This window comes from Peromyscus maniculatus, chromosome 8 (genome assembly GCF_049852395.1).
Source record: "Peromyscus maniculatus bairdii isolate BWxNUB_F1_BW_parent chromosome 8, HU_Pman_BW_mat_3.1, whole genome shotgun sequence".
Classification (NCBI taxonomy): domain Eukaryota; kingdom Metazoa; phylum Chordata; class Mammalia; order Rodentia; family Cricetidae; genus Peromyscus; species Peromyscus maniculatus.
In genome coordinates this window covers 55112542-55181681 of record NC_134859.1, presented here as the reverse complement: position 1 = coordinate 55181681, position 69140 = coordinate 55112542, and the positions used below count along the sequence as shown (strand labels likewise).

Below are 69140 nucleotides of genomic sequence, written 5' to 3'. Positions count from 1 at the left end.
TCAGTTGTTTGGAGGCCTGTAGGGAAGCAGCTCATTCTAGCAGGAGCACATGTAAAAATGTTCACCTCGTGGCCAAGGAGCAAAAGAAAACAAGGAGAGGCCCAGGTACCACATTTCCCTTCAAGGCCGTAACCCGGTGACCTGAAAGACCTCCCATCATGCTCTACATGTTAGAAGTTCCTCCATCCTCCAATGGCAGCACTGTGAGGACCACATGGATCTTCAGGGGGGAATTCCAGAGCCTAAATATAGCTGTGATGAAACTAGCCAGCTGGGGGGGGGGGGCTGGATTTAGGTTCTCCTGTGTCGTCTTTTACCTATGCCTTTGCCCTTCTCACTGTGCTGGTGGGGTGGGCAGGGCTGAGCGGTGATCTTAGAGCACTGTGGCTCTCCTTAAGAAGACCTGGCATGCTGGGGGGCAGTGGCGCACGAGGTGCACCCCTTTAATCCCAGCACTTGGGAGGCTGAGCCAGGCGGATCTCTGTGAGTTCAAGGCCAGCCTGGTCTACAGAGTGAGATCCAGGACAGGCACCAAAACTACACAGAGAAACCCTGTCTCGAAAAACAAACAAACAAACAAACAAAAAAGAGGACCGAGCACAAGTGTTTCTGATTTTCTGCATGGTTAATCACAGATGCCTGGTTTAAAGTGTGCTGACTTTGGAGCTGGGGAGAAAGTTTAGTGGGAAATGCTTGCCTTGTAGGCATGGAAGTCTGAGTCCAATTCCCAGACTTTGATCTCTGAAACTCATGTTAAAAAAAAAAAAGGGAGAAGTGCTGGCTGGTGTGATGACGCTGACTTGTGATCCTAACACCGGGGAGACAGACAGGCGGAGCAGATCCCGGGGCTCGCTGGCCACTCAGCTTAGCCTACTAGACAAGCTCCAGACCAAGGAAAGACTGTCTCAGCCCCAAACAAAACAAAGGCTGTGACTCTGAACACACACACCCCTCAAAATAAACACACACACACACACACACACACACACACACACACACACACACACACATGCACACACAAAGAGAGAGGATTAGGGGCAGAGGGAAAAATACCGGCATCCAGGAAGGAAGTGTTCCCAGGCAAAGCCTTTTTTACTGTCCTGGAAAACCTCATCCTTTAGCATGGAGGAGGCTAGTGAGGGGCATCAAGGCCCATGTCCTGAAGCTCAACTGCCTGGTGTGTTTGATTGATTAAGTCACATGGTCCCCTGTGAGTCAGTTTCCTTATCAGGAAGGGAGGGTAATGTCCCCTGACTTGTTGTGAAATTGGAGCATGTCAAGAATTCAGTGTATAGTCCGGCACAGCATGAGCACATGAGTATTTGATACTTGGGTTTCCCATCCCAGGCTGGCGGAGCTTGGCTCTAAGAAGCATTTCTCTAGAGTCTGGTTACCATGTTATCAGTTTGTCTACCTTCCTAGAAGCCAGCCTCTCCTCTCTGCTGAAGGCTAGGAGAGCTCAGCTTCAAACCAGTTTTCTCTGAAGTCATAAGCCACAGCTCACCTGCCAGCCCCTGATTGAACAATTAAACAGAAATCAATAAGGAAACAAAAACACAGTACCTTCAACCAACCGGGTGTAATCAATATTTATTGACTACCTCACCCAACAATAGAATACTTGCTCTTTTCAAGTATGGAGCATATGCTAAGGTAGACCATACACTCGGGTCATAAAATCAATCCTCGGCGAGTTTCGAAAATTGAGGTGAGGGACTAGAGAGGGCATTTGTTGCTCCTACAGAGGACCCCGGTTTGGTTCCCAGCACCTATATGATGGCTCACAAATGTCTGTAACTCTAGTTCTAGGAGATCCAACACCCTCTTCTGACTTCTGTGGGCATCAGCCACACATGTAATGCACATACATACATGGAGACAGAACACACACACGTAAAGAAAACATAAATTACCTTTAGAATGTTTTAAACATTGAGATCATACAGAGTGTTCTCTGATTACAGTGGGCTCAGACTAAAAACTGACAACAGAAAGGTAGCAAACATACTCTTCAAACACTAGGAAACTAAGCCCATGCCCCTGCCTCAGCACGTGGCCATCAACTAGGCTGTTTGCTAACAACCCATAGCTTGCCAACTCTTATCTCATCTATGATGCCCCAGTGAGAAAGCAAAAGCTTTGAAAGCTGCCAGTCATCCCTGAGTGGAGGTAGTCTTGTGGGTTCCTTGGAATCACTAGTAACTCCCAAAACCACCCTGTGTGTCCCCAAAAGTGAAGCCCTGTTGACTCTACAGTGGTTCTTGTCAATGGCTCCTTAGATTTCTGACTATGGTTCCTCTCTCCTGGGCCTAAGGCCTGAGGCGGAAAGGCTGAGCTGGGACTGACTGATAGTGTCTCCAGCCCCCAACCTACATATTTACCAGATGCCTATAAAAAGTTCTCTTCCTTGATCAGAAACTCCATGCAAAGTAGGGACATCGGTTCCTCGCTCAACAAGCAGACCCAGACTGTCTTGGATCCTGCTTGGTAGCAAACTGGGCCCCTTTTCACTTCATCCTTCACTTATCATGGAGAAAATTTAGGAATTGCTCACATGTCCAAAACTAGAGCTGATTACAATGTGAATTTTTTTTTTTTTTTTTTTTTTTTTTATTTTCCATCACAGGCAATTTATTTTGTTCTATTCATTCACAGTTAATACAGAAAATACTTGGAAACATTTCCATATAATGTTTGACACAGAAATCATCAAATAGAAGTATACAATGTTGACAGGAGGCAGTATATTTATAATTTATAACCCCAAATGTATTTATAAATTAGAAATGGAAAGATCTACAAATGAAATTATGAAGGTTCACCAAAGTCATTTAATCTGTCAGTTTCTCATTCATTTTTATGTCTTAATAATATTCTATTGTATGAATAAGCCACATTTTATTTCTCTCCAGTATTTGATAGCTATTTGAGTTGCTTTAACTTTTTTACTATTAGCAACACACTGCTGTAAACCTTCATGTACATGTTTCATAGGTGCACATTTTCAGTAGTTTGAGGATATATTCCTAAGGGTAGAATTGTTGAGTAACAGAGTAACAATGTTTTGCATTTTGACCAACCACCAAACTGTTTTGCCAAAGTGGCACACCATTTTACAATCTCACCAAATCCTTGTTTTTAAGGCTCTGATCTTTGTACAAAAGCATTCAATCATTCTGTCAGACCAAACCAGGAAAAGTTAGCTATAGTTCAGAGCTGTTCTATTCCATTTACTATGCAAAGCCATTCTTGGCGTTTGCAACTCTCAGCCCTTTTGAGTATTCTTGCAGTGTTCACCTTTTCCTCCACCACTTTTTTTTTCTTCTTTTTTTCTGGTTTATTTCTATCTATTACAAATGTATAAAAAATCCTCCATCAACGCTGTTGTTAGCAGCAGAACCTTGAGAAATATACCTTTGGTTTGCCTCAGAAAAGGAACACATATTGCACTGTAAAGTTTATAAAATTGGCACAAAACATTGTGATAATGTTACAATACCAGTTTTAAGAGTTCAGTGACTAATGGGGAGCCAATGGGATACATGCAGAACTGTGAAAGCAATCTCACTTAGCCAGCTATACACGTAGACTGTAAATCTACATTCAGATCATTTCTGAACTAAGACTATCATCTCAGTTTATCTGTTGAGGTCAACCAGGAAACCCTAGAATATACCTTGATTTTTGCAAAAAACAAAATAGGGGGAGGGGTTTCTTCAGCATTTCAGTCCACGAGTAACAGTATCTTAACAGGCAAAGTGTTCTCTCACTGTCAACATAGAATGAACTGCTGCTGGAGGTCAACTTGGGCTTTAATTTGCATTAGCACTTACATGCATAGTAGTCCAAGTTGTTGACCTCATGACTTTAAAAAGTAACTCTAAAAAAGTACAATGGCCCTTCTTGGAAGACTAAAGAAAGACATCTAGCCACAGTTGTAAAAAGTCTCATCAAAACAATATACCCTTTTATGAATTACGCCTAATTTAAAAAAAAAAAAGTAGCCCCAATTAAGAAGCAGCTCTGAAAAAGAAAATATAACTTAAGATATTTGAAAAAAACAAGGTGAATACAGGTTCAAAAATAATTAAGATACATTTTCTTAAGGCTACCTAGAATTAGGCTTTAAAGAATTCTACCATTTCAAGTTTACCACTAGTTACTAGATACCTATTTACAAACAAGATGTTCACCTTTTTTGTTTCTTTATCAAGAGAAAAATCTACCTTCAGACTATGAGGGTGGTGATGGGGAGGAACTAGAAAACAAGATTCAAACAATCCCATGCAAATATCACATTTTTTAAATGGAAGAACTCCAAACTGCACTAGAAGTTCCAATCACTAAGACACTTTCCATTGAAATGATTTAAGTACAACTACATGGCACCAAGGTTTAGGCCTAATATAGGCCTGACAACCAAGTCCTTGTTTTCTGGAAGAAAGGCCTCAAAAGTCCCACTCAATTCCACATAACAATACTTCAAAGATCAGTTAGGTTTTCCTTTCCTTAATATTTTTGTTTTTGACTTCTAATCTTAAAGACTAGATTAAAACTTAGCTCATTTCCCAGAAGGCATTGCTTCCCTTTGCTCTATGAAAGAGTCCACCAAGACCTCTTCCTCAAAACCATCTAGCCCCCAGCCTCCAGCCTGTGCTTGTGATGCATCTTTCTCAACATCCTGATAAGGTAATGTAGGTAAAATATGCTCATAAACATTAAAACTAGTTGTTAGAAAGACGTAACTAGCTTTAAGTTTTAGAACATAAATACTTGCAGCTTAATCTGCACTGACAATGATTGTCGAAGCCTAGAATTCAACATTTACAAATTCTCATTCACACACACAAAACACACTATTATCACACAACTTGTATCTTGAGAGAATCTTCTGCTTTTTAAATCTTTGGCCTCCCAGTCAATCCCAAGTTCAACCAACTTTTCCAAGTTCTGGTAGTTACCTGGACCACTGAGCATTGCCACAAGACTTCTTCTCTTTTGAAACATCCTTTTTCTCTAGATATTAGGATAGCTACACCAGCTTGTTTCTTCTGTGGTGTATGTTGGTGTGGGATTATCTATTGCTTGATTTTTCATGGATGTGTTTAGCTTCTTTGGGTTGAATTTTCCCTTCTAGTGCTTTCTGTAGGGCTGGGTTTGTAGACAGGTATTGATTAAATCTGGTTTTATCCTGGAATATTTTGTTTACTCCGCCTATGGTGATTAAGAGTTTTGCTGGGTATAATAGTCTGGGTTGGCATCCGTGGTCTCTTAGTGTCTGCATGAGATTTGTCCATGATCTTCTAGCTTTCATAGTCTCTATTGAGTAGTCTGGTGTTATTCTGATGGGTTTACCTTTATATGTTACTTGGTCTTTTTCCTTTGCAGCTCTTAATATTTTTTCTTTGTTCTGTGTGTTTAGTGTTTTGATTATTATGTGGCGAGGGGACTGTTTTTTTGGATCCAGCCTATTCGGTGTTCTGTAAGCTTCTTGTATCTTCATAGGTATTTCTTTCTTTAGGTTAGGAAAGTTTTCTTCTATGATTTTGTTGAATATATTTTCTGTGCCTTTGAGTTGGTATTCTTCTCCTTCTTCTATCCCTATTATTCTTAGGTTTGGTCTTTTCATGGTGTCCCAAATTTCCTGGATGTTTTGTGTTAGGACTTTTTTGTCTTTAGTGTTTTCTTTGACTGATGAATCTATTTTCTCTATCGTGTCTTCAGTGTCAGAAATTCTCTGTTCCATCTCTTGCAATCGGTTGGTTATGCTTGTTTCTGTAGTTCCTGTTCGTTTTGTCAGGATTTCTATTTCCAGCATTCCCTCAGCATGTGTTTTCTTTATTGTCTCAAATTCATTTTTCAGATCTTGGAATGTTTCTTTCATCTCTTTAATTGCTTTTTCTTGGCTTGATTTGATTTCTTCCCATTTTTTGTTCATTTTTTCTTCCATTTCTTTAAGGGAGTTTTTTATTTCCTCTTTAAGGGAAGTTTTTATTTCCTCTTTAAGAGAGTTTTTCATTTCCTCTTTAAGGAAAGTTTTTATTTCCTCTTTAAGGTAGTTTTTCATTTCCTCTTTAAGGAAAGTTTTTATTTCCTCATTGAGGGAATGTTTTATTTCTTCTTTAAGGGCCTCTATCATCTTCTTAAAGTCATTTTTAGGGTTGATCTCTTCTGTTTCTTCTGTCATGGTATGTTTAGGTCTTGCAGGTGTAGAATCACTAGGTTCTGATGTTGCCATATAGGTCTTTATGTTGTTGCCTGTATTTTTGCACTGGCGTCTACTCATCTTTTCCTCTGTGGGGTGCAGGTGGTGTCTGTGTCTGAGAGTGCCTCTCTTGTTCTAATTTTTAGTCTTGGTTTAGTAGGGGTTCTTGGTTAAATTGGTGCTATTGGGCTGTTTCTTCAGGGACAGCTGATTTCAGTCAGTGAATTATATACTTATGATTCTGGTGATCTGGTTTAGTGGCTGGGTAGCGCCTTCTTCTGTGTTCCCAGGTCATGTTTTGTTCATTTGTCAACTCCTCAGCTGATCTTGTTTCTTCAGACTTCAAACTGTAGGCATCTGAATCCTCTCCCAGATGGGTTTCAGCTGAGCAGGGTAGTCTCACAAACACCTTCAAGTTGTTGGGTTTCACAGGATCAGCAGTTGGGCCCTGGGTTGTCCCCAGATGGAGTGCCCAGACTCGCCCTGGTTCTGACCCACGGAGATAGCCTCTTCCCCAGGTGTTGGGGCTAGGGGCTTCCCCGTTCCAAGCTGTGTCCGCCCCTCTCCATCCCTGGGCCTGTCCACCCCTGTGGCCCGCTGCCACAGGCCCACTTGTGTCCGCTTGTCTCCTCTGCCAGGCCTGTATGGCCCTGTCAGCTGCCGCTGACTCTGTCTGCCTCTGTGGGCGGCCAACGGGCCTGTATGTCTCTGCCGGTTGCCACTGCGGGCCTAGCTACCTCCGTCTGTCACTGCTGCCGGGCCCATCCACCTCTGCGAACTGCCACCGGGCCTGTATGTCTCTGCCGGTTGCCACCGCGGGCCTGTATGTCCCTGTCGGCCGCTGCCACGGGGCCCTTCCACCTCTGCGAGTCACCGACCTGCGTCCGCCTGTCTCTGCCGCGTGGCCCGTCTACTTCTGTGGACCGCCGCCGGGCCTGAACGTCTCTGTCGGCCGCCTCCGCTGGGCCCGTCCACCTCAGTCTGCTTATCTCTGCCGCAGGGCCTGTCCACCTCTGTGGACCGCCGCTGGGCCTGAATGTCTCCGCCAGCTGCCACCGGGACTGAATGTCCCTGTCGGCCGCTGCGCCGGACTCGTCTACCTCTGCGGGCCGCTGCCACAGGCCTACCTGCGTCTGCTTGTCTCCGCCACAATGTGAATTTTAATGAGCGTGCAGTCAACCCCGAAGAGAGGCTGCTGGAAGACTTTACAAACTGGCCGTAATAAACTGAACATGAAAAAGGAAGTTGTTGGCTCCGCAGACAAACGGCTTGCTGCCAAGCCTGATGCCCTGATTCTGATACCAACAAGATACTCTCTAAACTACGCACATGCACCTTGGTGCAAGCATGTGCCAATTAAGTAATTAATGTAATAAAAATTACAAAGGAATCAGAATTACGCGCAGCATGATTAAAATTTTGTCTAAAACAAAGCCAACCCTACATTCTGGTGAAAAGTGTCTACAAATACAGCCACATGGTTACAGTGATTCTTCCTGTAGACCGGGACTGAGGGTCATTTATATTCATTGAGAGCGGTCAGTGGACCTGGGTGCATTTGGATAATGTTCTGTATATACAGGGTGTGGTGGACAGTTTACTGTATGCCTCAGAGCGGCAGCACAAAGGATTTTGAATGTTACTGACACAAAATGATAAAAGTGATACCAGTCACCCTGATCTGTCATGGCACATTATACTTGAATAGTTGAAATTATATAACAATTAAAAAAATCAAGCTGGGCATGGTGGTGCATGCCTTTAATCCCAGCACTCAAGAGGCAGAGGCAGGAGGATCTCTGTGAGTTTGAGGCCAGCCTGGTCTACAAAGCAAGTTCCAGGACAGTCAGGACTCTGTTACACAGAGAAACCGTGTCTCGAAAAAACAAAAATGAATGAATGAATGAATAAATAAATAAGCCAGATATGGTGGCTCATGCATGTAATCACAGCACTCAAGAGGCTGAAGCCAGGCAATTACTGAGAGTTAAATGCTAGCCTCAGCTACATAGTAAATTCCAAGCCAGCTAGAGCTAAATAGTAGTAATAAGATTCTGTTTCAAAATTGGATGTGGTGGCACATGCTTACAATTCTAGCACTCAGGAGGCTGAGAATTTGAAGTCAACCTGGCCTATTTAGTAAATTCTAGACTATGGGCTGGAGAGACCTATCTCATAAACAAACAAATAAAGAAGGCTGGGCATGTGGCACACACCTTTAATCCCAGCACTCGAGAGGCAGACAGATCTGAGTTCAAGGGCAATTTGGTCTACTAAGTGAGTTCCAGGACAGCCAGAGCTACACAGAGAAGCCCTGTCTTGAAAAACCAAAACCAACCCCCCCCCCAAAAAAAACCAAAAAACAACAAAAACAAAACAAAACAAAACAAAAAACAAACAAAACAAAGCAAAACCCACAAATAAATAAATATAACTGGAAATATATTCACTATAAAATGCATAGAAAGTGCTAGACTACAAGATGGTGGCATTTCAAAAGTAAAATAAGCACGTTTTGCTGGTAGTTGTTTCTGTGTCTCCATAGGAAGAAGCAGACGTAGGTATTGGAAGGAAGTGAAAGGCAGAGAAAGTTAGGGTCCCAGAGGAAGGCTCCCACACACTCCTCTTCCAACTATGTTCGATCTCCAGCCTGCCACCACCACTCTGTGGAATGCCAGTTTGCTGCCAAGAACAGCCGTCTTTCCATTTCCTACCTGGCACACGTTAACTGATGCCCTTCCTGTTTCTGGCCTCTCCTGATTTTCTGGTTTTCCCGCCCTCTCTCCTGGCTTCTCCGTAGCCTTCCTGGATCCTCTTTTCTTCCACACTATTACATTTTGCCTCCCATGTGAATTCTGCTTTTGGCTTTTTTTCACTTTGGGGATCCTATCCGAGGCGTTGGCATGTTAGGCAAGGTCTCCACTGCTACGCCACCTTCCCAGCACTTGTGGCTTGACGGCCATCCCTCAGTCCCTTTGGGTGCTCGCATCTATTCTCACGGTCATGTGAGCTGATCTTGGGCTTCATCGATCATAATCTTCCCCAGAATGTCCCACAAGGACTTCAAGCCCCAGCACAAACTGTCTTTCTCCTTCACCCTCTTTAGCTGTCAGTGCTCTGCATTCTCATGGTGTCCTGGCTGTGGCAGATAGTGCTCTCTTGCATCCACCTTCCATTATCTGTCCTCTCTCTGTCCTTCACTTCCCTCCAGCGTGGATCACATCCATTGTTTCTTCCTCTCCGTTAGCCCAGAGGGTTCTCTGCTGGTCAGTCTCTGTCTTCTCCAGTTTTTCTTGCTTATCATCTCTTATAGTCTTTTTTGTTGTTGTTATTATTATTATTTTGAGACACGATCTCGCATATCTTGGGCCGGCCTTGCTGTGTGGCAGAGGATGACTTCAAACTTCTGATCCCGTTTCCACCTCCCAAGTGCTGAGTTTACAGGTGTGCACCACCAGGCATGCATGGTTTTACGTGGTGCTGGGGAACGACCCCAGATCTTTGCCCATGCAGGGCAAACACTGTACCAATTGAGCTACATCTTCCAACTCCAATAGAATAGGAACATCTTTCTAAAATTTCTGTAGTGATTGCTGAGTGGCTGTGATATCCGAGGCACTTTTCTAGGGCACGATTGTAAACAAGATGGTCTCCTTTGGGCCAGTGAGAAGGTTCAGCGGTTAAAGGTACTTGTCACCAAGCCTGGCAACCTGAGTTTGATCCCTGAGACCCAGCTAGGAGGAGAGAACCAGCTCTGCAGCTTCTCTCATGACCTTCGTATATGTGCTGTGATGCATACACACAGGTAAATGAATATAATCAAAATGTGCTTTTCAAATATGGTCTCCTTTTTCATAGATGTTATTTTTTTTAATAGTTTTAGTGTGCCTATGATAATTAGTAAATGAACAAATGAATGAAATACGCCTAAAGAAAAGAAAAGGACTGTGATAAGAGTGGTGGTGGGGTAGCCTGGCATGGTGGTCCCTACTTACAATCTCTGCACTCTACAGTCTAAGGCAGGAGGACCCCCAGTTCAAGGCCAAGCTGGGGTTATATAGTTGAGACACTGAGAGAAAGGGAGAGGGGGAGAAAGAGGGAGAGGAAGTGAGAGAGAGGCTGGGTCTGATTTTAAACTCCAACCAGACTGAACTTCTTGTCTTTTGTCCCAAGCGCTTTGCCTACTTTTATTTTGGCCCCAGGACCTTTGCACGAGCTATGATAGCTGCCATGTCTCTCCCCTCTCCTTGGTGAACTCCCATGTTTCCTCAGGTCATGGCTTAAGAATCAGTTCTTCCTGGAAGTCTTGCCTGACCATCCAGAGGTTGTCTTGGTGCCTCTTCTAGGCCCCAAAGAATGTAGTTCTTTTATTCTCACACCAATCATTCTATATTGTAGTTTTCTTGTCTGTTTCCTTCAGGCCATGGCCTATAGTAAGAGATGGCATTTTATATCACAATGCAGTGCATTTACATATGTATAAGCAGATGTGACACATGCAGGTGAACCAGAATAGTATTTACTAGTACTGCATATAATACACATATATAATACACGTTAATACTTCACTTTATTCTATTTCGTTAGACTCTATTTCATTTTAAAAGATGGTTTTTTTTTGGGGTTTTTGTTTGTTTGTTTGTTTGTCTTGTTTTTTAAAAAAGTCTTAGTCACCTGTATTGGTATACACCTTTAATTCCAGCACTTGGGAGACAGAGGAAGGCAGATATGTGAGTTTGAGGCCAGCCTGATTTTACAGGGTGAGTTCCAGGACAGCCAGAGCTACACATAGAAATTCTGTTTCAAAAATAATAAATAAATAAATAAATATAAAAAATAAAGTCTCACATGGCCCAAGCTAGCCTCAAGTTCTCTGTACCTGAGCGTGACCTTGGGTTTCTGATCTGTCTACCATCACCTCTCAAATGTGAGGACTACTGGTGTGTGCTACCATGTCCGCCCAGCTGAGAAAGTGTTTTGAGACCTACTAATTGGATTTGTGATTCACACAAAATGTCTTAAACCCACATTTTCAAAATCCTACCCTATAATAGGCTAGCACACTTTTTTTTTTTTTTTTTTTTTTTTTTTTTTTTTTTTTTTTGCCAAAGGCCTGTTAGTTATTTTAGCATTTGTAGTCATGGGGTTCTTATTGTCAATCATATTAGACCTCATTGATGTCATAAAATACCTGAGAAAGGATTTACTGCTGTTCTTCGGGTCTTGCCATCTCACAGGTTTCTGTCTACGATCTGTGTCTCTATGACTTGGGCCTGAAATGAGGCAGATCATCCTGGTCAAGAGGACCTATGGAGCTCAGCTTCTTACCTCAAAAGCAGCCAGAAAGCAAAAAGAGACAGACAGGGGCCTGGGACAACATGACACCCCACTGACATGCCTCCAAAGACTTGCCTTCTCCTACTTCCCACCACCTGGTAATAATTCAGTAACAAGAATCCTTTAAGGAATTAATTGATTAAGCCAGAGCTCTCACCACTGATCTCTTCCAAAAAGCCCATTGTCTGGTAGCTGAGACTTTTAGGGAGACATTCCACATCAAATCACAGCACACATAGGGTACATCCAGCTCACCCCTGCATGATCTGGAAAGCCCCGCTCCTGTGTCTCTCCAAACCCTGCCCTCTCAGAGAATCTCCGACAAGGGGAGGCTCCAGAAAGCCGGGTTCTGCCTTCTTGACAGCCACGGCAGCTCCTCTCCTGAAACTGCCTGCAGCCCAAGTCCCCACCTAAGCAGTCAGCTTCTGACCGTGCTTGGGCACAAACCCAGCTTGTGGTGGACACATCATCACCCCTCACCTACGAGCTATATAATCTCCTTGCTTTAGCTTGGGTGTATGGCTTCTCTGGCCTTGATTTCTGGGGCTGGAGAACCCACCCGGAAATTGCTTTGCTCAAATAAACTTGTTGTTATATTTTTTTCAGTTCAGCTTAATCTGGCTCACTGTGTCAGTAGAGAAACCTTTTATCAGGGGACAGAAAACCTATTATAGTCAATGTCTGCATTTGTGTCCTAAAGCATCAGATGATATACAAAGTGATGTTTATGGCTCTGTTTCAACAGCTCTACAGACACTCTAACTTGAAGTTATAAATTCACATAATTTATAACTATGAAATATTCTCTTCCTGGTTTTGTTTATTCTTTTCCTTCCTTCTCTCCTTCCTTCTTTCCTTCCTTCCTTCCTTTCATTCTTTCTTCTTGAACAGAGTCTCAGGACCTGGCTTTGAACTAGAGGTTCTCTGGCTTTAGCCTTCTCAATTTATGCCATAACAGGCATGAAACCATGCTCAGAGGGAAGTGAATTCAGAAAGGAGCAGTTTGCATAGGAAACTTTTTGTTTTGATTTTTGAGACAGGGTTTCTTTGTGTAGTCCTGGTTATCCTGGAACTCTCTCTGTAGACCAGGCTGGCCTCAAACTCACTGAGATCCACATGCCTCTCTCTCCTGAGTGCTGGAATTAAAGGCGTGTGCCACCACCACCCGGCTATGAAACATTTTTATTAGAAAAGTACTGTCTGTTCATGGGAGAAAAGTGAACGGGTCGGTGGAACAAAGTGAGTAAAGGAATCTTTGGCAATCCCACAGCTTGCAGATAGCATATCCTTTCCTTTATTTATTTATTTATTTTTTGCCAGGAATTTGGAGTTTATTTTTGGCTGGAGAAGGAGCAGTGAAACATTTTGTTTTTCTTCAGCTCACCCGGAAACCCAGCTTCTCCTCTCTGACTACAGAGACTGAAGCTAAGGAGAAATGATAAGGAGGGGGAAGTAGAAAGCATGAGTGTGTGGGAGTAATTAGATACACGGCATAACAAGTTCCTAGGCCTGGGCCCCACCACACCTTTAGAGACAGATGGAGTGCCTACCCTTTGTTGCTGTGTAACCAAAAGGGTAGACTAGGAATTATGATTGCGAGAAAGGGGAAATCAAAGGTGTTTTCAGGGCTTGTGGGATGTGTCTGTCTAGCTTTCAAGTATGAAGCAGGAAATGCCTCCCTCCCTAAGGAAGTGAAATAATAATTGAGCAAGAAAATGGGTAATTCCACAATGACAGAATGCATATTGTCATTTAGAGGTGTCTGGCTTGAAGGGACAGAGGAACTAGAAGTCATGAGCTTAGCTGGTTGAGGTTGGCGAGGACGGCATGAAAACACACTGCCAATCATCTAGACCTAGTGGCGTGTTTGTGGAAATTAAAGACACGGATAAAGGACAAATGCAACCCCAAGGAAGCAGTCAGCAGTCAGTTTCAGAAGGAGAAACATTCTAGGGGACAAGCTGCTTCCTTTAGGTTCTCAATAAATAAGCTCTGTGAAAATTCGAGAGAAGAGGCAGAGGTCTGTTACAGAATAATAGCGACTTTAAGACATAACCAAAGGCGGTGTGCAAATCTCAGTCCTCTCATTCTTTTTTTAAAAATGTTTAAAAATCAGACTCATTCATTTTATCTGATGTGTGTACATATTTTGCCTGCATGTGTATACTTGTGTGCCTGGTGCCCAAGGAGGTCGGAAGATGGCATCTAATCCCCTCCAACTGGGGTTACACACAGTTGTGAGCCACCATGTAGGTGCTGGCAATGGAACCTGGGTCCTCTGCAAGAGCAGCAAATTCTCTTAACCTCTGAGCCATTTATCTCTCCAGCCCCCCTCCCCCATCATTCTTTCGTCGAGGTCTCACTTTGTAGTTCAGGCTGGCCTAGAATTTGGGGAGCTCCTCCTGCCTCAGCTTCCCAGATGTTGGGATTATAAGCCATCTGCCATTATACTCAGCTCTCATTATTTCTTGATCGAAACAGAGCAACACTAAAGGCATATTTGAGCTAACTGGAGGAATTTTAATGTGAGCAGGACACTGTGTTAAGAAACTCCTGGGGCCGGTGAGATGGCCCCTTAACTGATGGGGCTTGTCCCCAAGCCTGACACCTGAGTGGAAAGAGAAAGCTGCCTCCAAGCACCATTTTTTTAGACGGTAGCATAGGTTGTCCTTGAACTGAAGGCAATCCTCCTGTCTTAGATTCTTGGTGATGGCATTGCAAAATAAGTCATCACACCTGGCTTGGGGGGTTCTTTATCAGCTCTGCAAGGCTAATGATATGGATTTTTTTTTTACATTAAAAACTTTAAAACCTATTTATCATAAACTTGTGTATGCAGTGTGTTTACACATGCCTGTGCCTGAGGAGGTGAGGACAGCTAGCAGGAACTGCTTCTCTCCTTCCAGGTGGGTCCGGGGGACTGAGCTCAGGTTTTACTAGGCTTGGCAGCAGGTGCCTTTCCCCGCTGAGCCATCCTGCTGGCCTCTGGAGATGCCATCATGATGACATAAAGGACAGTTAGTTACCAGTGCTCTTGATTGGCCGTGGAGAAATCTTGGAAAGCCAGGCTCTGTTTGCACGACCCTGTTGTAATACGGCTCACCACATCGGTCTCTGGTCCCCATGCAGTGTCACTGCTTTCCTATTCCTGTCTACCAAACCTCACTTCCAACCTGCACTGGGGGTGGGGTAAGAAAGAGAGGTCCCTGAAGGGGACGTTGGCAGGGAGGTCTAGGTTCTGGATGTGTGGGATTGTGAAGAATGAGAGAAGGTGGAGTTTCTTCAACACTCCAAACCAAGTGTGGATTGTGCCCCATGGAGGTTCTCTGCTTCCCAGCCCAGCGAGGGGTAGCCACTTTCGGCTTTTTTGGTCTCTCGTTGTTTTGGTGGGAGACCCGGATGTTACCAGACTGGAAACCGGATTACCAACACTGGGAGAGGATTTGGGGATTACCAGGGGAGGTTGTATACCCGACTCCCCGCAGAGTAAAAAGGACCGGGAGAAAGTTATCCCTAAATCTTTATCTCCATTCCCAGGGTAATGAACCGATCAGGAGGGTGAAGTCAAAGGAACTCAGAGGCTTCAAACAAGGGGTTTTATTTAACCTTTCCTGTGTGCTGACATTCAGTCCTCCCCCGGGCCTTGGAGTGTTTTCCTTTCGGCAGCATGCTTGGGAAGGGAGTGGACCGCTGCCAACTCGGCACTCATCTGCGCCGGCGGGGCCTGCGCGCAGCCTTCTTTTCTCCTCGGCGCCTTCGAGCCGGGACCGGAGGAGCAGCGGGAGTCGGGGGTCGAGGCGCAGGGCCGGGTGCCGAGCGGACGGAGCCGCCTTGGGCAGGCTTGTAGACCAAATGGAAGATGAAGGCGTTGCAGTACCTGCAGCGAGGGCGTGGTCGGGGGCAGGGCTGGTGAGGCTAGGGCACAGGCTCGGGGCTAGGTGCAGTTAAGGTGGTGGTGGGTGGTGTGAGGGACTCTAAACCTGACGCCTGGGTTCGATCCCCAGAAAAAAATAGAGGAGCAAAAGAGTCTTTTTAGGAGGAGTAGGGTGAGGGGTTGAGAGATGTTGTGAGCGGGATCTAAAAGGTTGTTTGTGTTGGAGGTTGTTCCAGACCTGCAAGGAGTAACGAGGACAGAGATGCAGGGTTGTAAGGCTGGGGCGGAGAGAATCCCAGGAGTACAGAGACCTTTTAGGCTATAGAGTATATGAATCAGGGGTCAGGAGAGCAATAGGCAGCCATGGGCCCTTACCATGGCATGCAGTTGTCAGCAGCTCTGAGGCGGAATGGGGAGCGGAAGGGGTTGGGCTGGGGCGAGCTGGTGCCCCCTCCTGTGGCCACCGCCATGGTCTGGTCATCCATCACACAGCCGTACTCACTGCTCTCAGTGAAGAAAGCTGGCACTCGGAGAGACTGAGGTTTGGGTGGGTCCTCAGACACTCCCTGGGAGGCTCCTTCGCCCAGATACATCCCAAGCCCCACCCTCCCAGATAGATAAAGCCTCAGAAGAGACCGGGATGCTGGAGAGGTACTCCCCGAGTCTGTGGAGCAGCTGAGGGGTGGGTGAGCCCAGTCCTTGAGAGAAAGAAAGGAACTGGGTAGGTGAGATTATCCACCTGCAGTCGGGGTAGAGAGCTCAGCCATGTGTCCTTGAGACCAAAGCCAGAGTTAAATCCTGCCAAGAGAGGAGGACACTGGTGTCCACGGTGCGCTTCTTTTACATTCCCCACATCCCCGTCCTTGAGCCCCAGGCTCTTACCAATAACCAGGTCAGGCTTGGGTCCCTGGAGCAGGTGGTAGGGCCGGGTGGACACCCTGATTTGCAGATCCCTTCGCCCTCCCTTCTCCTTGGTCCCAGAGCTGAGCCGTGCTGATACCCCAGAACCAGGACGCACAGACACCTCAGGGCCATCCTGTGGGTCCAGGAGTGGGGTGGGGAAGCCACTGGAAGTCCAGGTAATGGGAGCACCAGGAAGAGCAGAGGAAGGTGGAGGGGAAGGAGAGGGGGACCTGCCAGGCTATCAGAGGCGGGGCTGGAGAAGCAGGTCTCGCTCTAGTTCTCACCCTCTGCATAGTAAAATGCTGCTGGTCACTCTCAGGTGGTAGACTGTCGCCCACAAACTGCAGCTCCAGGGCCACGTGGGGAAGAAGGACCAAGAGCTCCTTAAGAGACCGAGAGAAAGGTCAGGTCGGGGGTCCCACGCTATGACCACATCCATCTTTTCAATGCACACACTCTGAGTCTGGGCTTACCCAAAACACCATGAGGAGATCAAATTCCTTCCCGGCCTCTACCACGTGGATCTTCAGTGACTGCTTGTTCTGGATGTTAAGCTCAGGGACTGGTGAGAAGTCCACTCATTAAAGATCTGGGCTCCCCTCCTGCCACCCCCACCCACCCACCCCCACCCTCCCGTCCTGTCTGCACTCCTTACAGGACTGGGGTACCAGGTGGGTGATGACGTAGTACACAGTCAGCGGGTAGGTGAGAAGCACAGCCATGGGGGAGTCCAGGCTAAGGCCTCTCCACGTGTAGTAATCCTGCCATGAACCTGGGGAGAGTTGTCTTAATGGGGGGGGGGGGCTGATCCCAGGCTTGGGCCTCGATCTCTAATAAGCACTGCCCCCCCACTTTCTCAGGCACCAGGTTTCTGTCTGCCACCCCCTCCAGGATCTCTGTCCCAACTCCTAGTTCTTTCAGGACCCCTCCAGCTCACCAAAGAGGCTCCTGGGAGGGTCCAGAGGCACCGGAGGCATCAATGCAGGTCCGTCTCCCTGCAGAAGCTGGTAGGGATCCCCTGAGTGGATGAGAAACAGTGCCTAGGGCCTGTATGCCCCCACCTGCCTCGTCTCCCTGCTCCTCCTGGAAGAGCTGTGCACCCTGGGAGAAGGACTGAAGCTGAAGCAGGATTGGAGTTAGCCTGGGGACAGGGTTATTGAATGGGTCAGGCAGAATGACTCCTTTGAGGTCTACAGAAAGACTTAAAGTAGTCCTAATGGTGTTAGTACAGGGGTGGCATGTATAGTAGTGGTTATATGGGACCTGGTCCACTCCCCCAACCCCCCCCCCATGGTGTTAGTACAGGGGTGGTGTGTATAGTAGTGGTTATATGGGACCTGGTCCAGTCCGCCAGCCCCACAACCTTCCTCTAGGCTTAAGAGTCCGTTCCTTAGTTATATACATTTCGATTGGCTTTGAAAATTATAAATTTATAAACTCAAGTTCCATTTGCTTTTGGGATACCATCTTACAAGGACTCCAATTTGCAGTAAGGCTCATTAAGGAAGGGAATGGCTCAGTTGCCTTTAGCCTACTGGCTATGGGTGGGATAGGACCTCTGTTGGTCTTTTCTGTGTCGAACACACAGATTGCAAGCCCAGTGCCACTATGAGATCTTTGGCAGCAGTTAACTCTGCAGCTCACACACGATTGAGCCTGTATGATAATGAGTATTCAGAGATGGGTAATGCCTGGGGGGTGCTCAACAACCTAAAACAGAGCGCCTGTGTGGCCTGGGCAGGCATCTCCATGACGGGTAAGGTGACCTGCTGACGTCCCACACAACCTAAGTCAGAAGCTCATTTTTTAGTAAAAGGGGGACCTGTAGGGCCCTAGCACCCATTTTGGGTAACTGTTGCCTTGCTTGATGACCTTGACCTTGATATCCTCCCTATGCTAATTCCCTGCTGGATTCCACGCTCCTGAATACTTAAGGAAGTTCCTTGTCTGTGTATCCTGCATAATGGGTGTTAACAGCTTAGATGCAAGATTGTAAAACATCGGTAGTGAACTTCTGCCCTCCGGGGTTCTCCCATTGTGCTGTAAGCCTGTATTTAAGACCTCCTCCCTCCTTCAATAAATGACATTCGGCATTAAAAAAAAAAAAAAAAAAAAAAAGAGTCCACTCCTGGCAAGAGGACCCACATACCATTGAGAAGGTGACTGAGGGACGGTGTGCTGCCCCAGGGGTTCCTGGGGGCGCCAGGCCCTGGAATCAGCATGCTGAGCTGGGTCCAATAGCCACGAGTGAGGCCCCGAGAGGCCAGGAAAGCTTCCTTGTTAAAGGTTTCACTGGTCACCTCTGCAGAAGGGGGTGAAGATCGAGGGCTTGGTGGCTAGGCCCCAGGACTTTAGCTTTCCTCTGCTATCCCTAAGGACCCTGACTTTGAGCCTGGTTCTATCTAGGGAGGGAATTTTCTGAGTGTCTACCATGTTCCAGGCACCAAGAGCTTACATAACCTTTGAAATAATTAAATATGAGTTATTATTCGCTAGTATTCCTCTTTTACAGATGAGGAAACTTGGGTTTGAAGTGGGAATTTTTTGTTTTGAGGCAGGGTCTCATCATAGCACAGGCTGGCTTTAAAGTCACTATGTAGCAGAGGATGGTTTTGAACCCTTGCTCCTCCTCTCTCCACCTTCCAAGTGCTGGGATGACAGGTATGCCTGTCAGGGCCAGCTCTTGTTTTGTCCTGTTTTTGAGACGAGGTGTCACGTAGCACAGGGTGCCCTGGAACATTAGATCCTCCTGCCTCAGCCTCCTAAGTGCTGGGAACGTGCCACCATGCCTGGCTAAGTGGAATATTTGAGGTCGTGCAACTGGACAGTGGTAGAAGTGGGCAGCAAGCATTTGAATCAATGCCCTCAGATGCCCTGGTGTCTCTCAGGGGTCCGGTCCTTTGGCCTCAGCTGCTCTGTCTCTGACCCCTCATACCCAGTGCACAGCACCAGCTCCTATTCCAAGGACGCAGACTTCAACCAAATACTCATTCTTCGAGCCCTGGAGCCAAGGCCAAAGACCTGGTCCCAGGCTCCCCTCCCTGCCACGCTGGCCTTCTTATGGTACCTGCGGTGTAGGTGAAAGGCAGGCTTGCCAGTTCTCCTGCTCGCTCCATGAAAGCGGCAAGTCTCGGGCACCAAAATCTGTGGCTCACATCATCTGGGCATCGGTGCCAGTCGGCCTGGAAACAAGCCTCCCCACAGTATAAGACAGCATTGCACTGGGGGCTGGGGACACAGGGGGAAACTGTTCGTCCTGTCGGCTGTAATCTGCGTGTTTGTACTGCATCCTGCGGCTAACTTGTTTCTCCTAAACCTTTCCTACCTTCCTGGCCCTCCCTCTGTCTGTCTGCGGGGCCCCCCCCCCCCCACCCCGCCCGCCTTTCTACTTGGTTGTCTGACTGTTGGAGTCTTCCCTTGACTCCAGCCTTGGGGGTGCTCACCAGGGTGTCAGCTTCACTTCGAAGCTGTGCTTGTGACAGACATGGCATGTCCTAGCCCGGAGGGAAGCGAAGGTGAAGCCTGGCCGAGGGCCCCATGTCCGCATGGGGGTCTTCGCTAACTTCACCCCCAGCCTCGGGACAAGGCTCTCCAGATCTCTGCATGGGGATGAAGGTGGGTATCAGGCTGAAAGGGCTGGGGGGTGGGGGGTGGGTCCGATCCCACACCTTCCCACCCTCTGATAGCAGATATGCGTACCGATGCAGGTGGGCATCTCCCACAGTAAGCTGTCGGGGCTTTCGGGGGTCCCCAGAGCCCATAGGGCAGGCCATGCTATGGCAAAGGAGAGCATAGGCCCGAGGAGCCAGATTCTCAGTGGCTGGGCTCTGGCTTCCATCCATTAGCAGATCAATGCCCAAGATGGTGCCATGCTCATCTGTCACCAGCAAAAGGCAGGAGAGGTGCAGGGGGGCAGCCTCTGGGGAAAGAGGGACAATTTGGGTGAGAGAAGGGGGCAGATAGTCACAGTCAGATATTCCAAATGTAGATGCCTTGAGGGGCAGACAACTTCAATGAGTAGAAGGGACTAGATCAAAGAGGGTCCCCATCTAAAGGGGGGGGGGGCAGGGCCAGAATGTAAGTCACATAGGCACCTAATCAAAATCGGGGTTTTTGTTTCTTTGTTATTTCACGCCTATGGGTGCTTTCTCCACATGTATGCCTGTACCTCACATGCATGCAGTGCCTGTGGGAGGCAGGAGAGGGTGTGGGATCCCCTTGGAAATGGAGTCTCAGAAGGTAGTGAGCCACCATGGGGGTGCTGGGGATTGAACCTGGAACCTCTGGAAGAGCAGCCAGTGCTCTTAACCTCCAAGCCATTTCTCCAGCCCTAGCATCTGGATTTTTCTTCAGATGCAAGGTCTCTGGACTTTCATTCTTTACAGTGCCTAGATGCTGATTCAAGTTAAAAGACAAAACCACACCGTGGCAGAACTTCGGGCATCAGATTTGCGTGAGGGTTACCAGCTTGTGATTCCTACTGGGGTTTGAGTGACGTGGGAGGAGTTCAGAAAGGTGTCTGGACAGGGGACAGGGCAGGGCCCCCCTGGGTTCTCACCACTCCTCCGCCCTTTCCTCTTTTCAGGAGCCCTCTCATCCTCTCCTCTGTCCTCTCGGCATCCATCATCACAGCTTGTCTCTTGCTGGGTCACCTGTGACTCGGCTGAAGGCTTTGCTTCTTGGGGCAATTCCCTGCTTGGAGGGGCTGGCTCCCCACCTCCCTGTGGTTCCACCTTCTCCACACCTGAACTGGCCTTTCCATTCTCCTCTTCATCTTCTTCCTCTTCCCCTTCTTCCCCATCCTCTAGGCTGACAAAACTGACATAAGGACTCAGGTCCCTCAGATGGAGTGGAGGCTCATCTCCCAGGAGCCGGGAAGCCCCCAGGCCTGGCCCAGGACCTGGCTCTGCACCTTGCCCCAGGCTGATGCCCACACTCCGGTTTGGTAAGACGTGGAGCACCCAGAGGGCAGGGTCCTGGGGCAGCCTCCTTATCTGAGCCTCCAGTTGACGCCATCGGCCCTCAAGGTTGGTCCCTATGGTCCCCTTCTCTGCCACGAACTTGCGGAACCAGCCAAAGAGAAGGGCAGCGAAATCAAGGAACTCATCCCGGTATCCTGACACAAACTCCATGTCTTCAGACACACAGGGCCTGGACCCAGACTGAGCAGAAAGGGATGTATGGTAACCGTCAGGAACAGGGGTAGTGGGGAGGGTATGGGCTGGGTCACAAAAAGGAGAAGGGTATGTATGGGTTTGAGATAAAATCTATGGAGTATTAGGAAATGAGAATAGGATTTGCAGGGATAAGGGTGGAGGGAAGCTGGATCGGAAAGTAGATATTTAGGGTTAAAGAGTACTCAGAGATGAAATCATAGTTTGAGGCACAAAACTCAATGACTCAAATCCTAAAGCAAGACTTGAATTAAGGGAAGACAGGAGGTAAGGCTAATCAATCCTACGGGGAAAGGCTTGCTGAGAAGGGAAAAACTTGGGGTCTGTTGATCTGTGGGAAATACAAGCGAGAGTTAGGTACTGAGGCTTCTCCTGGGCGAGGATCAGTTTGGTGTGAGCCCCAGTACACCCAACCCCTTTCCAGCCGCTCCTCTCCTCCGGTACCTGCAGCCGCCGCCACTTTTCGAAGGTAAATACCTCGTGCTGGAGGACCGTGGTGACGTCAGGGCTGCCCGAGCCCACGGCTCATAACCTGGGTGGCATGCTTAGGGCGTCTGGCCAGTGCGTGCCTGCGCACTCCCACAGGCCTGGTGACCTGCTTGACTGCTTCACCTTGGCCATGTGACTGCATCCCACTGTGACCCAGCGGACCAGGGAAGTGAAAGCATCTTGGAGCGGGCAAGCAGACAGGCGAAAAGACTGACATCCCGAACCCAACCGAGTCATTCTTCCGGGGGGCGGGGGGCCACGGCTCGCCCTCTCCGATTCCTCCGGCGCCACGGTCCGAGCTTTCTTTCGATTTTGTTAGGCAGTCTTGGCTGACCCCACGACTGGTGGTGAGTCTAGAGTCGGGTGAGGGAGCTCCGCCTTCGGGGGTTCCCCGACGGACGTGGGACGTGGGAGCTGGGCGCAGCGCAGGCTCCCCGGTACTGACCAGGCGGTCGGTTCGGGATATCGCGCGGGGGACGGAGGGCACCACCACCTCGCGCCCTCTCCCCACCTGAGCTCCGCAGAACTTGAGGCAGGCGGGGTGAAGAAGCAAAAGCAAGAGAATCAGCTGGATGTCGGCGAGGTGCCCTGGCGGCAAGAAGCTCCGCGGAGCCCGGAGATGAGGCGGGGCCTCGGACCCCTGTCCCTAGTGCTCTTTTTCTTCTTGCTGAATCTGCTGGCCCGGCCAGGTTAGTCAAGGGGTGGGACTGGGACAGAATGGAAGCTGTGGAGGGGCACAAGAACTGAGGGATTAAGAACTCAGCCCAGAGCTGCCAAAGGCATCAGCCAGGACTAGGGGAAGGCTGTCTGGGGTTAGACTGGGACTGGCATTACTCTGGTCTGGCGGGTAGGGGAGGCTGAGTGCGACAGCTGAGTTAGAAACCGAATAGTCTGAGCACCAAGGCCGATCCCTGTTTCCCCTTCAGGTGATGGCAACCAGGGCAGTGTCGCTGGCAGCTGCTCCTGTAGTAAGAGAATTCGTTCTGGCGGCCGGGTGCCGCCTGCTACTGTGGATCATATCCGAAAACACCTGAAAACATACGATCGCTGTCCATTCTTCATCAGGTACGGATCCCTACCCCACCCCACCCCCGGGAGTTATAGGACCTGAACACCCAGTCGGGATCGGGGAGCCTAGCTCCTTACCAGTTTCACTTATGTGGGGATTTCCAGCTCTAGTGGGACTCACCTGGGGTGACTTCACATCTTTGGAATGAGGAAAAGTAGGAAGGGGAAGGAGTGGTCATGGGAGACTAGATCGATCGTCTTGCAGGTTTCAGTTACCATCCACGAGTGTGTGTGGAGGAAGCCAAGAGCCGTGGGTTCGTGAATTGGTAAGCTGTTTTGACAGCAAAGGTGAGAGAGCCTTTTCTATTCTCCAGTGGGCCTCCATCTTACAATTGCCTTTGCCTCTGCCACACAGCACTTTCCTAACTCTGGCTGAAGTGCTTTCTTAATTCTGAGCCTTCTCAATATCTTTTCTGTCATCTTCCTGGTTTCGGCCAATTTGCTCTACCACACACGCCATTTTCTTCTTCTATATAATTTATTTTTATTCCGTATGCATTCATGTTTTATGTAAATGTATGTCTTATGAAGGTGCTGAATCCCCTGAAACTGGAGTTACAGGCAGTTATGAGGTGCCATGTGGGTGCTGGGAATTGAACCCAGGTTCTCTGGAAAAGCAGCCGGCACCCTTAACCACTGAGCCATCTCTCCAGCCCTACTTTATATTTTCTTGAAGTCACTACTATAATATAGAGTGTATTCGAGATTGATCATGCTAAAAAAGTGCTCTACCACTGAGCTATCGCCCTGTTTTTAAAACATTTTCAGACAGGGTCTGGCTAAGTTGACCAGGATGGTCTTGAACTTGGTATCCTCCTGTCTCAACCTCTCTAGTAGCTGGGATTACAGGTCTCTACAACGGGCTTGGCTTTCACTATTGTATTGTAATTGAAATCACTTGAAGGTACTCTTTTCATTTTCTAATACTTAATGATGAAAATAAACGTTAAGGTTGAAAGAGTTTATCCAGGTGTGGATAACCCTAACATTCTGGGAAGCAGAGGCAGGTGGATCTCTGTGATTCTGAGGCCAGCCTGGTCCACAGAGTGAGTTTTAGGACAGCCAGGGCTCAAAACAAAACAAAACAAAAAGTTGAAAGAATTATACAGAGAACAACCTCTATGAACATCAACTACACTCTTCAATATTTGATTTACAATTTTATATTTATATAAAGCAAATACACAATCAGTAACAATTACAGTCTTGGTTCTACAGCATTTTATTATACTTGCATTATTGCAAACCTGTTCTGTTGTCGATCCATCTCTCTACCCATCATCAATCTTCCTGCTCCCCCCCCTTAAAGTGATCCTCACAAGTGCTAAGATTACAGGCATGTACTATCACTCTCCCTTTCAACTCACCTTATTTTAAAAGTTTTTCATCATAAATTGCAGATATTATTATATTTAATCACCAAACATTTTCAGCATGTATTTTACTGAGTTCATTTTTTTTTATTTGTTTGTTTTGGTTTTGGTTTTGGTTTTTCAAGACAGTGCTTCTCTGTGTAGCCTTGGCTGTTCTGGAATTTACTCTGTAGACCAGGCTGGCCTTGAATTTATAGACATCCGCCTGCTTCTGCCTTCCTGAGCACTAGGATTAAAGGCCCAACTCTGAGTTCAGTATTTTATAGCTCTTTTTTTCTTTCTAGGTTAAAAAAAAAAACCTCAATCAACTAAATGAAAAAACCTTAAGTATTCATAAGCCAGTTTTCAAACATACAAGAAACATACAAGCCAGATGTGGTAGTACACACCTTTAAGCCCAGCACTTGGGAGATAAGAGATGGGTGGATTTCTGTAAGTTTGAGGCCAGCCTAGTCTACAGAGCAGTCAGAGATACACAGAGAAACCCTGTCTCCAAAAAACAAATAAGATAGAAAACAGGAAATGTTCTTCGATAGTCTACCTGGTGTCAACGGTCCCCACACTGCCTTTCAGGCTAGGGAGACCTACATTATTTCCTTCAACCCTCCCAGATGCCCTGGGCCTTGTTACCAGGAAGTGAGTCCCAGAACAGCTGCAGATGAGGAGTAAAGTCCCTCCAGAGTCCAATGCAGTGCAGCACCCCTGCTTGCCCTGTGACTTTGTGGTTTGTGGTTCATGATCCTCGTCTGTCTGTCCCTCTGCCACTGTCTTCCTCCCCTGGCCTTCAGCTGCCCTGCCCCAAATTTCTTTTTGCACAGAACTGGGGAATGAGTCCAGGACCTCACCTCATACATGCTAGGCAAGAACTCTGCCACTGAGCTGTAGACACAGCTCTTAACTGTCCTCTGGATGCTCCCCATGCCCTCCCTCTGCTGGGCTCAGAACATGACACCCAAATAGGTGATTTCAGCAGTTGAGAGACTCAACAAAGCAAATCACTCTGACTTTTCTCCACCTTTCTGGGTGCCAGCAGGCCACAGAGGAATTCCATGACTTATGTCACCTGGAACTGAGGCATAATACTTTCATGCTATAGGAGCCCTGGCCAGGACTCGGAGGCCAAAAAGAATCTGGCAAGGCCATACTGGTCCCCTCCCTGTTACCCTGGGGTGGGGGTGGGGACTGGAGATTTAATCCAGAGTCTTGTACATGCTACACCCCAACCCCCCCCCCCTTGTTCACGGCCACTACTCAGAACCCTTCCTGTCCAGTCATACAACTGTCCATTCCTCATCCAGTCTAAGCACAATGGAATAGGTTCCTGTGTCCCATCAGACTTTGACTCAACTTGTTCTGCTTTTCTGGTTACTCTGCTTTTTTTTTTTTCTTATTGGCGGCAGTGGCAGGGTGTGTGTGTGTGTGTGTGTGTGTGTGTGTGTGTGTGTGTGTGTAAAACCCTGAAGATAGGTGAGGAAGATACTTCAGCTGCTCCAGTGGCCCTGATCCTTTGTTTGTTTTTTCTCCAGAGTGTGGAAACGGTCATGGGAAGAGCTTACACCACCAGGAGCATTTGCCTCATGCTAGCACCCGGATCCCAGTGGCCACGGAGGGGACACCTCCAGACACAAGCACCCCTGCAACGATTCAGAGTACCCAGCAGTCCACTTTGCCACCTGGAACACTGTCCTTGAACAATGAGCTCACCCACCACAGCAGATCCACTGCCCTCACATCAGGCTATGAAACCACTGTTCTCACGTCAGGCTATGATCCCGAAGCTGGACCTGAGGCTGAGGCCAATAAAAACCGGTCGGAGGGCAGCCAGCAGGAAGGACCGCCAAGGGCTTCAGCTGGCATACAAACCGCAGTACCGGTGGTGTCTCTCCTGGCCATTGTTTTCCTTCTCGTGGCAGCCATGGTCTACATGCTGTGCAACAGGAGAGTGAGACGGCAGGGCTCTGCAGGTATGTGAGACTCCTGAGCCTCACCTCAGGGACTGGAGCCTTCCTGGCAGCTGCTAACAGAGGTACCAGATAGCAAGGCTGTCAGCACCATGGGCCGTGAGGGAAGTCGGCCAGCATGGACTAGGTCTTTAGGTTAATTAGTGTCTAGGAGTCTGACTTTCCATTCAGTTCATGTCCTGCCTCTGTTCTGCTTCATCTCAGAGTTCATCTCCCAATTTCTTTACTCTTTCCAGATCTGCAGCTCCATTATACACTGGTGAACCAAGACGCCAGCGCCTGAAGAAGAACGGAAGCTTGAGAGAGAGGACTCGGGAGATAGGTGGCAGACTGGGCTCCATCAGTGAACTGGACCTTCGTTCATTCATTATTTCCTATGCTGTTCTGAGACAAAGTACTGAGATCACAATCCAGGGCAGCTCTGAGTTGTTGGTTCTCTGCCTCTGCCGCCTAGGTTCTGGGATTACAGGCATAGGTCACATCTGCCCTAATCTACTTCTGTAAAAAATGTGTAAGTTTTTAGAGTTCTGTTTTGTTTAGCCAGGATCTTATTTAGTCCAAGCCTGCCTCAAATTCCCTATGTATCTGAGGATGACTATTGATTCTCCTACCTCCACGTCCATAGTGGATTACACACTTGCTAAACACCTTTTTTTTTTTTTTTTTTTTTTTGAGATAGAGTTCTCTATGTAACAGCCTTGGCTGTCCTGGAACTCGCTTTGTAGACCAGGCTGGCTTCAAACTCACAGAGATCCACCTGCCTCTGCTCTTCATGATTAATAATATATGAGCAGCACCCCCCCTTCCCCTTAGTCCTCTCCCCTGCTGCTAATAAAATGTACTATTCTAAATTATGTGGTCTAGAAGTACAGCCCCAGGCTGGAGAAATGGCTCAGAGGTTAAGAGCACTGGCTGCTCTTCCAGAGGTCCTGAGTTCAATTCCCAGCACCCACATGGTGGCTCACAGCCATCTGTAATGAGATCTGGTGCCCTCTTCTGGCCTGCAGGCAAACATGCAGGCAGATCACTGTATACAAAATAAATAAATAAATCTAGAAGTACAGCCCCTGGGTAGAATGCCTGTCTAGCATGAGTAAAGTTCTAGGTTTAACCCTCCCACTACCAATAAATTAATTTTTTTTTTTTTTTTTTTGGTTTTTCGAGACAGGGTTTCTCTGTGTAGCTTTGCGCCTTTCCTGGAACTCACTTGGTAGCCCAGGCTGGCCAAATTAATTTTTTAAAATGTCTTGTTTTTTACATTGTATAACAATAAACTGGCCAATTTCTGTGTCTTTAACTGTAATAGTAAAATTGCTTTTAGAATCAGTGGCTGAGGGCTGCAATTGTTCTTGCAGAGGACTCATGCAGTGGCTCACAACCGTATGTAACCCCAGTTTCTGAGGACCCGACAACCCTCCTTTGGCCTCCACAGGCACCAGGTAATGCACATATACATACAAAGGCAAACTACTATCCATACACATAAACCTAAACAACTTTTTTATTTTTTAGAATTACTAACTTCTGCAGACACTGGCTTAAGTTTTTGTCCCCTTAGAAGGGCTGATGGTGCCCCCAGGCCACAAGTTCCCCTTCCCACTACATCAGCTCTTCTCCAATCCCACACCGAAAGCCTAGGCCTTCTCCCTGCTGTGCTGATTCCGTGCAGGCTGGACTCACTTCCTCAATCTCTCGATCCCAGAGAGCAAGCCTGATCTTTATAAAAAAAAGTTACAGCTTTTATTATTAAAACAGTTCCGGTTTTGTTTCTTCCAATGAGGAACATAACTTCTCTCTCTCTCTCTCTCCTCTGTCTCTCTCGGTTTTTTTGAAACAGGGTTTCTCTGTGTAGTCCTGCCTGTCCTGGATCTCACTCTGTAGACCAGGCTGGCCTCCAACTCACAGAGATCTGCCTGCCTCTGCCTCCCGAGTGCTGGGACAAAGGTGTGAGCCACCACTCAGGCTCCATAACTTCTTTTTGAGGAAAGGTCTTGCTATGTACTTAGCCCCGGGTGGTCTCAAACTTCAGCAACCTCCCCCTCCCTTTCCCAAGTGCTGGGGTTACAGGTTCAAGCCATCATGCCTGCTTATGAGAATATTTTTATTGGGGGGCTGGAGAGATGGCTCAGAGGTTAAAAGTGGTGACTGCTCTTCCAGAGGGTCCAGGTTCAATTCCTAGCACCCATATGGTGGCTCACTACCTTCTGTAACTCCATTTCCAAGGGGATCCAACACCCTCTTCTGGCTTCCACAGGCACTGCATATATGTGGTGAACAGACATACATGTGGGAAAATCGCCATACTTGTAAAGTAAAAAAAGACCTTAACAAAAAAAGGATATTTTTATTGGATCTTCTGGAACCCCAGGGCAGGGTGTGCATGAGGAAGAGGGTTGGGCAGTTGTCTCTCTGGCTCCTCTCTGAGCTTGTGGAGTGGAAAGCAGGGCCATCTTGCTGGAGGAGCCAGAACACATCTGTGGGCAGGCGTGGGCTGGAGTCTCTAGTTCTGCTTTCTGCTCCATGGTCCTCATCTGCCCTGACCAGTAGAGCACGCATCACTCTGCTCCCCAGCCTACCAGTCTCTGGCTTCGGTCCCAGGGTGCAGGTCACACTCTGCATCATCTTGACTTAGTTCTCCAGCATCTGTTCACAGGTGCGTGCCACATCGCTGATCTTGAGGCGGGCATAGTCCACTCGCTTCAGCGCCATTTGACAATCCTTCCTGGAGGAGTAGCTGGAGCCCTCGTGGGGCTGCCCTGTGGCCACCTACAGGACAGTTGGATCGATCAGTGGAGCACTGCCTTCCGTGACCACCCCACAACCAGACATCAGGTCTCTGATCTCATTTCTGTCCTGAGTTTGACCTACTTTAGCTGTGTGGTAGCTCAGCGATCTAAGGCAAACCACTTAACCCATGTGAACCTCATCTGTGAAATGTGGCCGGCCGTGAGTACTTCCTAGAGTTGGAGGATAAGACTGCAGAGTAAGGACTTTGGAAGTCTCCTAGTGCTGTCCCTTTACTTGGTCCCCAAGCATATGGGGCGTCATCAGGTCAAGTTTCTGGGAGCAAAGTTCAGTGGCTTCAGTTTTATGTTTTGTTCAGCACTGGGGCCTCCTTTAGAGTAGGCAGGTGCTCTATCATGGGGCCCCGCCCTCTTTTTTTACCTACTGGGTCTAAATTGCCCAGACAGGTTTTGAATTTGTGATTCTCCGGCCTCTTGAGTGGCTGAAATTACAGGCCTATACTACCTGGTCAGACTAGGTATTGTTTACACACCCTATACACTTTTAATCCCTAGCTTTTACAGGACTAAACCAGCCCTGAAATGAGGCTACTTCAAGCCAGGCAGTGGTGGCACACGCCTTTAATCCAAGATCTTTGGAGGCAGAGGCAGAGGCAGGCAAATCTCTGAGTTCGAAGCCCAGCCTGGTCTACAGAGCTAGTTCCAGGACTGGCTCCAAAGCTACACAGAGAAACCTTGTCTTGAAAAAGCAAAAAAAAAAAAGAAAGAAAGGAGAGAGAGAGAAAGAGAGAGAGAGAGAGAGAGAGAAAGGAAGGAAGGAAGGAAGGAAGGAAGGAAGGAAGGAAGGAAGGAAGGAAGGAAGGAAGGAAGGAAGGAAGGAAGGAAGGAAGAAAGAAAGAAAGAAAGAAAGAAAGAAAGAAAGAAAGAAAGAAAGAAAGAAAGAAAGAAAGAAAGAAAGAAAGAAAGAAAGAAAATGCCTACGCCGGCATAAGAGTCAGCCTTACCCAGCTAAAGCTGGGAATCCCTAAGTCTAGGGCTGTGGTGGAGAGCTGGGGTCCCGCCCAGCACCTTCCTTGGGTTCCGCCACACCCACCTGGGTTAGGTAGCGGATCTGAGCCGACAGCTCCGCCTCCACGTGCTGCACAGAAGCGGTGAAGGCTGCCGCCTGCCGGTCTAGCAGGCGCTCGTTGGTTTTTTCCTTGGACAGTTCCAGGATCGCCGTTCCTGCCAGGGCGGGGAGAGGGCGGCGTTAGGCGGAGGCTGGCCACGTAGCCCCGCCCCCAGGCCAGCACTCAGGTCCCGCCCACGCCGCGCGCGGACTCCCGCCCGGCCTTGGCTCCCTGAGCTCCGCTCCTCGCCTCCCGGACCTGCGTTCTGGAGGATGGCGCCGATTTCGCGCTCGATGTCCTCCAGGGCGCGCAGCCGCTCGTTCGCCAGGCTGTAGGTAGCCATGGTTCCCGTAGAAAGTCCCGCAGGACGTCTTTTTCGAGACGAGGCGCCAAGGCCCGGAAATGCCTGTTAGTGTGCGCCTGCGCAGAGGCCACTGTAGCGAACACTACAATTCCCAGGATGCTCAGCGCGGCCTCGCCCTTCCGGGTCCACCTGGTCTAGTATGACTTCCAGGGCCTCTAGGGCCAGGTTAGATCGTGGGGGTGGAAAGAGGCGGTATTGATGTTTTTGTTTTCTGGCAGGGTCTCGCTGGAGACCAGGCTGGGCAGGAACTCACAGAGATGGAGATACTCTAAAGAGACACTTGTGTCTCTTCATCCTGACGGTCAGACAACTGAAAGAATGGATCCCAAAGGAATGGGTATTTTCCTAGGACTCTCATGCTGGGGGAAGGAAAGGGCACCAGCCAGAGCGGGGACTTGTCTTCCAGAGGTTTTACACAGTTCTGATAACCTGCACACCACATTACAGAATGAGATTGAACCCGGGTAATGATGCGTCAGGGGTGGGTGTAACCACCCCTTGACTGGGACTACTTGGATGTACACATTCTTAGTCCTCTATAAATAACCTTGATGTTACTTCAGGACCGTGAAGGCTGACTGAAGGGGCTTGCTGGATCTCTGTGTCCCTCTTCCCGAGGTGGCCACATTGAGTAAGCCTCCTTTTTCGGCATTCCACTTTTAACTTGGCTGTTTTAATTGATTTATTGAGCAAGAGTGGCCAGACATGACATTCGCACAAGTTTTGCCCCTCACCCCAACCCATGCAAGTTGAATAACAAAGTCTCTGCCTCCCTAATGCTGGGAGTAAAGGTGTGAGCCACCACTGAAACAGGTCTGTGGCCCAAAAGCTGTTTGGGCCTGCCAGATTTAACTGACACTGTCTGATGGCATTATTGAATTTATAAGAATTTATTAAGCATTGGCCCTGTGCAGGTGAGGGCGGTGGAAATTCGAGTGTGTTCCTCCATACTGGATAGTCATGGGCTCTTTGCAGGCCAGTCTCTCCCAAGGGAAGCCTGATGGAGTGTTAAGCTATTCTCCCTAAGGCTCCTTCCTGATTCGGAGCCCAGGTGGTTCTCGGGTCCTGGCTCCTTTCTATCTCTGGTTATCAATTAGGTGCTGCTCTAGGGATATAAAGACAAACAAGATGGTCTCCCACTCCAGTGTTTTGTTAGTGCAGGTGCAAAGTTTTTTATTTTTTTTTTATTTTTAAGATTTATTTGTTTTATGAGTATGGGTGTTTGGCATGCACGTATGTCTGTGCACAGTGTGCATGCACTGTCCATGGAGATCAGAGAGAGCAGAGGATTCTCTAGAACCAGAGTAATAGGCAGTTCTGAGCCACCACGTGGGTGCTGGGAACCAGGGTCCTCTGAAAGAGCAGTCAGTGCTCTTAACCACTGAGCTTTCCCTTCAGTCCCAGGGAAAGGATTCTTGGAGGAAGTGGTGTTTGAACTGGTTTTTGTTTTGTTTTGTTTGTTTTTCGAGACAGGGTTTCTCTGTGTTGTTTTGGTGCCTGTCCTGGATCTCACTCTGGAGACCAGGCTGGCCTCAAACTCACAGAGATCCTCCTGGCTCTGCCTCCTGAGTGCTGGGATTAAAGGCGTACAGCCACCACACCTGGCCCTCTGTCATTTTTGCCCCTTCAACTTTATACCCAGGTGCCCACCAAGGTGGAAACCCTGTTTTCCATTTCCAACAAAGAAGTCTCCAAGACCTTGGGAGAAAAATTGGGGAACTCTTCATGCAAGTAAAATAAATGAAAAGAGCAACTGGGTGAGGTGGTCCACGCCTTTAATCCCAGCATTTAGGAGTTCAAAGGCAGCCTGGTTTACATAGCCAGTTCCAAGGCCAGCCAGGACTACATAGTGAGACCCTGTCTCAAGAAACAAACAAAATGACAAAGAGGAATGGAAAAACGGGGCATATTGTCACCTGCCTATGACCCTAGCCCTGGGCAGGTCAAGGCAGGAGGATCAGAATTTCAAGGTCATCCTCAGCTAAACAGTGAGCTCATGACCAGCTTGTGCTCAATGGAATTCTGTCTGCAAGAAAACCAAACAAGCCGGGCGGTGGTGGCGCACGCCTTTAATCCCAGCACTCAGGAGGCAGAGCCAGGCGGATCTCTGTGAGTTTGAGGCCAGCCTGGGCTACCAAGTGAGTCCCAGGAAAGGCGCAAAGCTACACAGAGAAACCCTGTCTCGAAAACCAAAAAAAAAGAAAAGAAAACCAAACAAACTAAAAACTACACTAAAAAGTGAAGAAATAAGTAGTGATGGTGCTAACCTTAACGCCAGGGGCCACAGACAGCAAAGTCAAGGCTAACCTAAAGATCCCAAATGCTGGCACTGTGGCTTAGAAGCTTTGTTTGGAACTCTGGGTTTTATCCTCAGCACGGAAAAGAAAAACAGCCAAAAGAGAAAGGGACGGGAACGAGTGTGGAAACATTAGATGATGGCTGGGGCCAGCGGCTGGTGGTGGTTGGCTCAGCAGTGAAGTGGTAACTAAACCAACAGTAAGTTCTAGGGAGCAGACTGCCCTTAAGTTAGTGGTCGTGATGTGACTTTGGGTAAAGCTAGTACCAAAATTCAGGGGCTTATTTGAAGTAATTAAACTACCAGATCTTGACTTCACACATCTTGGCAACTACCCCTTACCCCAGGAGAATACTCAAGTGTTTTTTCTTTTTTTAGATTAGACCCTCTGGGGGCCAGAGAGATGGCTCAGCAGTTAAAAGCACTGGCTGCTCTTCCAGAGAACCCGGGTTCATTTCCCAGCACCCACATGGCAGCTCACAACTACCTGTAATTCCAGTTCCAGGGGGTCTGCCCGATGCCCTCTTCTGGCCTCTGTGGACACACATTCACTCAAGCACACACACACACAAATAAACAAACAAACAAACAAACAAAAATTAGGATCTTGCTGTATACCTGGCTGGCCTGGGAAACACTACAGATCCAGCCGGCCTCAGAGATTCTTCTGTACTGTTTCTGCCTCCAAGTACTGGAGGTGCATGTGTGCTACCACACCTTGCCTCAGAGAGTTCTTTGTTGGAAATGGAAAGCAGGTCTTTTTGCTTGGTGGGTACCTGGGTAGAGTTGAGAAAAAAAAGCATGGCCCTGAAAACAAATGAAGTGAATGTTTATGTACTTGGTTATGGTTTCTACACTTGACAGCCAAATTTATAGTTTCCAGGTTCAAGATTCCAGGATGCTCCTTGGGAAACTTGATTACCCAGGGTTCTAACAAAATCCTTAGCCAGACAAGACCATGTTGAAATTCATTGCTGGTAAGTCCCGGTGTATACATGGAATAGTTAGTCAACTTCTTTTCACCTCAGGCTCTCCTGGAATTGGATATCCTCCTGCCTCAGCCTCTTGAGCACAGGGATTACAAATTCACACTACCACTTCACTTTTGAATATGACCAGACAGAAGAGGATTTCTAGATATTTGAAGAACTTTCTAGCATGAAAGCAATAAATACAGAGGAAAAACAAATCCTAGTGGGCTCAGATAAGAGATTTTGTATGTTCGATTGTTTTTGTTGAGACTGTGGCATATTCCTGTGGTCAGAGCTAACTTGAAAGACTGGGGTGTGAGGATCACTGGAGCCCTGGAGTCTGTGGGCTGCCTGGGCGACATAGCAGGAATGCCCCCATTTATTCTATTTTATTTATTTTCTGAGACAGTGTCTTGGTATGTTGCCTATGTTCCTTGTCTCTTCTTCCAAACAAACAAACAGGGTTGATTACAGAAGAATGGCATGGAAAACTACATCATGAAGATATGAAAAGATCATCATGGGCCGGGCAGTGGTAGCACACGCCTTTAATCCCAGCACTGCAGAGGCAGAGACAGAGGCAGGTGGGTCTCTGAATTCGAGGGCAGCCTGGACTGTATATCAAGTTTCAGGACAGCCAGGACTAAACAGAAAAACCCTGTCTCAAAAGGAAAAGAAAAACGTCCATCATGGGATGAAAGAGAAACTGAGGAACTCTGCATTCAGGTTAAGAAAATGAAAAGCTGGCCGGGCAGTGGTGGCGCATGCCTTTAATCCCAGCACTCGGGAGGCAGAGCCAGGCGGATCTCTGTGAGTTCGAGGCCAGCCTGGGCTACCAAGTGAGTTCCAGGAAAGGCGCAAAGCTACACAGAGAAACCCTGTCTCGAAAAACCAAAAAAAAAAAAAAAAAAAGAAAGAAAGAAAATGAAAAGCTGGTATGTAGCAGATGGAAATTTGAGCACCAGCCAGTTCCAGGCCTGTAACACGAATTGCTAAACGGTTTTTTAATTTAAAAAAACCCAGTACCAGATATTGGGGTAAATGCTGAAAGATCAGAGAGATAAAAGAACAAGCTACTGCCACCTCTTACATCTAGGAATCCTCAGCCTGAAAAGCTCCAGCCAAAAAAGCCTTTAGTTTCTGTCTCCTCACCCTTATATAACTTTCTCCGCCCAGTCATCACTTCCTGGGATTAAAGGCATGTATGCTTCCCAGTACTTGGATTAAAGGTGTGCACCACTACTGCCTGGCTCTGTTTTCTCTCCTAGACTGAGTCAATTACATGTAGTCCAGGGTGGCTTTGAACTCACAGAGATCCATATTTTGGATCTCTGCCTCCCAAGTGCTAGGATTAAAGGTGTGTGTCACCACTGTCTGGCCTCTATGTTTAATCTAGTGACTTGTTCTGTTCTCTGATCTTCAGGTAAGTTTTATTAGGGTACAAAATATATATTAGCACATTTTCCCTTTTTTGTCAAAAATAATAAAAGGTTATAACTGATGTAATAAAAACTATATATAATAAGTATATATAATATATATATATATATATTATATATTACATTAACAATGTCCAGTCCATTAACATTTGACAAATCCAGAGAAAATACTCCATATTATATCCTATTTTGGTGAGTCCAAAGTGTTGTACTTAATTCACTTTTGTTTGTTTGTTTTTTCTTTTCTTTTTTTTTTTTTTATTTTTCGAGACAGGGTTTCTCTGTGTAGCTTTGCGCCTTTCCTGGATCTCACTCTGTAGACCAGGCTGGCCTCGAACTCACAGAGATCCGCCTGGCTCTGCCTTCTGAGTGCTAAGATTAAAGGCATGCGCCGCCGCCGCCGCCGCCGCCGCCGCCGCCGCCGCCACCACCACCACCACCACCACCCAACTTAATTCACTTTCTATCCTAACTTGTATTGCTACCTAAAACTGTCTTTTGATGTCTTTCGAACTTATACACTTGGGGTTGGGGATTTAGTTCAGTGGTAGAGTGCTCGCCTAGCAAATGCAAGGCCCTGGGTTCAGTCCTCAGCTCTGAAAAAAAAAAAAAAAAAAAGACAAAATAACAAACTTATACACTTTATACCTCTTTAGTGAGTTTCTTTTCTGTTAACAAGGAAAACTATAACTATCTAGTCTTCAACTCCCTCAGAGACCTCAGAAGGAAATAATATTACCTAAGTAAGCAGGAAGTGCAAACAAGCAACTTCCAAAAATTTGAGAAATGATAGAAACAGTTGTCTGCCTAGACAGTCACCCAAGGTTCCTCTGCAATGTTAGGGCATCCATCTTCAGCCTACAGGCCTAGCATATCTGACAGACTCATCTGTGAAACAGGATTTTCTAAAGGGCCTTCCTACCTTGGCAAAGTTTGGGAGTCCTTTCTTTTGTGTCCTGCTTGTCCATTTTGGATAGCTTACTGTCAGCAGTTGAGGCAAGGGCACTTTCTTGCCCAGTGGCTAACTTTTGCCACAAAGAAAGTAAACTCCATATGGAGTTTCTTTGATACCCACCATCTTCTCTGAAGTAGATTGGTGCTACCAGGAGCAGACATGTCTCACTGTCATTAAAAAAAAAAAAAAAAGAATCTATTATTATAAAATCTTAAATGCCATACTCTGTAGATCTCTGAAGTGTTTGAAGATGACCTGTCTATCTAAAATATATCTGTTTGACCTTGAAAACATACCTAATATGACTTACAAGTTTGATTGTAATGACTAACTACTAACTTGCATTTCTTTATATCCTAATTAGTTGGTAATAATAACTTTCAAGGACTAGCATGTTGCACTACATTGTTAAATGAACTGTATAGGTACAATACCTTGAACAAGATAAGTGTATATACAGTATATTCCAATAAAATCAATCTCAAATTAGTATCAATATACAAAATTTGTATATAATATACAAAAATCCAATGTAAAATAATTAAAACTAGTAGTTGCTTTTTAAAAGTAGATTCAATAATCTGCCTTTTTTTGTCTTATCATATCCATATCCTCCCTTTTGTCTTTTCAGAGTAGATTCAATAATCTGTCCTTTTATCATGTCATTTCTATACCTTTTTTTTCAGAGTAGATTCAATATTCTACCTTTTATCTTAATCTATATTGTCTTTTTTTTCTTTTCAGAGTAGACTCAATAATCTACCCTTTTATCCTATCATTTCTATATAATATATTTCTATATCATGTCTCCCTTTCTTCTTTTAGAAAGAGACTATGACCAATAACACTTTTTAACTAACCCCTCCCTTAACAAAGACAAATATCCATAATCCATTTTTTGGGAATGTGGGTATAGTTTTCTAGGCTACTTTCTGCTGGTTGGGGATACTGGTAGTCTTATGGGGACACAAAGAAAATTTAGGATTGTGGTCAAGTCCTGATTGTGAGGCTGTATCATCTTAGCTAGGCATCTCGATATTGTCCTGAGCAGTTTGTAGTCCAAAGCCAATCTTTGGGTAGTGTTTGTCAGCTTAATGGTATTATCATCGTCCTGATGGAATTGTCATTGTGGGGTCCCATCATCCTTTTGTAGACTTCAAAGTCACTGTTAGGCATGGTCATGGCTCACTGCAGAAAATCTTTTCCATGGGACATTTTTTCCAGATGATTTGCCCTTTTTCTTCAGATGTCTCATTTGTCCAGTATTCTTCAGATTCCATGGCTGGATGCCTTCATTCTCCTGAAAGACAAAAACAAAACCCTTTCCCAACCCTAACTTTGGAGAGTTTCTAAATCTAATCTTTATCAATTTTGATTTATGGTTTTTTGTTTTCTCTCCTATAGCTATCACCCCAAGCAGTATGTTTTTTTACAATAGGCATTAGGTTCTTTAATTGCTCTGAAAAGAAGTTTCTTCTACAATGACAGGAAAGGACTGAACCAAATTTGACATGGGGGCCTGCAAGAGGCCCCTCAGGGAGTTTCTCAATGGCAAAGGCAAGGGATTACCTTGTTTGTTCCTTGTTGATCTACATTTGTTAGTCCAGTGTCTGCCTTTGCCACACCTTTTGCATAATCCAGAAGGGAGGGGCATTCTGTTGGGATTTTTCCTTGAAAAAAACACTATTTCAAGAATACCCTGTTTACAGTCCCTTTTAGATGACCTTGTTTACTGCAACATTTGACATTACTATTTTTCTTCAAACCTCTTGCAATCACCTCTCCAAGCACCATCATGATCATGAGATTCAATATTCATTGTATCTCAGATCCATTCCTCCAAGGGTGCTGATCTTGCTTTTAATGGCCTAACCTTTTTTTTTTCCTTTTTTTTTTTCAAGATTTATTTATTTGTTGTGTACATTGATGATTTGCCTGCATGTATGTCTGTGTAAAGATGCCAGATCTCCTGGAATTGGAGTTATGGACAGTTGTGAGCTGCCTTGTGGGTGCTGGGAATTGAACCTGGGTCCTTTGTAAGAGCAAACAGTGCTCTTAACCACTGAGCCATCTCTCCAGCCCGGCCTAATTATTCTTTTGCATTGTGCATTAGTATTTTCAAAAGCCAGAGATTCAATTATTTGAATTCAGAAGTCTAGCTTCTGAATTTGGTATCATTCTATTTACTGCTGAAGTCAGTCTTTGTAAGAAATCAGTGAAGGTGTCTTTTGGGCCCTGTATAACTTTTGTAAATGACTCAATTTTCTTTCCTACTTCTTCAGTTCTGTCCCAAGCATTCAAGGCTGCCTTGTGGCATAAAGCCAGGGTGTGGTCATCATATAAAGATTGTCTTTGTTTATCAGCATTCTGCATAAAATTAGGGTGAAGTCATCATATAAAGGTTGTCTTTATATACCAGCATAATCGCCTTCTCCAAGAAGCTGATCTTGGGAAATTTCCATACCTCTAGCTCTACTTTGTTGTTCAGTGGTCTTAGCCTCATCCTTCCACCAGGTCCTCCATTGTAAATCAGGACCAGCCTCTAAGATTGCTGTAACCAAATCTCTCCAGTTAAGGGATAATTCTATTACAAGTTGACCATGAGTTTAACATCTGCTTCATGAAAGACGAGTGGATGCCATATGAGACTATTGCTTCTTTGAATCTCCTCAAATCTAACATTTGCACAGGAATCCAGTCAGCTCTTACACAGCCTTGAGGACATCTATCACTGGGTAGTTCCTGTAAGGTTACTGTGTAGATTAAGGTTGGCTGTTTGAAAGCCTTAGGCTGTTTCTCTGTAACCTTATAATGCAATGTTGAGATTGGTTCTCCTTTAAATTCTTCTTTCTGGGTCTGAGTTTCTCTATGATCTGTTTTAACAAGTTTTTCTAAAACTTTTATCTTGGCACTCATATTAACCAACTTTTTAAATGATAAAACAAAAATGGTCAAACAAATAATATTTATAATTGACATTATATCTATCTCATCAACATTAATTATCCTCTCATTTAATTGTTCCATTTTCAGACTGTTTAATGTATAGTCAAACAGAGACCAAATGCCTTCCATTGTAAAAATGTTTCCTGTTTTTTTAATGTGGGGAAAAAACTTTCTTTTAACTAATTCATCCCTTTAGGAAACCCCAATTGACTCACCGAATCTGCTGACAATGATGATTCAGATGACGGTGTGGCAGCAGCCTGAGGAGGGGCCCAGAGAAAGCTAAAGCCCACCGGGAGAGGAAAGAAGCGGAAGATCCAGCCCTCTGCCTGGGGGACGCGTGTGAACGTCCCTAACTCCTGTGGTTTGGAGCCTCTGGCATCCTCCCCTCCTGTTTATTATGCCCGCCAGTTCCACCTACCCTTTCCTGCCAAGCTGTTGGCCATTCAGCGATTTATTAGACCATCAGGTGTTTTAGACAGGCACAGTATCACAGCTTCACAGAGTTAGACAAATACAACATAAAAGAATGCAGCACATCTCTGCATCATTAAACAAATGTCCACAGCGTTAACAAATAAATGTACACATCTTAAACTAATGTCCCACAACAAGAGACAGTCTTAGCGCTGACCCCAGGCCAAATGAGTCACAGTCTGTGTTGAAAGGTCCTAGGTGACTTGTATGCACAATAAAATGTGTGAAACACTGCCCAAGGGCACTTACTGTGCATGCGTGGTGAGACCTGAGTTGTCCCTGCCCTGAGCTGGGGCAGGTGGAAAAAAGGAAGAGGAGGAGGACGAGACCTGTGTTAGGAGCCTGGCTTCGAAGTGGCTCACATTTCATCAAAGGAAACTTAGCCACATGTTTTCACCACCTCTGGAAAATGCAGGCCTTTTCTAAGTGGCCGGCTACTGCGGCTACACCTCAGGAGGATAGATTTTTAAGGGGGTATGTAGAGATTCACAAAGCTAAACTCCCAGTTAGGAAGACAGAATAAAAACATTTTGGTCTGTACAGACTGTCAGATTTCCCCAGGGAAGAGGCAGCTAGGACATCCACGAGCTGAGAAAGAGGTCATTTATGAGAGGTGACTACGAACCCCAGATCAATAGAAAGATTGTGAAGTATGTCTTCAAGGAGATGAAAGGGATGAACATCCTTAATTTTGAAAGGACGAAAATGTAGATTCTTGGAAGAGAGTATAGGGCTGGATTCATGATGCATTTGGAGAATAAGTGAATTTCAAATGACTATTACTCCGGGGAAACAAGGTTGTATAAAAATAGAGGGCCACAGAGTCCACTATAAATCTTCGCCAAGGCATAATTCAGTACCGGATATTGATCGGACCCCAACTGGTACAATCCTCAGGGGGATGGGGTCAGGATGGAAAGCATTGTACGGGGATCAGGAGGGACAAAGATGGGCTCGGCCTTCACCTTCTGCCAGGTTTGTCCAAGCTGTGGCCTGCATCTATAGATTCATCTTCAAATGTGGCCTACAAGATCATAAACTTGCAGGGCGGTGGAGGCACACGCCTTTAATCCCAGCACTCGGGAGGCAGAGCCAGGAGGATCTCTGTGAGTTTGAGGCCAGCCTGGGCTACCAAGTAAATTCTAGGAGAGGTGCAAAGCTACACAGAGAAACCCTGTCTGAAAAAAAAAATCATAAACTTACTTAAACCATCCTCCTCTTATTAATTTTTTTTGCAGTTTATTTTTTATTTTTGTGGGTTTTTTCTTTCAGTTTGTTTATATGGTGTATTTTTTTAAGATTTATTTATTATGTATACAGAAGAGGGCGCCAGATCTCATTACAAATGGTTGTGAGCCACCATGTGGTTACTGGGAATTGAACTCAGGACCTCTGGAAGAGCAGTCAGTGCTCTTAACCTCTGAGCCATCTCTCCAGCCCTATATGGTGTATAACATTGACAGATTTTCGTATGTTGAACCATCCTTGCATACCTGGGATGAATATTTTTTATTTTTTTAAGACTGATTTTATTTAGGCCGGGCGGTGGTGGCGCACACCTTTAATCCCAGCACTAGGGAGGCAGAGGCAGGTGGATCTCTGTGAGTTCGAGGTCAGCCTGGTCTCCAAAGTGAGTTCCAGGAAAGGCGCAAAGCTACACAGAGAAACCCTGTCTCAACCCCCCCTCCCAAAAAGATTTATATTTTATTTATTCATGTATTTTGTATACAGTGTTCTGTCTGCATGTCATGCCGGAAAAGGGCATCAGATCTCATTATAGATGGTTGTGAGCCACTATGTGGTTGCTGGGAATTGAACTCAGGACCTCTGGAAGAGCAGTCAATGCTCCTAACCTCTGAGCCATCTCTCCAGCCCCTGCAGTTTTTATTTTGCAACTCAATTTTGCAGTTACAGCATAGTCTGCAGTCTGAGCTTTGTAGGTGACAGCATTGTGTCATATGTGATAGCTGGGCATCTGCTAGATGATGCTGAAAGGGGCAAAGTCAAGAAGGAGCAAAATGAGTAAGTTCAGAGATGGGGGGGGGGTAAATGTCCTCAGAAACATTTGAAGGAGGTGGAGAGAGTGGATCCCTGCAGGAGAAAGAAATCAGCCCTTTACTTTTCTTCTTGTTAAAACTCTTGTTGTTTTTTGAGACAGGGTTTCTCTGTGTAGTTTTGGTACCTGTCCTGGATCTCGCTCTGTAGACCAGACTGGCCTCAAACTCACAGAGATCTGCCTGGCTCTGTCTCCTGAGTGGGATTAAAGATGTGCACCATCACAGCTCGGCCTTGTTAAAACTCTTAAAGCTGCTGGGTGGTGGTGGTGCACATATTTAATCTCAGAACTCAGGAGGCAGAAGTAGGCAGATCTATGTGAGTTTGAAGATAGCCTAGTCTATGTAGTGAATTCTAGGACAGCTAGGGCTATGTAATGGGACACTAAATGAAAAAAAACAAACAACAACAAAAACCCAAACATGGTGCATACCTTTAATTTCAGCACTTGGGAGGCAGAGGCAGGTGAATCTCTGTGAGTTCCTGGCCTACAGAGCAAGTTCCAGGACAGCTAGGGCTACACAGAAAAACCGTGTCTTGAAAAAACAAAAACAAACAACCAAACAAGCAAACAAAAACAAACCCAAACAAATACAACCACCACACAAAAGAATATTGTAGCACCATAGGACTCTTTTTTGTATGTATATAGTGCTGTAGATAAACTCAGGGTCTTGAATGTGCTAGGCAAACACTACTCCAGCACTTATCTGCTGCCTTAAAAGGTCTGTATTTATTACCTTGAAAATAAAAAGTAAATTTTAAAAAAGAACCAAGCTTGATAGTAAGTCCAAGCATTTGGAAGGCAGAGGTAGAAGGAAGAGGTCAAGGCCAGCCTTATCTACTTGTCTCAAAAAACCAAACCAAGGGGCTGTAGAGAGATGGCTCAGCAGTTAACACTGACTGCTCTTCCAGAGGACCCAGGTTCAATTCCCGGCACCACAAAGTGGCTCACAACCAACTATAACTCCAGTCCTAGGAGATCCAACACCTTCCTCTCATATCTATAGGTACCTCATGCATGTGGTATGCAGACATACATGCAAGCAAACTACCCACATACATAAAGTAAACATAAAGATTAAAAATAAAACAACAACAAAATCCAAACTAAAACCAGAAAAAAGTGGGAGAGAAAATCGAGATAGACATTCCTGTGAAAGAGACTTCGGAGTGGAGGAGAGGTCCCCCCGCCCCTTGCTTTCTTCCCTACGTCCTCTCTTTCCTTCCTTTCTTCATGTTCCCTTCAATGGAAGGGACTGGAGTGGGTTTATTTACCTTGGAGGAAGAGCCAGTAGGGAGAGATAGAGGTTGAGGAGGAGGAGATGGTTTGATGAACTGAGATCTAGGAGGAGATGGGAGGGGAGGTGTGAGCAGAGAAGGAGGGACTGGCCTTGCCCTAGGGATGCACCATAACCTTCCTGTCTGAACTGTCTTCTGCATCAATGTAGGGGAGCAGGGGGTGGGATGCCCATATCACCCATGTTTTCTTTTTTTCCCCTTATCTGGAAAAGGGGGAGAAGCCACTGAGCATGAGGCAGGGGTAGAATTAGTAGTATGGGGCAGAGGAGGAGGTAAGGGAGTTATTAGGTATTGAAAGCCCAGCCTAGGTTAGAGACGATCTGTGGTCCTGGATCTCTACTCAGGCCTCAGTACAGTGTCAGAAGCTGTGTGTTCAAAGGTATTTGTCGAATGAACAAATAAGTGTGGTCATGTGACTCCTGTCATTGGCAGTGTACGCCAACCAGCCACTGGCCCTGATGTTAGCGTAAAGAGGTGGGGGTGGGTGATGGATCTAGCGGTGAGGTTTTCATGGTGAAAGGGAAGAGAAACCAAGAGTGCCCATGAGATAGTGGTTGATAAGGCCTTGGAAAAGATCTTGGTGTGTGAACTGGAAAGAACAGGAAGTGTCAAATCATGAGCCAGTTAGGAAATGGCTATAAAAGTCTACCTCGGACTAAAAGTGTGCGCATTAATAATATCAGAAGGAAGTGTTTTGCTATAATCTCAGCACTCTGAAGCCTAAATCTCAAGAGTTCAAGCCAGTCTGGGCTCCAGAATGGAGACCATGCCTCAAAACAGACAACAGAAATGTTTTGGAACTAGATAAAGGTGAAAGCTATACAACACTGTGGTGTGGAGATATCGAACAATGTCACACCGTGTGCTCTAAAATAAAAAGGGAACAAGATACAAATGCAGAAGATGCAGCCACCTTTAATCCCAGTACTTGGGAGGCAGAGGCAGGTGGGTCTCTGTGAGTTCGAGGCCAGCCTGGTTCCAGGACAGCCAGGACTGTTACACAGAGTGACCCTGTCTCAGAAAAACAAACAAGCAAACAGCAACAACAACAACAAAAGGAGAAGAAGATGTAACAACCTGGGAAAATACCGTATACTACACAGGGTTAATTTCCTCCCCCCCCCCCCCCCCCGCCCCCTTCCTTTCTTGTGCTTTGGGCAGCTAGGCAAGTGCCCCACCAACAAGCTAACAAACCCTGCCTTCTGCCTGTTCTTTCCCTCGGGGCTGGGGATTGAACCCAGGACGCACACAGCCTGGGTGAGTGCTTTCTCACCGGGCGATACTCCAGCCTTTATTAGTGTACTCATTTTATTTTCCATTTGTCCATGTGTGCTTCATTTGTTATTTATGTATTTGAGACAGGATCTCCCTGTGTTGCCCTAGCTGGCCTTGAACTCACAGGTTTGCCTGCCTCTGCGGAGATCAAAGGTGTGCACCACCACACCCAGCATTTATTTGTTTTGTAGACAGTGTCTCACTCTGTATTTCTGGCTGTCCTGGAACTCAACATAGATGAGCCTAGCCCCAGACTTGAGGCAATTATCCTGCCTTTGACTCCTGAGTATGGGGATTATAGTGTGTCATTATGTCTAGATTATCAGTGTATGTTATTGTACAAAATAATGGGTTTCATTATGCCATCTATGCACATATATGAAGTTTTGACCATATTCCCTGCCTTATTACCCTCTCTTACCCCCTTTACTCCATGGACCCCTTCTTCTTGCCTATCAGTTCTTTTTCTATGCTACCTTTGCACACATGTGAGAAAACATGCAATGCTTGTCTGAGACTTGATTAGTTTACATGGCAAGATTTTGCTGTATTCTTTAAAAATCTGTATTGTATAGGAGCGTTTATGTACATGTCCCACGGTTCCTGTGTGGAGGTCAGAGGACAGTTTGTCTTGTGTGTTCGGGTATTGAACTTGGGTCTTCAAGATTGATAGTAAGCACCTTTGACCACGGCACCATTTCTCCAGCCCTGTTTTGCTGCACTCTTAAGAGCTTTTAGTCTCTTCAAGGTGTGTGTGGATGGCTGTGGCTCAGGGACAGAGCCCTTGCCTAGCATGCTGAGGTCCTGTGTTTACCAGCTTGCACGGCCCCACCTACCTAACCCCCTAAAAGAAATACAAAGGCATCAGCTCGGGAAGTTGGGTTTATCTTCTCTTATAATCAGATAAATGTAATTGAGATAGGAAATACTTGGGGCAGGTGAGATGGTTCAGAGGTGAAGAGCAGTGATTTTTCTTTAGAAGACCAAGGTTTGATTCTCAGAATCTACCTGGCAGCTCACAGCTACCTGTAATCCAGTCCCAGGGGATCTGACACCCTCACCATGAGTACTGCACATACGTGATACAAACATATACATGCCAGCAAGACACTCAGATATGTTAAAAAAAAAAAAAAAGCTGGGGCATGGTGGCATACACCTTTAATCTCAACACTTAGGAGGCAGAGGCAGGCAGATTTGTGAGTTGGAGGCCTGGTCTGGTCTACATAGCGAGTTCCAGGACAGCCAGGGCTATGTAATGAAACCCTGTCTGCAAATAAATAAATAAATAAATAAATAAATAAATAAAAATGAAACAGTAACACTGTATTTTACCTGCAATGATATGATTAGAAATATGTTCACCCTCTCTGAATTAAAAAAAAAAAAAGCTTGTGTGTGTGTGTGTGTATCTCTATGAAGGTTATGTGCACATGAACACAAGTGCCATGGAGGCCAGAAGGGAGACTCAGATCCCTGGAGTTGGAGTTCTAGTCTATTGTGAGCTGCCAGACATGAGTGCGGGGAACCAAACTCGGGTCCTCTGCAAGAGCAGTCCATGGCCTTCCACTGCCGAGCCCACCCCTCCAGCCTGCAGCCCTCTTTTCAGGGCTCTGACCTACAGTGCATGGCACACAGCCCGAAAGACAGATCTTTAAGAATAACTTATAAAACAGAACTAAAAAAAAAAAAAAAGTGGACATTCAGAGTGTCCATTAGGAAACCAGTAAACATAAATGACATCTAGTGACTAACAGCTGCTCCTTAAAGGGATGGGGTGGGTGTGAGCAGGGCTGCAGGAAGCTTCTTCCGGGTCACACTGTCAAGTGAAGGCAGCGAGATGTGGATGAGCTCATGGCTTGCTGCCCCTGTATTGAGATGAGGCAGTGAGGATTTCATGTGTGACTCAACACAAAGAACGGTCTTTGAATAAACAAGGACAGCGGTGGTTGGTAGGAGGAAGAAATCAGGGTCAGGGACGGGCAGGAGGGAGCTTGTCTTTTCACTATTTACTGTCTTATACTGTTCAGATTCTTTTTTAAGCCATGTGCATGGATTGCCTTCTAAACAGCCCTGAAAACATCAGTTTTTTTGTTGTTGTTATTGTTGTTCTTAAAGGCATCATTCTCCAACCCATAGTCATGGGTTTTTCCTCTGGATCTTCTGACTCAGAACCTGAGACTGAAGAACCTAATTCTGGATCTTTATCTTGCCTCCCTGGTGAAGCTAGGTCTATGGCTTTAGAGGTCAAGGAACAGGGTTACAGGGGTCAGGGACACTAGAGGCAGAGACTTGAAAGGGGCTAATTCCTTCGTGACAAATCCGGCATGGGTAGGGGAGATGGCCCGTGGATAAATGATTTAATTACAACTTCATGAGCTCCAGCACAGACCAATGCCCATGCATGCTGCTCCCATTTGTCTCAACAAAACCCACCGTCTGCTCCGGTCCCTGGTCTGAGTTTATACGCTACACTTTCCAGCCTTCTCGTGAGGCTTTGCCATGGTCCAAATGTTTGTCTATGTACACCCCCTAACTCATTTTCAGTTCTCTGCTTAAAGTTCACTTCCTCTAGGGAAATCATCCCCCAAGCTCAGCCTACATCACACCAATGCATTCTCAGTTCCCATTCCTGGGACACAGGTAGGGCCACCAGGGGATGATTTAAAACGTGTATGTCCTTATACCATGCTTAGCACACAGTAGGGATGTTCATGGGATGGAGCCTTTAGAAAGGTGTCCTAGCTAACTTTATGTCAACTTGACACAAGCTAGGGTCACTGGAGAGGAGGGAACCTTAATTGAGAAAATGCCTCCATAAGATCAGGCCGTAGGCAGGCATGCAGGGCTTTTTCTTAGTGATCAGTGGGGGAGGGTCCAGCACATTGTGGGTGGTGTCACCCTTGGGCAAGTGGTCCTGGGTTCTGTAACAAAGCAGACTGAGCAGGCCATGGAGAGTGAGCCAGTAAATAGCACTCCTCCATGGCCTCTGCATCAGCTCCTGCCTCTAGGTTCCTGCTCTTTGAGTTCCTGTACCAACTTCCTTCAACATGGGCTATGGTGTAGAAAGTGCGAGCCAAATAAACCCTTTCCTCGCCAACTTGCTTTGGTCATGGTGTTTCATCACAGCAAGAGTAACCCTAACTGGGACAGAAAGGTCACCTGTAGGTGTTACAGTGGGTGATGGGGGAGGTGAGAAATGTCTGTAGAGTGTGGCTGACGCCCGGCTTTGGCCCACAGTATGACTCTTACTGAGTTGCTTGTATGGCATCTGTCTGGGGAGGTATGCAGATGTGGTTATAAAGTCCCAGAAGCAGACTGCTTCACAAACCGGAAGGAACAGTGGAGACAAACCTAACAAGATCACAGTGTGGTCATGTGTTGCCAGCTTCAACAGAGAGTCCCCCCCCCCCAGCTCCCTGGATCATCTCACCTTCAGGGAAGTTAGTTAGTTTTTCCTTGTAGAAGACTGTTTACTTTGTGGCTTTACCAAGCTCTACCCTGGAGTGTGCACCAACCAAACCAAGTTTCAATATTTACCTTGGGACACAGGCATAGCAGTAAACATTTATTGATAACCCATGTAAGGTACCCTGAAGATGTAGGAGAAAGCATCGTGGATGGGCACACTGTACACCCCTCAAACTCTGCTGAGAAAACACGTACACACTCATGCCTATTCAAAGGTTTATTTCTTCCCTATGCTCTGAAACAAAGAAATGGCCTTGCCCTCCACACACACAGTCTCATCTTCAAGGAATGGGAGGCAGAAGTGATGACTTGGGGGGCAGGGGGCGGGTTGGTCTGAGGCCAAATGTGGGAGTTCTTTCTACTCCTTTCTCTAACTCACTCCTCATTTTCCGTGTTCCCTTCCCAAAAACCTTAGGTGTGCATACAGCTCGCCACCCCAGGGAGCAGGGCTAGGGCGGCAGAGCTGAAGTCAGAAGATTAATGCCCACGTTCAACAGATGACGGGTCCAGTGCGTATCTTGGGTGGATGGGGAAGGAGGAGAGGCTGGCACCCTCCCACCCGAAATGACAACGGGATCTCGGTCCTGCCCCTACCTCTCCCAGCCCCTCGTCCTAGCAGAATTGGTCATCACAGTCATCATCCTTCATCCCCTTCAGCCGGAGCCGGGCAAAGTCCTCAAATACAATGTCGTCGTCTGTGGCGTAGCTTGGTGACAATAACGAGGGGACGAGGTAAGGGCTTCCGACGGTTCCTGGGGCCGCCCGCCCCGCTTCCCTCCCACCCCATCCTAGAGTCTGGCACTTGGGCAGTACTAGAACCAGACAGAGAGGTTCACAAGAGACCCACCCGGGGCAGTGGCAGCCTCAACAGGCCGACTCATCTGATTTGGTACTTCTACCCATCTCCCCCACCAGAAGGAAACACCCACAAGGTAAGAGGGCGGATCTGGATGATCCGGGGGACCTCTGTCCTAGAGGATCAAATAAGAGAAGGCAGGGAGCGTTCCTTACTTGGTATCGAATTCGATGAGGTTGGTATCCACGGGGACATCTGTTTCCCGGGGGGCTGAAAGGCAGAGCGGGAGTGGGTGGAGGGGCACGAGAAGGATCTGGTGCCTCTTTTCTCCACTGGCCGGTTCCGTCCCTCTCTGCGGGGCTCAGGGTATGGGAAGTGCTCACCTGACTGGGGTCTGGGGAGGGTGATGTGGTCATGGGGCTTGGGGTGCATGAGAACAAAAGGCAGCTCCACGGAGACATCCCTGGGGAGGGAGAGGGGCGGCATGAAGAGGACCACTACCACGGAGCCACGGAGCACCACGTGACCAGGCGTCCACACAATACTCACCCGCCTCGGGACACCACCAGCTTCACCTTGACCCTGTAGGACACCAGGATTCCCAGCACTTCCTTGTTGGCCCCCTCCTTCACTCTGCAATCGGGAGGAGGGGGCTGGGGTCAGGGACCCAGGGCTCCCGCAGCAGCTGCCCAGCCACGGCAATGCAAAGGCTCGCGTGGCGTTCCTCCGCGCAGAACCCTCCCGGGGCCTCCTTGGATCGGCAGCACGCTCCTCTCTCTCCCCTACTTCTCTTTTTGTGGTCCCTTCTCACCGTGTGGGCCCGTGTGGTGGCGGAGCGTGTACCCAATGCAAAGGCAGCGCTGGGTGAAGCTCCTGCCTTCTGGGGCTACGGGCGCCCAAGGTCAGGATCGCGGCACACGGCAATTCCTCCCGCACACTGGGAACCTCCCCACCTGAGTCTGAAGCTTGCAGTTCTCTCCGCCCAGAGGCCTCTTCGCTTGCACATCCCCCGTGGCCCTTCCTCCTTATCCCTCCCGCTTTGCTTGCTCTCCCCACCTAACACTCGCTCCTAACACGCTGTCTAGTTTACCACTTATCTGATTGTCCGTCTTCCCTCCCTTAGAATGTGAGAGGTTTTTTTTTTGTCACTTGCGTTCACTGATACCTCCCTGGCACCTAGGACAGAGCCTGGCACACGGCCTGCATTGAACGGAAGCCTGTCCCCCGTCCCCCACGTCCGCCAGCCCCGCCCTCACATGGTGCTGGAAGCCAAATTGGTGTCTTCGTGCTTGAGCTGCCCGTCCAGGGCAAGGCCACGCTTCTCCCGGTTGTCACTGAGCAGGGGGGTTATGGTGTACACCTTGCAGAACGTGGAACTGGGAGATACCTGGTCACTGGGGGTGGGAACAAGGGAACAAGATTCTTGGAGAGACTGGGCCGGGGGAGGTTCCCCCCACCACCCTCAGGCAGTACCTCCTCCCTCACTGTCCATTTGGGCACAGGTTATGAAGGGGTCGGTTCGGAACAGCCTGGCGCCCCCTGGCTATCGAGGGACGCCCTGAGAGGTGAGATGGGCTGTGTGGAGAATTCTGCCTTCTGATGTTCTCCCCTAAGCTTGGGTCCCACACCTGTCCCGTACTCACTCTTGCTCAAGCTGGGCCACAGGACACTTGTACTGCGCGGTGCTGAAGAGGCAAATGTCGGCATACTGTCTCACTGTGGGGCAGGGGACCAAGGGGCTTTGGGTGAAGTAGAGACTACCACTGAGCCACCACTCCAGACCACACGGTGTGACCCCCGCTTGGGGGGCAGCACACCCCCACCCCTGGTCAACAGCCCTCCTATAACAAACACCGAGGCCACACATCATCCCGGAACAGACTCAATTCCTTATGCCCTGGTAAGTCTCCCACACCGGGATAGGGCCCAGGCGGACATGGCAGCCGAAGCTCCTTGTCAGCACAGACCACCTCCCCAAAGCCCACGTCCACCCCCACCTCCTACCAGAGACTCTGATCTTCTTGACCGTCTTGGCGGAGTTGTTGGTGACATGGACGTTGACGTTGAGTGGCTCCCCGTGGTAGTACAGCTTTTGGAGGGAGGCGATTGTTTCTCACTGGCTCCGTCCTGGGTACTCCCCGACAGAGGCTGCTCTGCCCCACCCCCAGCCCCAGCCCGATCGGCGCCTCCACCCCAAATGAGACAACCGCCACCATCCTGCCTGTGGCTTCACCCCTCCCCTAGACTCTGGCCTGCTTTGTGGCATCTCTGTCACCCTCACATCTCACCTCTTTGTCCAGGGAAGCCTCGAGGTGCAGGGACCTCCGGTCAGACATGAGGAAGTGGCGTGTGGTTTCAGCGGAGGGCTGGGGGCCGGGTGTCTCTGGAGCAAACTGTACCTTCCTGATGATGAGTCTCACGGAGTTCCTGAGTCAGGGTTGGCGGAGGGGAAGGGTCGGTTCCAAGATAACTACAACCCAACTCGGAGGATTCCTACCTCCCACAGGGGCCTGGGGCTCCACGAGGCTGGGAGGGAGTGGTTAAACCAGAGAGAGAGTCGTTTCTCTCACCTTTTGTGGCTTTTTTCTTCTAGTGATTTGGCACAGAAGGCACGAATCTCAAAGTCAACTCCGCAGGCCTTGGGAAGGGGAGGAAAGGCCACCTCTTACCCAAGGCTCCCGTCACCTCTTCCAACACACCCCTTCCTTCCTCTTTGCTTCATTCCCCTTCGGTGTGGACTTTTGCCCCATCACGGAAACAGGGACGCTCTTGCCCCACTGTCTCGCTCTAGTCTGGCACCTGGCAGAGGCTGGCTCAGGGCAGTGCATGGGGGAGCCCCCATACCCAGGCACATGTTCCAGGTGCAGTGACCACACCATGTCCACGGGGACACTTCCCTGTCCTCAGGAGCCCCTGAACTTCACCCTCCAGCTCAGCTGTGTCTGTGCTTCTGCGAAGGCCAGTTCTGCTCACATCCTGTGAGAGCTGTCCCTCCCGTACCTTCCCCGTGTCCTCTGGTCCTGGCTGCAGCGTGACAGAGCAGGGCAAATTCTGGGGTATCTGTGGCAGAGAAGAGGAGGGGTTTCGGTCCCTGGTAACAGGTGCCTCGTCCCATGTCAATCCCACAGCCCCACTCCCCACACCCTTCAGAGAATGGGGAGCATCCTCACTGTGAAAAAAAAGGGATGGGCATGGTGGCCCAGCTTCTTCAGCAGTCGGTCCTGTAGCCGGGTGGGGGGCCGGGGTGGGTTGGGCATCGGGGGGAAGGCTTGGTAGGTGGCGATGAACAGATCTTTGCGGAAAGACAGGCCCAGTACATCCAGGTCTTCTCGGCCATAGCGGAAGGCGCAGGTGAGGGTCACAAAGACTGGAAAGTGAGGTAAGGTGGGATGATCAGGAGTAACCCCTTCCTTCATGTCACCCACATCCTTCCTCAGTATGACAGACTCCCCTGAATCCCACTGTCTGTTCTTGCTTCAGCCTTCCATCTCTCTGGGACATCCTACCAAATGCCAACCCATCTAATGTCTTCTTTTTCCTGCCTCCCCTCCAGCTCCTGGACTTGGGTCTAGTACCTTTGCGATCCTTCAGGTAGTCAGGATCCACAAGCACCACGCCATCTAGGAAAGGGAAACATGAGTTCATTTTCTGAAGGGGGCCTTTCCCCATTCCCAGATGCAGGAACCTCCTCCCCGCCTGGGGGATGAGCTGTCTCCCTTCTCGGCCAACTTACCCACAGGATCCACTTTGTCCAGGTGATCTACAAAGTCGCGCTTGCCCAAGTACACGGTGAGCTGAGGATGCCAAGGGTCACAGGGAACATTGGGGAGGACGGTGGCAAGCCACCAGAGCCCTCAAAGATGGCGGTCCTGTCCTGGGCTCCCCTTGGCTGTGTTCTCAGGAAGGGGATTCTCCCAGTGTTATTGGACGGTGAGAGTGGGAATTTTCCAGATCACTCAGTCAAGTCTTTGTTTAGACTTTTATCTGCTCATTCGGTCCCCTTTTATACCTCTGCCCACCAACCCACGGGTAGATGTGTGTATGTGTGTGTTCCCATGTCTCCAGGGAGCCCTCAGCCAGGCCATGCAGTTAGCAGCCCTCCCCACAAAGGGCTCAGATAAACAGGCCACAGCCTGGGGAACTATTAACTTTTCCTAGCCCCAAGTACCCTGGGGTGGTTCCTAAGGGAGCGACAAGCTTGCTTAGGAACCTAAGCCCGGTCCCCACCCAGCCCTGGGGCTTCTTCAGCCTGTGGCAAGGGGCTTAAGGAGGGAAGGAAGTCTGCTTTTAGCTGTCACAGGAAGTGGGGAGCTAAGGGTTGGGGATGAACTGGGGGTAGGCTGGGCTTTGATAGGGCCCAGGGAGGATCAAAGGGTAAGTAAGCCCCGTGGGTGACTCACCTTGCAGTTAGGGCTCGACTTCTTGAAGACCCTAACAAAACAGAAAGGGAGACCCCACTGCCTCCCTTAGTCTCAGCAGGGACCAGCACGCCAGGACTTATCCCGCCCCAGCCCCAGAACTGGAATTCACCCCAGATCCCTGCTCTACCCTTCCCATTTCTTTTTACAAAGTCCTAGTATTTCCCACATGGCAGCCCCTTGAAGCCAACTGTCGGGACAAACACTTGCTCCTTTGGTGTGTGTAATGGCCACTGGCTGCCCCAGGAACCATCTAGATTCTCCTGAGGGGTCCCTCCCCAGAAGGAGATGTGAACTGAATGGCTACACAATGTCTGGGTCAGAACAAACACACTTTTTTTTTTTTTTTTTTTTTGAGACAGGGGTCTTACTACATAACCCTGGCCGGCCTGAAACTTGATATGTAGACCAGGATGCCCCCAGCTCTGAGCTCCATCTGCCTCTGTCTTCTCGATGCTGGGATGAAAGGCTGTGAACCACCACACTCAGTCAAACTAGCTACTTTTCCACTGACCGCTTGCTTCAAGGACCCCTGGGGTGACTCCTGGAGCAAGGCCTTGACTTTGCCCCTCAGACTGTTTTTACTGAAGGCACTGCTCACATCTGACTGTTTCATGAACCTCCAACATCCCATCTCTGATCTCAGCAGCTTAAAAAAAAAATCCATTTGTCGTTCAAGGCTTAACTCAGACATCCTCTCCTTCATTGAAGACTCAGCCTCGACTTTGATCATCCCCCCCCCTTCATTTTGGTTCCGTTCACATCTTGTTTATATTTTACTTGTGATTTCATGAAGGGCGGCAGCTCTTAGACTGCGACCCTCAGGACCTTGTACACTGAGGCGTCCCAGCAGCCACGTAACAAAGACGATGCCGGCTAACGTTTATTGGGTGGCTGCTCTGTTCCTAGCAGTGTTCCAGTTGCATTGCTACTGCGCTTACAGCCCAATGAAGTCGAGATATTTCTGTTCTACAGCGAAGAAACCAAAGTATAGCGAGGTCGAGAATTTTGTCAACGGTCACAGAGAATGTACATGGTGGAACTCTGACATAAACTTAGGGCAGACAACTCTGGCTTTAGTCCCTGCTCTCAACCATTAAATTGCTTTCTTTTTTCCGTTTTTCTTTTTGGTTTTTCAAGACAGCGTTTCTCTGTGTAGTTTTGGTGCCTGTCCTGGATCTCGCTCTGTAGACCAGGCTGGCCTTGAACTCACAGAGATCCGCCTGCCTCTACCTCCCGGAGTGCTGGGATTAAAGGTGTGCGCCACCACCGCCCGGCACAACCATTAAATTGTTAAACTGGCCTGTCGCTGACAGTTTGTCAAGTCGAAGGGGGTTTTCTATACAGACACTGAAACTATCGAAGCCTAGACTCCACCCACTGCTGGGAGCGTAGGGAACTGTCTAGGGACCGACCCCAGGGCTCTGGCTATTTCGAAGCACCATGCTACCTCTTGTGATGCGCTTTGCCTCAGCAGCAATTCCTGGAAAGGGTCCCCAGGTAACAAACTGAAATACTGCTCCGAGTTCCATCCTTCCTTCAACTCACTCGCATAGTTTCTGCTAGGAAAAACCATTTTGTCCCTTCCCTCTCAAAGGCCAAGTGGTCCATACATCCACAGGGCCAGCACACAGGGTCACATGACAAACTCATAGGGTGCCCCTGAGTATCCCCGAGCAAGAAAGGCACATATGGACATGGCAGCAGTTAGAATCATCATTCTAATTTCTGTCCCAATTAGGGCTGACAGCTACTCCATCAGCTAGGCTGTCTCCCTTCCACTTCTGGTCTCCCTCTGTCCTTTGTTTCCCCCCCACCAGGAGCCCTGGCAGAAGGCTGTGACAGCCACAATCGGTGTGCCTCTCGGTCAGTTGCTACAGGGCATCTGCCCTCCACATCTTCCCCAGCCATCTCTTGCCAGGTTGGGGAGGGGAAGCATGCACATCCTGAGGCTGGCCGAAGAGGCAGAGTAAGGGAATTGCCAGGGAGGTGCCCAGCTGTGGGAGGTAGCTAGAGCAGATGCCCTTTTGTACTTCCTGCTATTTTCTCCATTTCCTATGGCCCAGAATTTGATGAGACTTGTAGAGAATTATGCCAAGTCAGCAGTCTCTCGTTGGTCCATCTATTCCTTCTCCTGAACCACCCAGCGGAAATTTGGGGGCCTCCCCCAAGTAAGTGACTTCCCCTTTCTCTGGGGTGTTTAACGCCAAATCCAGGAGGCCAATATTCCCTCTGATGAGCTCTCTCCGATATTGGTCCTCTTGATGCTTACAAGCCTAAATTCTCATACCCCGAGGGCAGTGGGAGCGGTAGGGCTGATCCCATGTTTTGCAGAAGTGATGTTCAGGATCAGGCCCTAATTCTTGGTTCTCTGGCTGGAGGCACAGAACCCCGACCCATTCTCTGGCTCTCGATCCCTTGGAACTCAAGCATTCACCCCCCCTGTCCTCTTGGGGGCGTTGGGTCACAACAGGAAGTGGATTTTGCTATAGACCAAAAAAGAGAACTCTGGTATCTGTGGAAGGAAGGAGCCCCGATTGCACAGAAAACATCCGGGGAGAGGATGTGTGTGTCCAGGGCAGATATTACCTCTCCCCCTCCCCGGGACGAGAATACCGCCCAATTTCAGCGAGGGTCCCTCTGCACTCTACTCCCTCAAGAAGCTGTTGCTCCTAGTAACCCAGGAGAAGACCGAAGTTTGGTAGCAGAGCTATCTGGCCCTCGGGACAGGTGGGAGCAACCAGACTGTGGGGTATTGGACAGGAGGCTTTCCATTGGTTGGGCATCAGTCTAGGGGAATCCCTTCCCAGCATCCAGTCTCCCAGCACACAACCCCTCGGGGCCGGCCACCTGCTCCTCCTTCCTCCGCCCCTGCATCTCAGCCTGCACAGAGAACCCAGTAGTCCGACTCCTACATCTCTTCGAGAACCCAGGCGTGGGTTTCCTGATCCCTACAGCTCTTGCAATCTGCAGGAGTCCAAGCACGCACCCCGCCCAGTATCTTTAAGGACCTAGGCTTGCGGCCCCGGACCGCTACCCTCTAGGGACCCAGGCGTCCGGCCCCCGGGTTTCGCGCCCGGTGTCCTTGTCTGGAGATCATCCCCGCACCCTCCGCGAGCCACCGCCCGTGCCCCGCAGCACGGCCCCACCTCCCTTACCTGGTCCCGGGTTTTTCCCCCATGGTGCGCGCGCGCTCGCCACCCTCCACCAGCCGGGTTCGCGGCTCGCTCGCAGCCTTCTTGCCCGCTGCCAGGTCCCCCGCTCCTCCCCGCGCCACTGCGCACGCGCGCCCTCGCTCTTTCTCCTCCTTCCCCTCCCCTCCGCTCTGGGTTTCGGGGAGCCGGGGCCAGCTGCGTCAGCCGGATCCCGCGCGCCGCTGCGCTGCCCGCCCTCCCGCCCGCCCTCCCCGGACTGGCTCCGCCCCACGCCTCCGTCCTCGGTCTCCCTAGGGGACGCCTCTCCGCGCGGTCCCTTCTCCCACTCTCCCCGCCCATCTCGCCGCCCCTCCTCAACCCCTTGGAACCAGATTGGGCCCCTTTCAATGGAGGCGTCTGCCTTCCAGGCGGTTAGAGCCATCTGATTGGCCTTCGGTATCCATAGCCCTGCAGGAATCCCTCCCCTTTGTTTGCTTTCACGGCGGCGGTGGAGGGACGGGATAGCGGGGGCGGTGGGGATGAGCTCCAACCCTGTCGTCTGGGTCTGAGGACCAGGCTCTGCGCACGTGGGTGAACCGTAGCAGATGCATGATGGTGCCTGCTTCGGTGTGCGCTGCTCATCCCCGCCTTGCAGCCTTGTGTGGCCCGCCTTCCTGCGTTCTCGTGGTCTTTCGGCTCCCCCTGGTGTACGGTCTTTGATTTTTGCAGGGTCACTTTTGAATTTTTCTCAGACTTTGCCATCTCCTCTACCATCTACCCCTGCTTACCATCCACACAATCCATCCACCTCTCTCTTTGTCCATCCTTCCCTCCCTCTCCCTAGTTCGTGTTAGTCACTGTGCCAAGCCATCGGGGCAACACATGAATTACCATGGCCTAACTTTCCTGGGATCCTTGAGACATTGACAGATAGATAGTATGCGCCCAGGAATGCTATAATAGAGGTATGACTCAGAACATCAAGCAAGGAAAAGCGCTTGGCCAGCAGAGGGGGAGGGATGGAGTGCAGTCAGTCACCCCGGAGGATAGGAAATTTGAGGACAGCCGTTCCGAAGGATGGGCAGAAGTGGGGAAGGACATCCTAAAGACTGAGTAAGGCAAAGCACATCCTGTTCTGAAGTGCTTGTGGGTTAGGTGGACGGAGACAGAGAGCTGCGGGGGACTAGAACCGGTTGTGGAGGACTTTGAGCAGGTGAAAGACAGGCCGAGGAACCGGTGGTGTTAATTTAATTTAAATTTTCTTCTAGGGCCTCACACATGCTTGGCAGGTGTCACCACTAAGCTATATCCCTACCCCCAGCCCAGAAGTGATTTGATTTTTTTTTTATTTTGTTTATCACCAGAAGAATGTCGTAATGAAATTTCTCTTTTGGGGTAACATGGAGCATGGCGGGGGGGGGGGGGTCATGCTAGAAATACACTGGCCAAGGGAAAAGGGTGACTGCTGGAGTGGAAGAGGCCACATAATGCCATACTAGAGGTTCATTTCTGGGGTGACATTGGCTGGGTTTGGGGGAGGATGAAGGATGACGGATATTTCCAGACAGGTTTATCTTCTCTTTGTCTCTTGTTGGTGCTCTTCCCCATTTCCCCCAAATGGAATACCTTTGGGCTTCTCCTTCCACATTGCCACAACAACATCCAGGAGATGGAAGTCTCAGATCAACTTTGACTTTCATACAGAGGGCTTGCTCATCACCTGCTCACCTCCCCCATCATCACCTCTTTCATCTCTTTTATTATTTTATTTTATGTGTATGCGTATTGGCCTGCATGTATGTATGTATGTGCACCACCGTTTGTGTGCACAGAACCTGTGGAGGTCAGATGAAGGCATTAGACTCCCTGGAACTGGAGTCACAGACAGTTATAAGCCTCCACGTGGGTGCTGGGAATTGAACTCAGGTCCTCCGTATAAACAAGTGCTCTTAACGAAGCTATTTCACTTAGCCCCAATTTGACTCTTTGAGACAGGTCTCACTACAGAGGCCTGGCTGGCCTGGAACTTGCTGTGTAGACCTGGGTGGTCTTGAACTCACAGAGTGTCCGGAATAAAGATGTGAAGCACCAAACTTAAGTTTACTCTTAAGGTTTTAGTCATATTTTCTTGACTCACGAATGGCTTTTTATTCAGGTTTGACCCTTGCCAAATGAGTCATGGTCAAAAGTAATACAATCTATATCTAAAGTGGTATTTGGGGACAAGGGATATAGCTTAGTTGGTAGAGTGCTTGCCTAGCATATGGAAAAACCCTGTGTTGTATCCCTGGCGTTTGCAAAACTGGGTGTGGTGGAGCATGGGGGATAAAAAAATCCAAGGTCATACTCAGCCACAGACCAAGTTTGAGATTAGCTTGGGCTACTTGGGACATTGTCTCACACACACACACACACACACACACACACACACACACACACACACCAACAAAATATAACAATAACCAACAACAACGGCAACAAAATTACAAAGGGCTATTGGTAAGAGTCAAGAGAAAGGTAGTGGTCTGTATAGCGTGAACTCTGTATGGCTCAGTGGGTAAAGGCACTTAACGCCTTCATGTGTGCCTTCATAGTTTTCCCAATTGGCTTTCCCCTAAGAAGGACTAACAGTGTAGACTGAGCACTCTCTGGACATACACATTCCAGGTATTTGGAGAACAGCCTCAGGAAAGGCTTTCTCTGGAATCAGATTATCTCCCTTAGCCATTTTCAAGGACTACAGGAAACACCACCCAGGTGGGTGCCCAACTTCCAAGGACTAACAATGATAACAGCCCACATGCAAGTCTCCTGACTTACAGTAAATTCCACAAGGAGACACCGCCTAGGAGAGGCAGGCGTTAAGTAATAGCTTTATACAATTTAGCTCAGACCCTCCCTTTATATACCGGGACTTCCAGGGCACAAAGGGGAGAAGAGAAAAGAGAATGGAAGAACTAGATGGGTAAGAACTTGAGAGGAATGAACTGAGATGGGGAAGAACTAGATTGAAGGGCTAAAAGAGAGGACTAGAGGAACGAGATGGAAGATGAAGAAGAGCCAGATGGGGAAGAACAAGATGAGGAAGAGCCAGATGAGAGAGGAGAGATGGGAGAGGAGCTGATAGGGGAAAGAACTAGATAGATGAGAACCTAGAAGGGACAGAACTAGATGAAGGAATTAAGATAGAACCTAGAGGGGACAGTAGATAAATATAGAGAAATCAGGCCAGAAAGGAGCTAGACATGAGAACAGAATAGAAGCTGTCCAGAGAGAACTATCACAGAATAATAAAGTGTATGAACTAAGGAGTTTTGTGTACATAGATTCATTTCTTTTCATCAAAGATTAATTATTAGCTGGTTGTAGATTCTTCCCCGACCCTGGGAGGGGGCTATCGAGGGGCTGGACCCCCGTAGTCCCCAATAGAGTGACCCTACCCAAAAGCCTGAGCCGGTGGTTCACTGTGAGACCCGAGGGGCTGCCTGGGCTTTTGTGCTCCCTAACTAGGACTCTCTTGTTCCTAGAGGTTTGACTTTAGTGCAGATGGGAGAAAGTCTGCAGTATTTGTCTGTCTGTCTTCCCTATCATCCTCTTCCCCATCTCCCCTCCCTTTACATTTCTCTCCACATACAGGTCTTCTTTTACCTTCATGTCATTACATACACACACATACAGACATACACTCCCATATACATACATACACACATATATACATGCACACATATACATGCACACATACATACATATGCACATATACATACATACACTCTTTACATACAGACACATATATACATATACACATGTACATAGACACATACATTCACTCAAACATACATACACTCTTCACACATATACGCATACACATATATACATACATACATGATATATATACCAACTATGAGAAAAATATATTTGTCTTCCTGCATCTGGCTTAGTTCACTCAATATCAGCAGCTCTTACCCTGTAGGTTGTGACCCCTTTGGGGTCAAATGACCCTTTCACAGGGGTTGCGTCTCAGATATTTACACTATGATTCATAACAACAGCAAAATTACAGTTATGAAGCCGCAATGAAATAACTGTATTCTTGGGGGTCACCACAACACGAGGAACTAGAAAAAAGGGTCACAGCAACAGGAAGGCTGAGAACCACTTCTCAATATGCTGATATCCAGTTTGGTATATTTTCCTGCAAATTACATAATTGAATTGTTCTTTACAGCTGCATAAAGTACCATTGTGCACGTGTGTGTGCACATGTGTACGTGTGTTTGTGTGTGTGTGTGTGTGTGTGTGTGTGTGTGTGTGTTACATCTCTTCATCAGTCGGTGAGCGTCTAGATTGGCTCCACGTGTTGGCTACTGTGAATGCTGCAGCTAATGAAGGTGGATGTGCCCAGATCTCTGCAGGATTCTACCTTAGATCCTTTAATGTGTATACCCAGAAGTGGTATGTCTGGATCATGTGATAGTTGTAGTTTTAGGAATCTTCATGCTGATCTCCACGGGGCCACACAATTCACACCCTGTCACTAGCACATATCTTGTATAATATTAGTGGGGCCAGCCTTAATATTATACATCCCAGGGGCTCAGGAGAGAGAACTACTAACGGCGAGGACTATTTTCAGGAAATAGAATCTCAACACAACGAGCTCTGTAGTCCACTTGCTTTAATTCCTCTGACATAACATCCTTTATACACAGCTTCAGTTCTGTTCTTGTGCCTAGCTCCTTTCTTGTCTGATTTCCCTATTTATTACTCCCTCTAAGTTCTATCTTAATTTTCTCATCTTAATTCTGCCTCAACTAGGTCCTTTTTATCTTGTTCTTACCCAGCAAATACATCCCCATCTGGCTCTTCCTCATCTTCCATCTCATCCCTCTAGTACTCTCTTCTAGCCCTTCAATCTGGTTCTTCCCCATCTCAATTTGTTGCTCTCAAGTTCTTACCCATCTAGTTCTTCCATTCTCTTTTCTCTTCTCTGTCCTCCAGTGCCCTGGAAGTCCTGGTATATATACACTTACAAGCAGTATTCCCTTAGCAGTGCAAAGCCAGGCTTCCAGGGTCAAATGGAGGGGTGATAAGAATCACATAGGGAGGCAGTAACTGTTAATTATCATTTGCAACCCAAAAGGGAAGTGACCAATAGGGAAATGAATTAACTAAAGGCTAAATTCAGGTAATATCTAAGAAGAGGGCTCTTATGTGCTCAACGATAATCTTAAACGTGATTGGTAGAAAGTGTTAAGAATCTATAAGTTGCTAGGTCAAAGGGAGAAAATAAAGCTGTCTTCTTTTTTCCTGTGGCTCCTATCTGTCCAAGCTATCTGCCGTTTTTTCTGTAGGGTGGGGGAAAGTGTGCTCGGTCGCTAGGCAACCTGTGTACAGCTAGATGCCTCTGGTGATAGTTAAAGGGAGATCTGGAACTGGAGGTAAGGTTTGGGAAAGGAGGAAGTAAAGCTTAATTGGCACATCCGCCAGGCCTTCTCAAACAGGTAGCCTGGATGCTTAAGTCTGTTCTTAGAGAGTACAAAGGCAGAATGGGATGCCTCTACGTCCTGCATCCAAAGTGTGGTGTGTGTGTGTGTGTGTGTGTGTGTGTGTGTGTGTGTGTGTGTGTGTTTAAGCCAGAGGCCAACCTTAGATGTCCTTCCTCAGAAACCATCTACCTTGTTTTTTGAGACAAGGCCTTTCTTTAACTGAAACCTGGGGCTTCCTGATTGGGCTCAGCTGCCAGTCAGCCTCCCGAGGCTGGGGTTTCAAGATCTGCCACTACGCCTGGCTTCTTAGGTGGGGCTTGAACTCGAGTCCTCGTGCTTGCATAACCAGCATTTTACTGATTGGCTCTTCAGTGAACTGATATGGTTTTAATTTGCATTACCTGAAAGCTAAGGATGCTGAGGTTTTTTTTTTTTTTTTTTTTTTTTTTTTTTTTTTTTTTTTTTTTTTTGGTTTTTCGAGACAGGGTTTCTCTGTGTAGCTTTGCGCCTTTCCTGGAACTCACTTGGTAGCCCAGGCTGGCCTCGAACTCACAAAGATCCGCCTGCCTCTGCCTCCCGAGTGCTGGGATTAAAGGCGTGCGCCACCAACGCCCGGCAAATGAAATACTTCGTATTTTTTTTTTTTTTGGTTTTTCGAGACAGGGTTTCTCTGTGTAGCTTTGCGCCTTTCCTGGAGCTCACTTGGTAGCCCAGGCTGGCCTCGAACTCACAGAGATCCGCCTGGCTCTGCCTCCCGAGTGCTGGGATTAAAGGCGTGCGCCACCAACGCCCGGGTTTTTTTCATGTATTTATCTATTCTTTCTTTTTAAAGATTTATTTATTTATTTATTTATTTATTTATTTATTTATTTATTTATTTATTTATTTATTATGCATACAGTGTTCTGCCTACATGCCAGAAGAGGGTGCCAGATCGAATTATAGATGGTTGTGAGCCACTATGTGGGTGCTGGGAATTGAACTCAGGACCGCTGGGAATTAAGAGCCAGTGCTCTTAACCTCTGAGCCATCTCTCCAGCCCTGCTCTTGATTTTCTATCAGAACTAGATGGTAAGACTATTGCTGAACACACCACACACTTTGGATGCAGGACGTAGAGGCATCATTCTGCAACGGGACGCTTCCTCTCTGCAGGCCGGCTTTTGTAGCGGCACAAGTTGGTATGAAGGTTTGTTTGGGCTAAATTTCATGGAAAGTGATTTTTTTTTTGTTTGTTTGCTTGTTTTTGTTTTAGACTCAATATCACATAGTTAATGTTCTCAAACTCGGGGTGTAGTCAAAGATGATTTTGAACTTCTGACCCTTTTGCCTCTTCCTCCTAACTCACAGCTGTTGGAAAGCCTTCTGTTGCCCACAGTTTTGATTATTTTCTGAAGCATTTGTAACCAGATAAATGAAAAGAAGTCTAATGAGTATAACTTTAAAAAAAAAAACAAAAACGAAAGCCTTTTCACTTGCTTCCTGTTTGAGTTTCTTTTAAAAAATACTTGTTTTATTTTGTGAGTATGTGTGTACCCGCATGTACGTAAGTCCATCAAGTGCATTCAGTGCCTGTGGAGGTCAGAGGAGGTGTCGGATCCCCCAGAACTGGAGTTAGAGGCAGTAACGAGTCGCCATGTAGGTGCTAGGAACTGAACCCAGGTCCTTTGCAAGAATAGCTCGTGCTGTTAGCCACTGGGGCCATCGCTCCAGCCCAAATGAGTACAACTTTTGGATAAAGCTAAACTTATTTTCCAGACAAATTGGTTTTTCTTCTGATTATCTTTCAGATACAAACTGGACTTGTTTTGTCTGTTTTGTTTTGTTCTGTAGTTTGCTTTTGAAACTTGTAGCTGTTGCCTCTGAACATTCTGCCGCAGTACCACCCCTAAGAGCTCAGTCTGGCCCACATCTTAAGGTTGCTCCCCAGGAAGTACAGAACAGAGAAGCTGAGCCTTAATGATGGATTCCAGCTAAGCTGAACCCGTGAGCCGCTCTTTCTAAACCAGCTTGTTGTTCAAACGTGGCTAAAAGGGTTTTGACCCCATCTCCCAATAATCAGTCACTTCCCCTCCAACTTGGGTCCAGATTAGACTGACAATGGGAACAAGTCCATCCTCTCCACGGAGGCAACCAGAACTCAGCCGCAGGACATTTGATCATGATTTGCAGATGCTCTCATGAGACAAAAGAGGCTATAAAAAATATGCGTTTTCAGAATTACCAAAGAGTGAGTGAGAGACGTTATAAAGGAAGTGTTTCTGTGAGTGACTGCCTGATAATAACTATTATCAAAGGTGCTGACCAAATCAGAAGTTGTTTCCCCCCTACTGAGACAGGGTTTCCCTGTGTAGCCCTGGCTGTCCTGGAACTAGCTCTGTAGACCAGGCTGGTCTCAAATTCCAGAGAGATCCACCTGCCTCTGCCTCCTGAGTCCTGGGATCAAAGGCGTGAGCCACCACCCCTGGCTCAAATCAGAAGTTTTTAATGGGCCAATTTGAGCCTGATAACAGAATCACTAAGGTCTACATCATGAATTTTACTCAAATGGGAACAGTTTTAGGGATGAAAGGCAGCATGGAATAATCCAGAAAAAGGTACCGTGAAGTCATCTCTACCAAGTAACTGCATGGCAGGTGTCACTGAGGCTTGGTAGGGCCTTCCTTTAGACACAGATAATACAATGTTTATTTTCACTGATTCCAAATATGTTGTCTTTCTTGGCAGCTCATGCCCATGGAACCATTTACAAGAAAAGAGGGGCCCCTCCCATGATTTATCTAATTAGATGCTTTCTGGCTTGACATTTTTTTTTTCATTCTTACAGTTTATAATGTAATTTGCCTTGTGTTCCAGGCTGGCCTCAAACTTGACAGCCTCCTGCTTCGACCCTCTGAGACCTGGGGTTACATGTATCCACTATCACATCTGGCTTATAATGCTATTTTTTTTTTTTAAAAAAAACTTTAGGCTTAAGTCTCTGATACCTTTTCATCTAAGATATGTTTTGATTGCCCAGGCACAATGATAGACAGCTAACACATCCTGTTATTTTAATGTAAACACCAGTAAAATCATAGAATAAAAAAAAAATGTAGACCCAAGTCCAGCCACTCATGTATGACCCATAGCTCATAGCTGAGAGAGTGTTGCCATATGTGTTGATGTGAATGAGAATGATCCCCCCCATAGGCTCAGATATTTGAATACTTGGTCCCCAGTTGGTGGAACTGTTTGGGAAGGATTAGGAGTCGGACCTTGTAGGAGGAGGTGTGTCACTGGAGGTGGACTTTGAGGTTTAAAAAGCTCATGCTGTTTCCTGTCAGCTCTCTCTTGGCCACGGGATTGTGTCAGAAGATGTCAGCTCTGGGCTCCTGCTCCAGCGGCATGCTTGCCTGCCTGCTGCCATGCTCCCTGCCGTGACGGTTATGTGCTCCCTGAAACTGTAAGCCTCCAATAAACTCTCGGTCATGGCGTCTTATCACAGCAACAGAAAGGTAACTAAGATCCCAGGCACCACCTGGTTTCTGTTTTTTTGTGTCCCTTCGTAGCAAGCCTGCTCTTGTCCCTCTTAGGGCCAAGCAGCCTTGACTGTCTTCTTTCTTAAGTAAAAAGCTGGAGACCATAAAGTTACAAGAACTTCAACCACTCAGGGAATGTAAGAAAAGACACCAGGTGACCCACATATTTCCAGGTGGTAACCAGGCCAACTTAAAGTAGGCAAAAATGTTATTCTTCCATCAGGCACTTAATGGATGCTCCAAGTGAGCTTGAGGAAGTTATAGAACACATCAAACCTTCACCCTTCAGCTCCTCTCAAGAATGAAGAGTAAAAGTAAAGAGAGGGACAATTTGTAACTGCGATATAGCCCGACTGAACATAGCCTGAATTATTGCTAATCCCCTAATTCTTCCTGTCTCCAAGGACAGGATAGAGATGGCTACCTGAATTGTAACAGACCTCAAACCTTTATTGAGGAAGGAACAAAGACAAAGGAAGAAACTGATAGTGTAGGAAGTCTAGACCCCAGCTTCACTTCACAATCAGTAGGAATTAAAACTGGGGTATCGTCTGAGAGCCCATTTCCTATTCACAGCACCCTACATCAAAATGGCTGATTTAAGGCTGGGATAGCCTCAGGTGATGAGCACGTACTCCTCTAGCAGAGGACCAGATTTGGGTTCCAGCACCTACGGGCAGCCTGCAACAGCTTGTAACCCCAGCTCCAGGAGATCTGACACCCCTCGAAACTCCACCAGCATCACCACTCACATATGCATGTAACTCCCCACCCCATGTACACATTCTGAATTTTCCCTAGAGGGGAACAGTTTGGGGGATGAAAACTTAAAAATAAGTATTAAAATAAATAAATGTTAAAATATTTGAAAATATTAAAAATAAAATAAATATTTAAAAAATATTTAATATTTATGACTGCATAAAAATAAAGGATGAGTATCTTTAATCCCAGCACTCGGGAGACAGAGGCAGGTAGGCAGATCTTTGTGAGTTCGGGGCCAGCCTGGTCTACAGAGTAAGTTCCAGGACAGCCAGGGCTACACAGAGAAACCCTGTCTCAAAACAAAAACAAAAACAAAAACAAAACAACAAAAAAAAAACACCTTAAAAAAAAAAAGAAAAAAGAAAGACAATTCAGTAATGTACCCTTACAACATGTAACAGAATAATGTCCTATAGTTTTACCAAAGGAAAAAAAATCTAAATATACTTTGTTTACTCTTAGTTTATTTAAAAATCAGGAATTTTGTAGGTTACAAAGCTAGGCCAAAACATCACTAGTCTCCCACTAACATTGCTTTTGATAACACCTCTGATGTGTGGATTAAGATGATAATAGTTGCCTAGGTTACCTTTCAGTAACTCAAGGCTGTTTGTGCTGAACACACTGACTGTTCTCTTGGACCTGCAAGCAAAGGCAGCTAGCGGGGGAGGAACCACTTCGCCCTTACAGGGGTCTGTCTCCTTTGCTGTCTTAACCGCTGGGGAGAGGCTACTCAGCTTTTCCTGTAATCATGCTGTTCATTTGAGAAATGTTTTGTCCCAAACTGTAAGTCAGGGTTAACATGACCTAGACTTAACCTCGTCTGTCTCTCACACCTCAAAGGTTAAAGGTAACTACCAGACTCTAAAAGCCGCAAAAGGAGGAGGCACTGAGTTCCTGGAAGATCTCTGCCCATTTCTAGAAAAGATATGAATATTCCTCGTCCTCATTATCTGTATCTCGTGTCTGTAACCTGTCAACTCCCTGGAGTTGAGGATTTGTTTGTTTGTTTGTTTGTTTCTGAGACAAGGTTTCTCTATGTAGCTCTGGCTGTCCTGGAACTTGCTCTGTAGACCAGGCTGGCCTTGAACTCACAGAGATCCACCTGCCTCTGTTTCCCAAGTGCTGGGACTAAAGGTGTCTGCCACTATGCCCTGCTGAGAATTTGATTTGTGAGCATGGCACATGTTTCTCTGTTCTTCAGCCACTGACCTAATTTTCATTTTTTCAGACACTGTTTTTCCTCTGGGAAGAGTTTCCTGATGAAAGGTGTCCTGGGTATTTTTATGTCAACTTGACACAAGCTAGAGTCATCTGAAGGGTGGGAACCTCAACTGAGAAAAGGCCTCCATAAGATCCAGCTGTGGGGCATTTTCTTAATTAGTGATTGATGGGAGTGGGCCCGGGCCATTGTGGGTGGGGCCATCCCTGGGCTGGTGGTCTTGGGTTCAATAAGAAAGCCGGCTGACAAGCCACAGAGAGCAAGGCAGTAAACTGCACTCCTCTATCTCCTCCTACCACCAGATTCCAGCCCTGCCTGAGTTCCTGTACTAACTTCCTTCAAGGATGGGCTGTTACGTGGAAGTGTAAGCCAAGTAAACCCTTTCCTCCCCAAGGGGTCTTTTGATCATGGTGTTTAATCCTAGCGATAGTAGCCCTAAGTAGGACAATGCCTATATGTCTTAACAGTAGTCAACAGACAGTTTTGGTAACTTAAGAGAAACTTAAAAGAGTTTCTATAAAGATTTATTTACTTATATGTATACAGTGTTCTGTCTGCATGCCAGAAGGGGCGCCAGATCTCATTACAGATGGTTGTGAGCCACCATGTGGTTGCTGGGAATTGAACTCAAGACCTCTAGAAGAGCAGCCAGTGCTCTTAACCACTAAGCCACCTCACCAGCCCCTTAATAGAGTTTCTGAAGGTCTTTCTGTCTTTTCTTCTTTTCAGTAGAATGAGGTCATAGGGTGGTTCCTGGGGTGCATTGGATAGGATTACAGCTGACAAGGTAAAACCACAGGGCCAGTGCAATTATGTACAGTGCGCACCGCAACTATGTGATCTACGCGCATGTGTGGAGTAGCCACATGACCCTGTGTACGCGACCCAGCCATATTCCCGGCTCCCCTCCTTATGCACGTGTCTTTCCAACAGGCCTGAGCACATCTGTCTCTCTCTCTTACCTTAATAAAAACTCTTGTTAGTGGATTCTGTCGTGTTTTCTGACATTTCCTCCCAGGGTAAGAGCGCTGCCAAATAACTAACATCTTTGTTGTAAAAAACTTTGTTTGCTTTTAAAAAACTGAAACCTAGATCTTGTTGTAAATGGGAGAAATTAGACCTCTCAGTAGATACATATATCTATATGTAGATACCTACATATACTATATGCAGAAAATCGAAACTAGATCCTATCTCTCACCCTGAAGAAAAATCAATTCAAAATATACCAAAACTGCTGGGCAAATGGTGGCGCACGCCTTTAATCCCAGCACTGGGGAGGCAGAGGCAGGCGGATCTCGGTGAGTTCGAAGCCAGCCTGGTCTACAAAGCAAGTTCCAGGACAGCCAGGACTGTTACACAAAGAAACTCTGTCTCAAAAAACAAAAAACAAAAAACAAACAAACAAACCCAAAAAACAAAACAAAACTACCAGAGAAAAATATAGGCAAACACTTCAAATTACTATGAAATACAGGCAAGGACTTTCTGAATATGACTCCAACAGGCTAGGAAAAATGAGAGCTGACAAATGGTGCCAGGCATGGGGGTGGGAGAATTCATGCCTTTAAACCCAGCCAGCACTTGTGAGGGGGAGGGAGGAAGATCAGGACTTTAAGGTGCTCCTTGGCTATACAGTGAGTTCAAGGCCAACCTGTGCTACATGAGACTCCTGTCTCAAAGGGGGAATGGAACTGGAGAGATGGCTCAGCAGTGAAGACCACTTGTTGTTCTTCTAGGGGACCTGGGTTCAGATCCCAGCACACATATGATGGCTCAAACCCGTCTGTAATTACAGCTCCACAGGATTTGATATAGTCTTCTCACCTCTGTGGACACCGGGTATTCACGCAATGCCTATGTAACATACATGCAGGCAAAACACTCATGCATATAAAATAAACAAATCTAAAAGTCTGGAGTGATGGTTCAATGGCTAAGAGCACTTGCTGGACAATCATAAGGACCTGAGTTCAGATTCCACCATCCAAGCTGGGTGTCGTCTTTCAC

The 69140-nt window shown here is 47.3% G+C and overlaps 4 protein-coding genes and 1 long non-coding RNA gene across 7 annotated transcripts; 2 read left to right on the top strand and 3 right to left on the bottom strand.

Moving 5' to 3' along the window:
• Positions 1–15124: 15124 nt before the first annotated feature.
• Zmynd15 (zinc finger MYND-type containing 15) lies at positions 15125–21451 on the bottom strand. Of its 2 annotated transcripts, XM_006994140.3 has the most exons (13): positions 20878–21451; positions 20019–20238; positions 19763–19918; positions 19387–19547; positions 18469–18621; positions 17257–17337; positions 16975–17091; positions 16793–16881; positions 16604–16702; positions 16299–16452; positions 16156–16214; positions 15792–15952; positions 15125–15419 (listed from the first exon to the last, which is right to left on the bottom strand). In XM_006994140.3, the coding sequence occupies exons 1-13, from the start codon at positions 21449–21451 to the stop codon at positions 15248–15250; spliced, it is 2196 nt and encodes a 731-aa protein (XP_006994202.1). In that variant the 3' UTR covers positions 15125–15247. The 2 variants fall into 2 exon arrangements, with proteins under 2 accessions (XP_006994202.1, XP_076398870.1); XM_076542755.1 differs by lacking the exon at positions 18469–18621.
• A 1087-nt stretch (positions 21452–22538) lies between these two features.
• Positions 22539–27681, top strand: Cxcl16 (C-X-C motif chemokine ligand 16). Its single transcript, XM_006994142.4, has 5 exons — positions 22539–22671; positions 22909–23047; positions 23256–23338; positions 25950–26387; positions 26621–27681. Exons 1-5 carry the CDS (start codon positions 22602–22604, stop codon positions 26665–26667), a joined length of 777 nt encoding a protein of 258 aa, XP_006994204.1. The 5' UTR covers positions 22539–22601; the 3' UTR covers positions 26668–27681.
• Positions 27682–28708: 1027 nt separating this feature from the next.
• Med11 (mediator complex subunit 11) lies at positions 28709–30673 on the bottom strand. The gene is made up of 3 exons (XM_006994143.3): positions 30496–30673; positions 30222–30352; positions 28709–29150 (listed from the first exon to the last, which is right to left on the bottom strand). Exons 1-3 carry the CDS (start codon positions 30578–30580, stop codon positions 29013–29015), a joined length of 354 nt encoding a protein of 117 aa, XP_006994205.1. The 5' UTR covers positions 30581–30673; the 3' UTR covers positions 28709–29012.
• LOC121831340 (uncharacterized) lies at positions 30661–41165 on the top strand. The gene is made up of 3 exons (XR_006074712.2): positions 30661–33874; positions 34331–34452; positions 39405–41165. It is a non-coding gene; the product is annotated as an uncharacterized LOC121831340 (long non-coding RNA).
• Positions 41166–47990: 6825 nt separating this feature from the next.
• Positions 47991–56385, bottom strand: Arrb2 (arrestin beta 2). 2 transcript variants are annotated; one of them, XM_006994144.4, is made up of 15 exons: positions 56161–56385; positions 52985–53015; positions 52318–52378; positions 52160–52204; positions 51755–51951; positions 51585–51644; positions 51155–51222; positions 50873–51011; positions 50589–50673; positions 50228–50300; positions 49841–49978; positions 49134–49217; positions 48968–49047; positions 48800–48854; positions 47991–48494 (listed from the first exon to the last, which is right to left on the bottom strand). In XM_006994144.4, the coding sequence occupies exons 1-15, from the start codon at positions 56181–56183 to the stop codon at positions 48401–48403; spliced, it is 1233 nt and encodes a 410-aa protein (XP_006994206.1). In that variant the 5' UTR covers positions 56184–56385; the 3' UTR covers positions 47991–48400. The 2 variants fall into 2 exon arrangements, with proteins under 2 accessions (XP_006994206.1, XP_076398869.1); XM_076542754.1 differs by having other exon boundaries at positions 52985–53041; positions 56161–56276.
• Positions 56386–69140: the final 12755 nt, after the last annotated feature.

Coding starts and splice junctions, on each gene's coding strand:
- Med11 (XM_006994143.3), bottom strand. CDS start 30,580: ATGGCTACCTACAGCCTGGCGAACGAGCGGCTGCGCGCCCTGGAGGAC. Junction 30,353..30,495: donor CGCCATCCTCCAGAACGCAG/GTCCGGGAGGCG, acceptor CCGCCCTGGCAG/GAACGGCGATCCTGGAACTG. Junction 29,151..30,221: donor AGATCCGCTACCTAACCCAG/GTGGGTGTGGCG, acceptor ACTGTCCTGTAG/GTGGCCACAGGGCAGCCCCA.
- Arrb2 (XM_006994144.4), bottom strand. CDS start 56,183: ATGGGGGAAAAACCCGGGACCAG. Junction 50,301..50,588: donor CAAGAAGATCAGAGTCTCTG/GTAGGAGGTGGG, acceptor CCTGCCCCACAG/TGAGACAGTATGCCGACATT. Junction 48,855..48,967: donor CCTCCCCAGACCCCAGTCAG/GTGAGCACTTCC, acceptor TCTGCCTTTCAG/CCCCCCGGGAAACAGATGTC.
- Cxcl16 (XM_006994142.4), top strand. CDS start 22,602: ATGAGGCGGGGCCTCGGACCCCTGTCCCTAGTGCTCTTTTTCTTCTTG. Junction 22,672..22,908: donor GAATCTGCTGGCCCGGCCAG/GTTAGTCAAGGG, acceptor TTTCCCCTTCAG/GTGATGGCAACCAGGGCAGT. Junction 26,388..26,620: donor GAGACGGCAGGGCTCTGCAG/GTATGTGAGACT, acceptor TACTCTTTCCAG/ATCTGCAGCTCCATTATACA.
- Zmynd15 (XM_006994140.3), bottom strand. CDS start 21,451: ATGGAGTTTGTGTCAGGATACCGGGATGAGTTCCTTGATTTCGCTGCC. Junction 15,953..16,155: donor GCTCTCTACCCCGACTGCAG/GTGGATAATCTC, acceptor CCCAAACCTCAG/TCTCTCCGAGTGCCAGCTTT. Junction 15,420..15,791: donor GCTGACAACTGCATGCCATG/GTAAGGGCCCAT, acceptor CCCTCGCTGCAG/GTACTGCAACGCCTTCATCT.